This window comes from Camellia sinensis, chromosome 9 (genome assembly GCF_055761805.1).
Source record: "Camellia sinensis isolate YWXY chromosome 9, ASM5576180v1, whole genome shotgun sequence".
In the NCBI taxonomy this organism is placed as follows: domain Eukaryota; kingdom Viridiplantae; phylum Streptophyta; class Magnoliopsida; order Ericales; family Theaceae; genus Camellia; species Camellia sinensis.
In genome coordinates this window covers 12,156,003-12,228,091 of record NC_138969.1, presented here as the reverse complement: position 1 = coordinate 12,228,091, position 72,089 = coordinate 12,156,003, and the positions used below count along the sequence as shown (strand labels likewise).

At 35.5% G+C, this 72,089-nt stretch overlaps 1 pseudogene across 1 annotated transcript; it reads right to left on the bottom strand.

The window, feature by feature from the left end:
• Window positions 1–20,143: 20,143 nt before the first annotated feature.
• Window positions 20,144–45,529, bottom strand: LOC114284709 (vacuolar protein sorting-associated protein 54, chloroplastic-like; annotated as a pseudogene). The gene is made up of 19 exons (XR_014339378.1): window positions 44,509–45,529; window positions 43,489–43,551; window positions 43,188–43,267; window positions 41,957–42,074; window positions 41,449–41,523; window positions 40,604–40,760; window positions 35,205–35,457; window positions 31,759–31,930; window positions 31,502–31,585; window positions 31,283–31,415; window positions 30,031–30,121; window positions 29,493–29,646; window positions 29,131–29,212; window positions 27,986–28,065; window positions 23,972–24,133; window positions 23,448–23,515; window positions 22,021–22,101; window positions 21,625–21,912; window positions 20,144–20,464 (listed from the first exon to the last, which is right to left on the bottom strand). The product of XR_014339378.1 is annotated as a vacuolar protein sorting-associated protein 54, chloroplastic-like (transcript).
• Window positions 45,530–72,089: the final 26,560 nt, after the last annotated feature.

Below are 72,089 nucleotides of genomic sequence, written 5' to 3'. Positions count from 1 at the left end.
CTCATCCGCTCGGCTGTTTTCCTCTCTGCCAATTTGTTCTATCCTTACCACATCAAACTTCTTGATCTCCGTTCTGACTAACTCTTGGTACTTGGCCATTCTGTCGTCCTTTGCTTCGTATTCGCCAGAAATTTGGTTTACCACCAGCAGAGAGTCACTGTATACCATTATTTCGGTTGCTTTCATGAAGTGTGCTGACTTGAGTCCTGCGAGAAGTGTCTCATACTCCGCTTCATTGTTGGATGCTGGGAAGCCAAGGTTGATTGCTTGCTCTATAACCAGGCCGTCTGGAGAGATGAGGATTATGCCAAGCCCTGCACCATGTCGGTTGGATGCTCCATCCACAAAGAGCTTCCACATCTCTCCAACGAATAGTTTCCAGCAAGTGGAAGGATCAGACGATGTTGTGAGGTCAAGAATGGTGTTTTCTTCAAAGTCCATGTTGGCTGTCTGCCCTTCGTCCTCTGTTTGAACTGCTGGTGAGCCTTTGTTTGGCTCTTCCTTGTTGTCCTTAGTATGGTCTGCCTTTGTGCTTGATGGACTACCTTCCACTAGGGGTTGCGCTATTCCGGCGTCAACTTCCGTCCCTAGTTCGGTTGTGTCAGTCAGGTCGACTGGGCAGATATGATGACTTCCAGGAGTAAATTCTGCGACGAAGTCTGCCAAGGATTGGGCTTTTATTGCGGTTTTAGGTTGGAATTTGATGTCGAATTGTCCCAACTCTACTGCCCACTTCAAAATTCGCCCACTAAAGTTCGCCCTTTCAAACAGAGCTTTTAATGGAAAGGCTGTGAGGACGACTATGGTGTGGGCGTGAAAGTAGTGCGCTAATTTTCTGGATGCCATCATTAATGCTAATGCTAGTTTCTCCAATGGCAAGTACCTTGTTTCGGCTCCCAATAATGTCTTGCTGACATAAAAGATGGGCAAGTGTTGTATTCCTTCTGCACGAACCAACACTGCGCTGACTGCGTGCTGAGAGACTGCCAGGTACAAAAAGAGTTCTTCACCAGGTACTGGAGTAACAAGTAGTGGTGGGGAAGACATGTATTCCTTCAAGCTTTCCAGAGCTCGGTCGCATTCTTCGTCCCACTCAAATTTGGCCTTTAAAGCTTGGAAGAACGGTCGTAGTCTGTCCGACGATCTGCTTATGAACCGGTTGAGTGCAGCCGCCATACCAGTGAGATGCTGCACTTCTTTGACTGAGTTTGGTCTCTCCAACTCCTAGATTGCTTTGATCTGAGAGGGGTCGGCTTCTATACCTCGGTTGGTCACCAGGAAGCCCAAGAATTTGCCAGATCCAACTCCGAATGCGCATTTGGACGCATTGAGGCGTAGCTTGTGTTTCTTCAGGATCTGGAACATCTCGCCTAGGTCTTTAAGATGGTCATTCTCATCCTTGCTTTTGACCACCATGTCGTCGATGTAAGCCTCCATTGTTCTGCCTAACAATGGTTCAAACATCTTGGTGACCATCCTTTGGAATGTCGCCCCAGCGTTCTTTAGGCCAAAGGGCATGACCTTGTAGCAATATAACCCCCTTGGTGTTGTGAAGGAGGTGACCTCTTGGTCTGGTTCATGCATGGCGATCTGGTGGTAGCCTCTGTATGCATCCAGGAAGCTAAGACGGTTATGCCCTGCCGTTAGGTCCACCAGTTGATCTATCCTTGGTAGAGGAAAGCTATCTTTTGGGCACGCCTTGTTGACTGTTTTGTAGTCGACGCAGACACGCCATTTACCATTCTTTTTTGGCACTACAACTGTGTTGGAGATCCACCTTGGGTAGTGCACTTCCCTTATTGCTCCTGCCTTCAGCAGGTTGCCTACCTCTTCTGTCACTATTTCGGCGTGGTGGAGTGCCGATCTGCGTGTGCGTTGAATGACTGGTCTGGCGGATGGGTGGACATTGAGTTGGTGACTGATGAAGTTTGGATCAATGCCTGGCATGTCGTAAGGTGTCCAGGCAAACACTTCGATATTAGAGGTCAAGAATTCCAAGACCTCTAATCTCTCAGCGCTGGACAACGATGAGCCAAGCAAGAAGAACTTATCCGGGTTCTTCTCATCTATTTTTACCTCCACCAAGTCTTCCACCGCTTTCTGATCAGCCTCTTTGCCGACGTCCGCGAATAGTTCATTACCTTCTGGCTCTTCCACCGAATGAACGTATCCTTTGGCAGCTCGGCTTCCATTTGCTGTGGCGAAGCACTGTTTTGACATGATCTGATCGCCATAGACTTCTTCTATTATACCGGCGTCATTGGGGAACCGTATTACCTGATGGTATGATGACGCTACCGAACACATGGCATGCAGCCATGTTCTGCCCAGGATGATGTTGTAGGTGGAGGAGACCTTCAATACCCAGAACTCCACTTGTTTTGTTACACTTCCTGCTCTGACTGGAAGGATTATTTTGCCGACAGGCCACTCTGGCATGGAGTTGAATCCAATCAGGGGAGAAACTGCAGGCGCCAAGTCTTTGTCTTGCAGCTTTAGTTGTTTGAATGTGTCGTAATACATGATCTCACATGAACTACCCTGGTCAATCAGAATCCGCTTGACGTCAAAATCCTTGACTCGGAGAGTGACGACCAGGGCATCATTATGGGGGCAGTAAATTCGTTCCAAGTCCTTATCCGAAAAGGACATGACGTTTGTTGCCTCTGTCCTCCCCTTCTTGATGGCAGGTTGGGCACTTAATACTTCCCTAAAGTGCTCAGCCTTCTTGATTGAACCCCTGAGCTCGCATACGCGCTCAGGTTCAAAAACTCCATGAATTACATTGATAATGCCTTGAGGTGGTGCATCGATTGGCATTCTATTGGGATGGTCATTATGATCTTGGGGGGCCGGTTGCGCTCCTCCTTCAATGTATTTGTCCAAGTGGCCTGCTGCCACTAATTCTTCCAAGTGCTGTCTCAGTGGCGTGCAATTCTCAGTTCGGTGCCCCTTTTCTTTGTGGAAGGTGCACTGTGATCTATCGTCGTAATTCTTCTGAGCTTCCCCTAGCTTGGCTGGCCACTTGACAAATGGCTCGTCTTTTATTTCGCTCAGAATCCGATATATTGGTTTTTTTAATACCGTTGTAATGGCAGTGCGGATTCTCAACCATCTTTTGTCTGGGTCTTCTCCGTTATCTCGTCTGCTACGCCCGTTTTTGTTCTGCCTATCTACTGTATTGACCTTTGCTGAGGCCTTCTTTTCTGGTACCGTGGTTGCACTAGTTTTCGCTTTTGCACGTGCGTCATCCTCTTCTACCCTGATGTGCTGATGCACTCTCTCCATCAGGGCCTCCATGGTGAGGGGTGGCGTCATGGTAATTGAATCCCTTAGTCGGTTCCCTACTGGTAGGCCTCTTTTATATTGCGCAATGGCTAGATTGGTGGGGCAGTCTCCAATCTGGTTGAATGTCTCCCAGTAGCGACTGTTGTAAGATCTGAGGGTCTCTTTTTCACCCATGTCGATGGAGAGTAACTGGTCTATCTCCACCGGTGTTTTAGTATTTGTCCGAAACCTTGTTACGAACGCTTCCGCCAGTTGAGCCCAGGAGGCTATGCTGCCTTCTGGGAGTTTCTCGAACCAAGTCAAGCCTAGGTCGCCAAGACTTGACGGGAAGAGTATGCACATTAAGGCCTCGTTTCGCCTGTACACAGCCATGACTTGGCGAAAGTGGCTCAAGTGTGAATACGGGTCCGTCTTCCCTTCATATGTATTGAATTTCGGCTGAAGGAAGCCTGATGGTAGGGGTGCGTTTTCGATCGCTGGGACAAACGGCGAAGTCTGTAGTCTTGCCAATGCCTTGTCCGTTGGTTCGTAGGCCGGTCGCGGTATTGGCATTCCAACCTCGACGCTTCCATGCGTCCGAGGAGCCAACCGTTGTAAGGCCGAAACTCGGTGTGGATCTCTTGCCCTGGCATCCTCCTTGTATCGTGCTTTTTCTTCTAGCACGGTTCGTAAGTCGGATGACCTGGGCAGCTCTGTTTGTCTGGATCTGGTTTGGTGTGAATGTGAAGGCCAATACGTGCTTCCTTCAGTGTATGATCTTTCGGATCTCGTCCTCTCAGACCTGGAGTGACGAGTCCTTGAAGATAAGGAGTGAGTGTCGCCTGTCCTGAGGCTTCTGCTCTCTCCTTGGGAGGGTGTAGTATTCCTACTACGATTCTCTGAGTGGCGAGGGGGTGTCTTGTGCTTGCGCCCCTCTCCCGTCGCCACATCTTTAGTCTTCATCTGGCGTTTCAAAGCCTCCATGTCCGCCGCCATCCTTCGAATTAGTTCATCCTGTTCCTTTACGCGATCTTCCAGGGCTTGAGGATCAATCCTCCTCCTTTGCCTGTCGGGACTTTGAGAGTGACGAGGGCTGCCATTCCGCCTTCCCCTGCCACTCCTCCTGGAATTATGTTGTTGGGGCTCCAAGTCCGTCATGGGAGGGACAGCAGGTAATCCTTCACGCCTTGCGCCCCCTTCTGGAGTTAGTCCGTCGACGGCGGACTGCGGCAAGTCTTCAATGTGTGCCATTGAATGAGAAAAGGAGAAGCTTAGTCAAGAGGTTTTTGTTCTTGTCTGTTGTTCCCACAGACGGCGCCAATTGTACGGGGAGGAAATAATTCTCCTCGTATAATCCTGTTGACCAAGTCCACGCTCCTCCGTACGACGTCGCTTTGTTACCTGAAAACACAAACGTGAGCTAGCCGGCGGGTGTATGCCGGAAACCTCTCCGATGCCTAAGTCAGTAAGCTTGACAAATAGACAAAGTTTTATGTTCTCAAAAAGTATTGTGTTCAATTACCTCCTCCAAGGTGATGCTTGTGAGCTTTTATAAGTTTCCCGTGACACAATCCTAGTAGGACTTGTATTTCTCCATGCAGAGTCCTCCTAGGATTCATTCTCCTAAGGATAATGCTTATCCTTTTACACCCTCCCCCACTGCTTAAACCAAGTGGGATGGTTTTCTTTATGGCCGAACTTCCATTTGACCGAAGTAAAATTGGCTATACCGAGCCACAGAGGGCCGAACTATCCTTAGCTCGGTCTTTTCCTCTAACTCCTTACTTCGGCTGCCCTGTTCAACCTTGATGTGCTTAGATCAAACTTCCAAGTAATAAGTTCTGACCGACCTAACCATTGTAAGTCACGACCGGACTAATTCCGAAACCGGCCTTCACAGAACATACAGCGACCGGACTAACTCTGAGACCGGCCTAACTCCGAGCTGCCTCCGGACCGGAGTAGTTTTACTCTTCCTTGGGCCGACGTAACTATCTCTGCTTGAGCCGGAGTAATCACACCTCCTTGGCCGGAGTAACTTTGCCGGAGTAACCTTGCTCTACTGGGCCGGAGTATCCTTTACGGCCTTTTTTACTCAGTCCTTCGCGTTTTGGGCCTCAAAGCCCAACTCGCAGCTCGGCCCAATTTTTCCCAAAAATTACCCTCTCAGGTATGAAATCCATATTATGTAGGTCTTATAAAAATCTCACATCCATATGAAACATTTGATAAAATATTCAAAATTTCTAACATTACTCTTTGCACATTCATCAATATTTGTCATTCAATTACCATGGATGGGTATATGCTTTTCACAGTTAATTTTTACAAAAAAACAATAAATAAATAAAAGAAAATTACATCTGTATCCCATCACAAATATGAAATTGTACAAATCGCACTTGTACCCATACAAACTTTCACTTGTATCCCATCACAAAATCACTTACACTCCATATATTTTTATAATTTTTTTTTATCTATCTCACTATGGTGAAATTCTTCTATTAATAAATTTCAATTTGTACATCAAATCCTACAATAAGACTAGGGAGCCTCTCTAATTTATCCGAATACACGGTAGCCTACCTCAAAGTGAAGACTAGTTTAAGAAAAAAATAACATTCTAATTAATTAAATTATCAATAATTGATAAATTTTTAAATAAATTGGATAGACTCCTAGATTTATAGCAAATCCTACTTTGGTCAAGATAGTATGTGGTTCTTTCATTTATTTAAGCATCACATAAAGCATTTTTTAATATAAATGTATAGTAATCTTCCATTTTCTTCTCCTTTATTCATTGTATTTTCAAAGACCATCAGTACTACTGGCCGCCCTTCCCTAGTGGTTGTGAATGGTTTTTTGTTTTTCCTTTTCTTTTTGGATCCGTGGGTTGTGAAGGGTTTGAAAATATAAAAAATACACACAAAAAAAGAAATAATGCCACAGAAAGAAGTTGACAATTGTTGACGAAGAAAAAGATCGAGAGAAAGAAAATGACATTTTTGTCTTATATGGCAACTTTTGTTAACTAATTTAGCAGTAGATTAAGGAAACAACCACTTTGCAACTTGATTGAAAATGTAAAGAGTTAACAGTTATAATTAAAAAAAAAGAAAGAAAAGTGATATATAAACAGAATGATGTAACGGTAATAATTTTTAAAAGAGTAAATTATAAATATATTTTTTGAGGTTTGTTTAAAGTATATATTGTCCCATATAGTTTGAAAAATTATAAATACCTCCTTATTAAAAAAATTTATTTAACAGAATTAACTAAAAAAAATGAAATTCATAATTGTTTTCCTATACAATAATAAAATTACCTAAATTATTAATTGAAACATATTTCTAACATCATTAAAAATGGTTAATCAACTTGATGATTTATTAATAAAATGGACAATTTGTTATAAAATTAGAAACCTCAGGAGTGAAATGTAAATTTTAAAACTACAAGAGGTGATTCGTATTTTAATTAAATCACATGGGATATATTTGTAATTTATTCTTTTTAAAATAGAAATCATAGAAATGAACTTTTGTTTTAAAGTGATAGACCTCAAAGCTACTAATGAGTTTTTATTTTCTCATTTGATATTTGACTAAAATAATTAAAAGGTCACGGTAAATTATTATTATATTATTATTATTATTTTGTACATTTTTTTATAAAAAAAAATTAAAAAGCTAATTTCCAAAGGAAACCTTAGGAGTTGGAGGTTTATGGATTGGAGGAAGGGTTTTTGGGGAGTAATTGCGGTGTTGCAAGTTATTTGAGAACTTGTTCGAGTCAACGGAGCAATTAGGGTTGATTCCAAAGGGGTATGGGATTAAAATGTCACTGCAGGTTAATTGACAACCTAGATTTGTTAGAGGTGACAACAATGGTGACGGTGGTGATAATATTGTGTTGGTTAAACACAATATTGTGATGATGATGATAAATATTTTGAGTTTGAAATATCTTTGTTGATTTTTGTTATCTTGTGTTGGTTAAACACAATATTATTGTGATGATGATGATAAACATTTTGAGTTTGAAATATCTATGTTGATGTTTGTTATCATCATCAATTATCTCTGTTCTCCATAAATAAGTGTACCTGTTCCTGTATGCTCGCAACGGTTTTGTTCATATATAATGGAAATTGCAAGAACCAGTCTGTTTATTTGCGCAGCTGTGATGGTATTGTTCATTAAAAACATATTATTTATTGAGATAAGTACGATTTTATAAGTATATTGTCCATCTCTAAAATAAATATAAAATTTTATAGGTGAAATATTTGTTAAGTAATTAAGAGATAATCATCCATTTAATATTAAAGAGTGTTTACAATTTATCCTATAAAATACCAACTCATTTTAATGAATATATTGACTTCAAATAAATAAATAAAAATAATATAGTTTCTGTACGAGTAAGAAATAATCTTCACGTATAATCTTGTTGATCAAGTCTGCGTTCCTCCAAACGTCGTCGCTTTATTTCCTGAAAACACAAACGTAAGCTAGCCGGCAAGTGTGTGCCGAATACCTCTCCGATGCCTAAGTCAGCAAAATAGACAAATAGACAAAAGCTCTGTGTATTCGAGAATCAAAGTTGTGTTACCTCTCCATAGGTGATGTTATGAGCTTTTATAGGTTCCGCGTGGCACAATCCTAGTAGGACTCTTATTCCTCCATGCAGAGTCCTCATAGGAATCACACTCCTGAAAGATAATGCTGATCCTTCAACACCCCCCTCACTGCTTAAACCAAGTGAGATGGTTTTACCTCGGTGGTATGACAAAACGACTGAGCTATCACAGCCATGCTATACTGGCTAAAATGACCGAGCTTTACCTAGCTCGATTCTCCCCTTCACTGCGTGTACATCAACTTCTCCTGCTGAAACCGTGCTAACCATAACGAGATTGGACCGAGCTAAACCGTAGCAAGGTCCTAAGAAAAGCTCAAAATACTTCGGCTCAGAAGGGTATGGCCGAGCTAACTGCCATCACTCTAACAGCGATGACCGAGCTAAATACAAGGCTCTCTTTGATCGAGCTAACTACAAGGCTCTTTCTGGACCGGGCTAACTACAAAGCTCTTTTATTCAGCCATTTTTACTGTGGCCCACAGAATGGCCCATTACCCAGTTCGGCCCAATTTACATATAAATTACCCTCTCAATTGCCCCTTAATTCCATCTGCGCGGGATTATCTTTTTCCAGCCGAGCTAAAAAACTTTAGCCTTTTAACTGAGCTAGTATGTCGCCGTGCTACCGATTGGTACGGTTACAAAACGTCTCTCCAGTCGTACTGAAACTGAATCGCTTCCCATTTCGAGCACACATGGCGAGCTGTCTTTGTACTTCGCAAAATTTGAACAGTCCCGCCATTTTGCTTCCCTTTTCATAAAACAAACCCTTATGCTTCAAACCATTTCACCTGCACTATTCATCTTCTCTCTCTCTTGCTTGAGTCTCCATTTCAGCGACCTTTGCACCTGTGAAGCTTGCATTTTCAACACCCTTTTCGTGGTTTCAGATCTGCATCCTTCCTTCAAACTGTAAGTACCTTAGTCCCATTCCCTTTTTGTTTGTCTAGTTTTTGAAATATATAGCACAATACTTGTATACTTTTCACAACACATAGCATTTTGGTTTCCATTTTTCTGGAAAAAACCCCTATAACATAACCACTATCTATATGAATAACCTGAGAAATGGTAGTTTTGATCCAAAATCACACTCCAACCGAACTAGGATACTGTTTATATTAGGTACGACCCTGGCCGAACTAGACAACCGAACTAAAACTTCATACCTTACTCATAGTTTTAATAGGCCGTACCTTTTAGCCGGGCTAGCGAACTGCATTAAGTTTGCGCAATACCGCGCTAGAAAGTCCTAACCACCGACCGAGCTAAAAACTTGGAGCTAAATCAACTCCCTTAGCTAAAATCGAACTAAGAATGCTGCCCCAAAAGTTCAACCGGGCTAACAGCCCTTGCTCAAACCAAGCTAAGAATGGATAGTCGCCCACGTAGCCGAGCTAGGACTTCATATATCTTGCCTTTATTTCTTTTAGCACGGTCCATCGATCTATGCTTAACACCTTTCTTTTTTCACTTTGCAGACTCTGACTAGGTTGCCCAGGCACTCCTTTGAACGTCCGACCGAGATATCCAACATCTTTTCAGCACCGAGCTAACACTTAGGCTAATTTATACATAATTTAAACCCATATTGGGAAGTATAGGTTCTTAGTAAACTCACCAGGTGCTATGACCGAGTTCCGAAGGGACTACCATATCCCTAATAATGTCCATCTTACCTTAGCCGAACTAGATACCATACCCTGGGAAAACGCTAGCTTCGTTCCCTTTACCCTTCTTTCCATTGTAGAAACCGGACTGTGATTCCCTGTACAGCCCCTTCTCTGTGAATTCCTCAAACAAACAAACCTTTGCCCTACCCAGCTTTCCACCAATTCTTACCGCATAATCAATGGTATCGCCGAGCTAAACCGTCGGGCTGGCCTTAATCTCAGTTTAGCCGAACTTTTCCACCAATATTCCATAGGATCGGCTGAAGATGGCTGGGTTTACTATTTAAAAATAAGACGCCGGCGTGAAAAGATAATAAAGAATACCCCAGATAATGATGTAAACGATGATGATTTTTTCTGGGTTTCTGGGAACTTCGAAGACCAAGAAACCCAGATCCCGGGCGACCGGATAAACTGGAATAAAGGAATCGCCGGTATAATTACCTCGGCTTAGCTTTCTGCCTTCTTTTACCTCGATTTTCTTATCTTGAACCGCACTGACTGTTGTCTTTTTTACTTCATACAGATTTGAACTTTCTCAAGTCCTAATACAGCTACCCCAACTTAAACACCTTTCGTGCCGCACTATGGTACCCTAATAGAAGTTGGGCCGAACTACTGAATTTTGAACCGACGTATAGATACAGCAGCAGACAAAAGACCAGGGTAACTGACTTTTTGTTGGAAGCCTCTCCTGAACCGGATCCAACCTTGCCCCAAATCAACTTGATCCCACTAACTGCTGAGCAAGAAATGGCCAACAAAAAACCCGTAAGAGCCCTTCTGACCGAGACAAACCAGCCCGAGGTACCACCAGCCTGCCAAGCTCAAGAGACCATGGTAGCCCTGCCAACCCATCAGCCTTCAACATCGCGGGCAAGCAAGCGTGCTCGGATTTCCACAACCGAGCCACACCTTGTTGATGAAGAAGACACCATTCTCCCACAATCTACTCCACCAAGCCCACAACCGAAGCGCTCAGACCGAGCTAGCTCCTCCAAGTGGGTGCCAAAGATCACGTTTTAGAACCGTGCTATCAAGGATTCTGACTCCGTGGTCGCAGAAAAAGACCATTTCTTGGCGTTCAACCTTGCTAAAAGCGTTTGCCTTCCAGCCGACATGGAGCACCACGACCATCTAACCGAGCTGAAGGCCATTCGCTCAGCCACAAAATCAATGGTGCTGGTAAGTTACCTCCTTGCTTGTCTTTCTAATTTTGAACGACTTTCTGCTCGGTTTCTTTTAAAAGCTTCGTACCATCATTTTGCAGGCCATGCAGAAAAACCACATCGCTCACAAGCGAGTGCTGGAACTGCGCAAAACCACAAGGCAGGCCATGGCAGAAGCTAATGCCAAAACCACCGAGCTAGAAGAGTCAAAGAAGCAAATAGCCGAGCTACAAACCGAGATAGCACGTCTAACCGATCTTGTCAGGTCGGCTGAGGCAGATAAGAAAAAGGCCGCGACCGTGGTAAAAGATAAGTACCTGCGCGAGCTGGCCAAGCTTGAGGGCAAGAAGAACGCTGAAATTGCCAAGCTGGAGAAGAAAGCAGACGATGCAGAGGACCGGGATTACAAGGAGGGGGAGGCCACTTATATCAAGCAATGCGAAGCTGCGAAAGATCTCTTCTTCAAATGCGGATGGAAGGCGGCTGTGGCGCAGCTCGGTCATGGTCCAGAGACCGAGGTCTTAAACCCTTCCCCGTATTTCATACCAAGCTGTATGGCAGAGTACGCTGCTGCGATTCAGTAAAAATTTCTGCAAGAGAGAGAGGACGAAGATTTTGTTCCAGAAGACAACACCCAGCCCGGCTATCAGTCTATCTCCCCAATTCCAATGGTCTCCATCCCCCCTTTGCCTGCTATGTCTGATGCGGTGCCTCCAACCGAGCTGAACCAAGAGGTGCTTGCAACAACCGAGCTACCTATAAGTGAAGACCGGGTTGTTTTGGACGCCGATTTAGATGACCTCTTTGCTTGATTATGTACTTTCTTTTGTTTTAGGCGCTAACTTTAGAAGTTTTTGTAACTGGGCTACGGCCCCATCTTTTGTACTTTGGCTTTGCATTATCAATGAAATCATCTTTTGTTTTCTTCAACTGTCTGTTCGGTTTACTTCTATGATATAATCTGAATGAAGTAAATTCCCTGGCCGAGATATTTATTCTGGTCTTAACTTTGTAATCTAACTGGCCCTACCTGCTAACCTCTTCAGCCTAGATCCGTATATCGGCTGAAGAACAATAAGTGTTGGTTTTTCCAGCTAACTTCTACAGCCTAGATCCTTATCTCGGCTGAAGAACAATAAATGTTGGTTTTTCCAGCCAACCTCTTCAGCCTAGATCCTTATCTCGGCTGAAGAACAATAAGTGTTAGTTTTTCCAGCCAACCTCTTCAGCCTAGATCCTAATCTTAGCTGAAGAGAGCTCAAAGTTGGTTTTTCCTGCCAACCCTGAGTGAAGTGTTTGGTTATTCCTGCCAAACGTCCTGCAGCCTGGATCCTTATCCTGGGCTTAGGGGGCGTGTTGGTTATTCCAGCCAACTTCTAAGTTGGTTATTCCTGCCAACCTAGAGTAAAGTGTTTGGTTATTCTGACCAAACGTCCTACAGCCTGGATCCTTATCCTGGGCTTAGAAGAAGTGTTGGTTATTCCAGCCAACCTCTAAGTTGGTTGTTCCTGCCAACCTAGAGTAAAGTGTTTGGTTTTTCCGGCCAAATGTCCTGCAGCCTGGATCCTTATCCTGGACTTAGGAGAAGTGTTTGTTAATTTTTCCAACCAACCTCTAAGTTGGTTGTTCCTACCAACCTAGAGTAAAGTGTTTGATTTTTCCAGTCAAACGTCCTGCAGCCTGGATCCTTATCTTGGGCTTAGAAGAAGTGTTTGTTGGTTTTTCCAGCCAACCTCTTCAGCCCAGATCCTAATCCTAGCTGAAGAGAGTGCAAAGTTAGTTATTCCGGCCAACTCTGCTTTTGTTGCCCCTAGCTTACTCAAACAACTTTTACAGAATCAAACAATTATGCTGAAAAGAAAACTACTTGTTTTATTGAGGAAAAGAAAAATGACAAGTATGTCTAAAGAGAAAGCTAAAAATAAAATAGTTTAAGATTGACAGTGTTCCATAGCCTGGGAATGGCTTTGCTGTCCTCGTCTTCCAAGTGGTATGCCCCTTTTCCTGCTAACCCAACCACTTTGTAAGGTCCTTCCCAATTGGGCCCTAACTTGCCGTCTCCGGGTACCAGGGTGTTTCCCATTACTTTGCGTAGTACCCAATCTCCAACCTTGAATTGTCTTGGATGTACTGTCTTGTTATACTTTCTGGACAACTCTTGCTGGTATGAGGCAATGTGAACCAGTGCTCTTTCTCTTCTTTTTTCTGCAAGGTCGAGTTCCAAGGCTATGGCTTCTCCATTTAAGTCTGGATCAAAATTCTCGCTTTTCATTGTGGGGAGGCCGACTTCTAGTGGGATTACTGCCTCCATGCCATAGGCTAAAGAGAATGGCGTTTCTCCGGTTGATCGCCGAGGTGTGGTACGTTAAGCCCATAAAACATGAGGAAGTTGTTCAGCCCACTTGCCTTTTGCTTTCTCTAACATTTTCTTCAATCCATCTAAGACGACCTTGTTTGATGCTTCCGCCCGGCCATTTGCTTGGAGGTATGCCGGTGTAGAGTTGTAGAGTTGTAGAATTCTATCTTGTACTCCTCACAAAAGCCTCTAAAAATTTTGCCGTCGAACTGAGTGTCGTTGTCTGATATTAACGCCTTGGGTATGCCGAACCGAGTGATGATATTCTGTCAGACGAACTTCTTTACATCTTTCTCCTTTATTGATACTAGTGCTTCTACTTCCACCCACTTTGTGAAGTAGTCTGTTGCTGTAAGAAAAAACTTTCTGTTGCCGGGTGCTGTTGGAAGTGGTCCTACTATGTCCAAGCCCCACATTGCAAAAGGCCATGGGCTAGTTAGTGGTAAAAGTTCTCTAGCCGATTGATGTATTTGATGTGCAAACTTCTGACATTTCTCGCACTTCTTCACATACTTCTCTGAATCTGCATGTAGGGCCACCAATATCCTTGTGAAATTGCTCTGTAGGCTAAAGATCTTCCTCCTTGGTGGCTGTCGCATACGCCTTGGTGAATCTCGAACAGGAATGCTTCGACTTTGCTGGAATGGACACACTTCAGGTAAGGTCCTGTGAAGGATTTCTTGTACAAGGCCATTGATGAGGAGAGACAAAATCGTTGTGACTTTGCTCTAATCTTGTTGGCCTCCTTCTTCTCTTCGGGCAAAATGCCGTCTTTTAGGAACAATATAATGGGATCCATCCATGAAGGGCCTAGTTCCGCACAACATACCTCTTCTACTTCGGGTTCTTCAATGCTTGGTCTTGATGAGTAGTCAATCAGTAACGAATGTGGGATGGACGTATCTGCCATTGAAGCAAAGCCTGCTAGCTCGTCTGCTCTGCTGTTTTCTTCTCGGCCAATCTGCTCTATCCGTACTACTTCAAATTTCATGATCTCTTTTCTGATCAACTCTTGGTACTTAGCCATCCTTTCATCATTTTCCTCGTAGTCACCTGAAATCTGATTTACCACCAGCTGTGAGTCACTATAGACCATGAGCTCGGTGGCCTTCATGTAGAATGCTGATTTCAGTCCTACTAAAAGTGCTTCATACTCCGCCTCGTTGTTTGATACTGGGAAGCCAAGGTTAACTGCCTGTTCCACCACTAGGCCATCCGGTGAGATGAGGACTATACCGAGTCCGGCTCCGTGCCTGGTGGATGCTCTATCCACAAAGAGCTTTCACATCTCTCCAACGAATAGCTTCCAGCAGGTAGAGGGATCGGATGATGCCTTGGGGTCCTGAGTGTTGCTGGTGTTTTCTTCAAAGTCCACACTTACTGTTTGCCCCTCGCTATCTGATTGGACCAAGTCTTTATGTGTTGATGGGTCTTTGCTTGGTGCTGCATGGTTTGTTTCTCCCTCCCTTTGTTCACTCTGGTCTGCCCTAGGAAGTAGCTGGGTATTCTGTATTAGGGGTTGCGCTATTCCGGCGCCACTTTCCATCCCTATTTCGATTGTACCCGTTAAGTCAACTAGGCAGACGTGATGACTTCCTGGTGTGAATTCTGCGACAAAGCCTGCTAAAGCTTGGGCTTTTATCGCGGTTCTGGGTTGAAACTTGATGTCAAACTGTCCCAACTCTACTACCCACTTCAAGATTCGCCTAGAAAAGTTCACCCTCTCAAGCAAAACTTTTAATGGAAAAGCTGTGAGAACGATTATGGTGTAGGCATGAAAGTAATGCAACAACTTCCTTGAGGCCATCATCAAGGCTAAGGCCAGTTTTTCCAATGGTAAGTACCTGGTTTCTACGCCTAACAATGTCTTGCTGACATAAAAGATGGGCAGATGTTGGATTCCTTCCGCTCGGACCAACACTGCGCTAATTGCGTGCTGTGAAATTGCCAGGTACAAAAATAGTTATTCTCCAGGTATTGGGGTCACTAGCAGCGGTGGAGAAGACATGTATTCTTTCAAACTTTCTAAGGCGCGGTCGCATTCTTCATCCCACTCAAACTTGGCCTTTAATACTTGAAAAAATGGTCGACATCTGTCTGACGACCGACTTATAAACCGGTTTAGCGCGGCTGCCATACCGGTGAGATAATGTACTTCTTTTACTGAGTTGGGCCTTTCTAGATCTTGAATTGCTTTGATCTGAGAAGGGTCTGCCTCTATACCTCGGTTGGTCACCAGGAAGCCTAGGAACTTGCCTGATCCTACGCCGAACGCACACTTAGATGCATTAAGGCGCAACTTGTGCTTCTTTAGGATCTGAAACATCTCACCTAGGTCCCTGAGATGGTCATTCTCATCCTTGCTTTTGACTACCATATCATCGATGTAAGCCTCCATTGTTCTGCCTAACAATGGTTCGAACATCTTGGTGATCATCCGCTGGAATGTTGCCCTTGCATTTTTTAGGCCAAAGGGCATGACCTTGTAGCAATACAGACCTCTTGACGTTGTAAAAGATGTGACCTCCTGGTCTGGTTCATACATAGCGATCTGATGATAACCTCTATATGCATCAAGAAAGCTAAGTCGATTGTGTCCTGCCGTTAGGTCTACCAGTTGGTCTATCCGTGGTAGGAGAAAGCTGTCTTTTGAGCATGCCTTGTTGACTGTTTTGTAGTCCACGCAGACACGCCATTTTCCATTCTTCTTTGGCACCACTACTGTATTGGATATCCACTTGGGATAGTGCACTTCTCTGATAGCTCGTGCCTCTAGAAGGTTTCCCACTTCTTCCGCCACTATCTTGGCGTGGTGGAGTGCTGATCTGCGAGTGCGCTGTATAATTGGTCTTGCAGTTGGGTGGACATTCAATTGGTGATAGATGAAGTTTGGGTTAATGTCAGGCATGTCATATAGCGTCCAAGCAAACACTTCGATGTTAAAGGTCAAAAATTCCATGACCTCTATTCTCTCAGTGTTGGACATAGATGAGCCAAGCAAAAAAAACTTTTTCAGGTCCTTTTCATCTATTCTTACCTGTACCAAGTCTTCCACTGCCTTCTGTTCTGCAGCTTTGCCAACATCCGCAAACAATTCATTACTCTCATGTTCTTCCACCATCTGAACAAACCCTTTGGCAGCTCGGCTGCCATTTACTGTGACGAAGCACTGCTTGGACTTAATTTGGTCTCCAAAGACGTCTTCAATTACTCTGGCTTCGTTGGGAAATCGCATTACTTGATGGTAGGTTGACGCTACCGATCGCATGGCATGCAGCCATGTCCTTCCCAAGATTATGTTGTAAGTGGAAGGGACTTTTAATACCCAGAATTTCACTTGTTTCGTCATGCTTCCTGTTCTGACTGGGAGGATAATCTTGCCAACTGGCCACTCTGGCATTAAGTTGAATCCGATCAGGGGAGATACGGCAGGTGCCAAGTCTTTGTCCTCTAGTTTCAGTTGTTTGAAGGTTTCGTAGTACATTATCTCACATGAGCTCCCTTGGTCAATCAAAATTCGCTTGACGTCGTAATCCTTGACGCAGAGAGTGACGACCAGTGCATCGTTGTGAGGGCAATATATCCTTGCCAAGTCTCTGTCTGAAGAAGACATGACGTTCGTGGCCTCTGTTCTCCCTTTTTTAATGGTAGGCTGCGCACTTAATACCTCCCTTAAGTGTTGAGCCTTCTTGATTATTCCCCTGAGCTCATATACTCACTCAAGTTCGAATACCCCATGTATTACGTTTATCACGCCTTGTGGTGGGGCGTCGATCGGCGTTCCGTCTAGGTGATCGTGGTTTTGAGGGGTTGGTTGTGTCCCTCCTTCTATGTACTGGTCTAGGTGCCCAGCTGCCACTAATTCTTTCAGATGCTGTCTCAATAACGTGCAATTCTCAGTGCGGTGCCTTTTTCCTTATAGAAGGTGCATCGGGATCTTTCGTCATAGTCCTTCTGTGCCTCTCCCAATTTAGCTGGTCATCTGACGAAAGGTTCATCACGTATCTCATTGAGAATCCGATAGATCGATTTTTTGAACACCGTGGTAATGGCAGTGCGGACTCTCAACCACCTTTTATCGTGGTCATCTCCGTTGTCCCGCCTGTCTCGCCCTTTTTGCTTGGACGTTCTACCACGTTGACTTTTGCCGAAGTCTTTTTATCTGGTATTACGGTTGTACCAGACTTCGTTTTAGCGCGGGCGCCGTCCTCCTCCACCCGAATGTGCTGGTGTACCCTCTCCATTAAGGCTTCCATTGTGAGAGGGGGCGTCATGGTAATTGAGTCCCTCAGCCTGTTTCCGACTGAAAGACCCCTTTTGTATTGTGCGATGGCGAGATTTGTGGGGCAATTTCCTATCTGGTTGAAGGTCTCCCAATAACGACTGTTGTAGGATCTCAACGTCTCCTTGTCGCCCATGTCAATGGAGAGTAGCTGATCGATCTCTACTGGCATCTTGGTGTTCGTTCTGAACCTTGTCACGAACGCCTTCGCTAATTGTGCCCAGGAGGCTATGCTGCCTTCTGGTAGCCTTTCGAACCAGGTTAAACCTAGGTCGCCAAGGCTAGATGGGAATAGAATGCACATCAAAGCCTCGTTCTGCCGGTATACTGCCATGACCTAGCGAAAGTGGCTTAAGTGCATGTAAGGGTCTGTCGTCCCCTCGTAAGTCGTAAATTTATGCTGGATGAAGCCTAAAGGTAAGGGTGCGTTCTCAATCGCCGGAACGAACGGCGAGCTATGTAGCCTTGCCAATGCTTTATCTGTTAGTTCGTAGGCAAAATGCGGTATTGGCATTCTTACCTCGACGCGTCCATGCGTCCGAGGAGCCAACCGCTGAAGGGCTGAAATTCTGTGCGGGTCGCGTGCCTTGGCATCCTCCTTCCGTCGTGCCCTTTCTTCAAGCATAGTTCGTAAGTCGGACGATCTAGGCAACTCCGTTTGCCTGGATAATGTCTGATGCGTATATGAGGGTCGATAGGTGCTTCCCTCAGTGTAAGACCTCAATGATCTCGTTCTCTCAGACCTAGAGTAACGAGTTCTAGAAGTCCTTGATTGAGTGTCGCCTGTTCTGAGGCTCCTACTCTCTGTTTACGATGGCATGGTATGCCTACCACGATCTTCTGACTCGTCCTGCTCCTTTACCCGATCCTCCCATTCACCTTTGCCTATCAGGACTTGATGAGCAACGGGGGCTGTTACCCCGCCTCCCCCTTGCATCCCTCCAGGAGTTTTGTCGTTGGGGCTCTAAATCTGCTATGGGAGGGATGGAAGGCAAACCTTCGCGCCTCCCACCTCCCTCTGGGGTTTGTCCGTCAATGGCGGACTGCGATAAATCTTCATTGTGTGCCATTGCGTCTAATCTAGCGAGGAAAACTTTGATCAAGAGGTTTTGTTCTTTCTGTGATTCCCACAGACTGCGCCAATTGTACGAGCAAGAAATAATCTTCTCGTATAATCCTGTTGATCAAATCTGCGCTCCTTCAAACGTCGTCGCTTTATTCCCTGAAAACACAAACGTGAGCTAGCCAGCAGGTGTGTGCCGGATACCTATTCGATGCCTAAGTCAGCAAAATAGACAAATAGACAAAAGCTATGTGTATTCGAGAATCAAAGTTGTGTTACCTCTCCATAAGTGATGTTATGAGCTTTTATAGGTTCCGCGTGGCACAATCCTAGTAGGACTCTTATTCCTCCATACAGAGTTCTCCAAGGAATCACACTCTTGAAAGATAATTCTTATCCTTCAACACTGCCCTTACTACTTAAACCAAGTGAGATGGTTTTACCTCGGTGGTATGACAAAACGACCGAGCTATCACAGCCATGCTATACTGGCTGAAATGACCGAGCTTTACCTAGCTCGATTCTCCCCTTCACTACGTGTACATCAGCTTCTCCTGCTGAGACCGTGCTAACCATAACGAGATTGGACCGAGCTAAACCGTAGCAAGGTCCTCAGAAAAGCTCAAAATACTTCGGCTCATAAGGGTATGGCCGAGCTAACTGTCATCACTCTAACAGCGGTGACCGAGCTAAATACAAGGCTCTCTTGGACCGAGCTAACTACAAGGCTCTTTCTAGACCGGGCTAACTACAAGGCTCTTTTATTCAGCCCTTTTTACTGTGGCCCACAGAACGGCCCATTACCCAGCTCGGCCCAATTTACATATAAATTACCCTCTCAGTTTCTGTTTGCATGTCATTTCTCTTCTCAAAGAAAAGCCAATCGATAAGTTCGATGAACATTTCTTCTGGTTTGGAGCTTCTCGTGTACAATAAAATTTGAAAATGTCAATTTTGACACATTAAACAATTATTAGTTGAAAAGAAATAGCCTATATCAAGCCTGCCACACTTGACCCAAACCAAATCAGCCCAAATCAAGCCTTAAATTTTATCAAACGGGATCGATTACATGAATCATCCTTTTCCATTCGATTTTATCCAAGGCCATATCGTTAGTCAAATTAAGGAGATTCGTATTTTTATTTACTACACTAACTCACGTCAACCTAGGTCTGTCCCTTCTCCTAACACTTTCATCTACCATCACTGTATCGCATCTCTTCTTCAATATTGCTTCTGTTGGTCTCCATTGTATATGACTAAACCATCTCAATCTATTCTCTCTCTTTCTAATTTCGTCACACATCTACCTAAGCATCCTCATCTCAACAATATTCATCTTATATACATGTTTCTTAATTATCTAACATTCCGTTCCATACGACATCGCTTGTCTAATAGCCATTCTATAAAACTTCCTTTTTAGTCTAGTAGGTACTCGATGATCGAAAAGTACCCCAAATGCACTCCTCCACTTAAGCCACCCCCCTTAATTCTATAGACCACATCTGCTCTAATCTCCTCAGCCGTTGTGATAATCAATCTTAAATAACGAAAACAATTGCACATGCATCAAGTTAACACATCAAAGAAATTTTTTTTGTATTTTTATCAGAGAATTTTTTTGTATTTTTTATTAATGTCTACACTCTCCCTAACTTCGCTACACATTCCATAGACGGTAATCAAAACAATTGCACTCATGAAATAGAATGAAGTTCTTAATAACAGTAGTATACAACACGACCGAGGGAAAAGGAAAAATGCAGAAGACAAAACTTAAACGACACCAGTTTCTCATTGCCTAGAACCGGAAAAATAGGCAGTTACAACTAAGCCAAAAATTACAATCACAGTAACAAAACTACTAAGATCTGCATTCATTACCTAGTGTATATCTGGTTCGGCAGGACTGCTACAAAAATTGTAAGGAACCTTCTTGCTACATCATTTGAATGTTGTATCAGCTGTACTTTATCCCATGAGCAAAGCAAACACCTGGAGAAGATTGAAAATATTATGTTTCTGGCAAAAGCAAACTCTTCTGAATACATTAATCAAGGAGAAATAATAACAGATAATAATAATAAGATCAAAGCCACTAAGCACAAGAGAGTAAAAGAAAAAGAAATTTATGTAATTGAAACTTAAATAAATTGATTAATAAGCACGACTCTAAACAAATGTGATAACTACTGTCAACACTGCCGTTGGTGCCAGAAACTAAGAAATAAATCTCACCAATACAAGTAAAGATTGACTCTGCATATCAAAACAATGCTCTAGCAATTAGTTCCAAGCAAAGTGTGTCAATTTTATTTTCACTTACCTTATCATTCATTAATATTAGACAATCTTTGAAACATTGTTTACATAATAAGATAGCGATATATGGCAACATTTACACCAAGAATGAAGTCACGTTGTGCTAAAAATAGTAACTGCTGTGTGAAGAGTTCCTCTCAACAACACCAGCTGTAGCTAATAAAAGCCAAATCTGAATTTGTGACATTGACAGAAAATGGAGTGTTAAAGGCTACGCAGATGGTGCCTAAAAAACTTGGTAAAATTAGTGGTATAAGGCACTGTTAAAGCCACTATGTAGTTACACAACTCAGTTCAAACTATGCATATCACTTTCTGTTTATCAATTTCAAAATTCAGGACATCTACTGCCATCCCCATGATATTCTTGAGGATCTGAAGAATGGGATGCACAAACTTCTATAGTGCATAGAAGACAGATTTAGCCCCTTAGGAATTAGTGTTAATATATTAGATTCTAAATTGTATATGCCCAAAAAGATATCAGCTTCAAAAGATCTCAAGTATCTTATTTACAGAAATAATTATTTAAATACAAACAAGGTGTTAGAAAATCTAGGTGTACACAAGCAGTAGCATGAACCACTCTTTATTAAAAATACACAAACTTTTTCTTTTTTTTTTTTTGTGTGTGTGCACACGCGCGCATCAGACTAAAAAAACTGCTAAAACAGCTAATAAATTATAAACTATCATTTAAAATCCCTAAGTTCGTCCTTTATTTTTTTCTTCTGCTTCAATTTATTTGTCCTTCTATGATTGATCCTTAATCAATAATCATTCATGCAGCTGAGAAAAGAAAAATAAATGTCGCAGTTCAAGATTATTGATACCTTGAATAGCTCTCTTTACTCTGGTTTCCTTAATTCAATCATATACAGTATAACACTTGTTGAAGATTGCTTCTGGTATCCCCACAATGTCTCCATCAAATCTGGTTGACTGTCATCAGAGATATAACCAATTTGCTACTTCACAATAAAGTTTATTCACCAGCTTCAGGACCAAATCTTTGCACCAATAATTCATCAAGTTGCCCCCAATTTGGGGTACCAGATCTCATATCATCACAAGGCAACAATCGAATGCATGCAAGAATGTGTTGAACATCCCGATGGAGCCTGGCAGACACAATCAGAAAGAAAATAAATAAGAACAAAAGAAAAATGAGTCCACAGAAACAAACAGAAGGTTTCAAAAAAAATTATGGCAAATTAAAAAGGTTATACCTGTTTCTTGCTTCTGGAGTGCTAATATCTAAGCGGGAAAATGCTTCAGAAATTTGTGAGTGGAAGATTATAACAACTTGCCTACAAGTAGCACAGCATGGAGGTCATTATGTAGAAACAAATGGAAACATAAAGCATGGACTCTTTTTAATAATCTAAAAAAGAACGATAACATTAAGAGGGAGACGTGAGGTTCTTGAAGTTAAGCTTAATCTTATAAGAGAACTCTCAAAGAGGTGGGACAGCTTTAGAATAAAACAAGAAATTATCCTTCATAAACTGAATGCAATTAGCAGACCTAATAAGCAAGCAAAGAAACAGTTTGGGTCTGATACTACTTCAAACTGACGAGTTCACAAATTCTTTAACTGCATATTTAAATAACTGTTTGGGGATGTTCTGTAATAAAAGAATTTAAAATAAGTAGGACAAAACTAAATAAATTGGATGTATCTTTATTAAAAGCCGAAATACGAATGAGGGGGGTAGTTAGTATTGAAGCCAAGAAATCCCCAAGAGTACACAATTTCAATACCTAGGCTCAATTAGTCACAAAGAGGGAGACATTGGTGATGATTTTACTCAAGGACAGCTACCAGACCAAACATTTGTGCCTTCCATCAAAATCCCAAGTCAATATTTTCAAATTAAACAGATATAAGGCCAGATTAGTGTTTTTAGATACATTTTTCCATGTCATTGTTCACTTCTCCAATGCCCTTTTTTTTTTTTTCTCCATGTTTCTTTCTCTTTTTCCACTTCCTTGTTTCATTCCCATAACTTTTTTTCTCCCATCAAAATCTGCCTCTCTTCTCTTAAACAAAATATATTTTCTACATAAATACGCATCGCATGTGCACCACCTCTAGTTTCTACAAAAACCAAAGCAGCCCAGCTCAAGCTTGTCTTTGCTAAAGCACTTGCAAGTGGGGATTGAACAGCTATATGAGAAGCTAGGAGACCCCAAACCCGAATGAGATGAGCCCAAAGAGCAAAAGATCTCAGCTCAGTTCAGTTCATTTATGGCATTATTTAAAAATATTAAGTGAAGAAGCACCGTGATGGATGCAATATATGTTTTATATGATCCCCAACATTCCGTCTTATAATATATGTTGCCTGTAAGTCCTCTCAAAAGAAATTAAGGGTACATATTACAGCAAAAAAAAAAGGATACATATTACAGCAAATAAGGGAAGCCTCCCAGCTTCCCTTTTGCTTTCTTCTTTTTATATTAGAGTTACCAGACCATTTGATTGCTATTTACAAGTCAACAAGTGTCAATAGTCTTCTTCTACATTCAATTTGATGCAATGATCTAAAATTGTAAACAAACAGCTTTGCTTTCCAAAACAAATACATAAATAAACAGCTCATTTGAAATCTCCAAGTCTACAGTGTGTTAAAATTAAAATGTTAGGCCACACCTCAAAATTACGTGAACGTCAAATTCATGCAGAGTTTTGGATAAGACACGTTGAAAATAGCCAACTTCCTGCAAATGAATAAAATCATATCCAATTAAAGTCGATGCAAATTTAACTATAGAGTTGCCTACAAAGGAAGTTCTCTCCAACATACCATTCTGACTAAAATATCCCAGATAGACTTAAATTTAATTAAGACACATTGAACAAGTGTAGGACATACTTTTAGGAGTGTCCAGAGAATGTTGATATCTGACACAAGTGTCTGACACAACATGCCTTTTCGACAAAAGTGTCTGTGCTTTTTAGCTAGCATATTATTTATGAGTGGATCATTTAGAAAAAAGTTGACAACTATTAATTTAATCAGTTTTTCAATTTGTAAGTATATTTAGATTAGGCCAATGGAAGGCATTCACATTACACTGCAGTACAATGACAAAAACTCCACAAAACAGTGTAAAAGAGCAACACAAGAATAACTATACTGGTGCACAAATAAAGACAATTTTATAATTTATTACCTTCGTAAGGGACCGAGCAAACTGACTGGGCAGTGAATCAGCATCTTCTGGTCTGTTCCAACCCTCAACAATTTGTGGTAAACCACGAAGATGAACAAATAACCTTTCTCTCATTATTTGAACCAGTTTTGTATGTATCTCATCTCTGTGGATTTTATAATCCTAAAAGTTCGAAAGAAATAAAACCATGAGATACCTTGTATGAAGTGAAGCACTAAAAAATTACAGTATTTGTCATTCACTGTCAAAAACATGACGCTCATATTATAAATGGCTCAAAAAAAAAAAAAAATTAAAGCCCAATGCTAATGCCAGCAGAAGCATAAGACATTCAACTTGTAGTTGCATCGTTTTTCTTGTCGTTACTTTTATTGTGGCTAAAGCAATATATAGTGTATTCCTTCCAAAAAAATGTCCTTTATTGAAATGGAAAATAATCAACCAATTCCATAAGAAGCAGCTAGAGATTGCAAACTAATTCTTCTATTAACCTCCATAGACTTCACACTTCTCCAATCTTCTCCAAAGGACGCACTCCACCACATGCATGAGCTGAGCCAAGCTGGCTCTCCAATAAATACTGGGTATAAAAATGCTGCTCAAGCTTAGATCATTTGAAAGGGAAAGAACCTGAACAAGCTCATAAGCAAGCTACATATGAACTTTTTATCAATTGCTCGGTTCATGTGCAGCTTCAAATAATATAATATTTAAGTTATGCAGGAACAGATGTCATTTGAATATAAAAAGTGTTAAAATATAATGTATTATTGGTAGATTGATTGTGTATATAGTACAAATGTGAGAGGCTCCTTATATAGGAGATATAGGTGTAGTAGGTGAAGTGGAGGTGGTAGTGGTGTAGGTGAAGTGGAGGTGGTAGTGGTGTAGTGGGTTAGGTTTAGTGGAGTAGGTGAGGTGGTAGTGGTGTAGGTGAAGATAAATTCTAACAGCCCCCCGCAAACTCAAGGAGGATAGAAACGAACCAACTTGAGTTTGAAGAGAGGAACAAAACAAGAAAATACATAAAAAAAAAAAAAAAAGGATAGGAGACACTGTATGGTCGTGTCAGACCGTTGGTGAAGACACTGTATGGTGGTGTCATAACGTTGTAGAGGACACTGTATGGGGGTGTCATAACGTGGTAGAGGACACTATATGGTGGTGTCAGACCGATGTAGAAGACAGTTTATGGGGTCATGTCGGACCGTTGTAGCAGACAGTTTACGGGGTCATGTCGGACCGTTGTAGAAGACAGTTTACGGGGTCATGTCGGACCGTTGTAGAAACTAACCGGAATCAATGTCGGGACAGTTTACAGAGTCTTGTCGGACCCTTGTAGAAACTAACCGGAATCAATGTCGGGACAGTTTACAGAGTCTTGTCGGACCCTTGAAGGAGCTAACCGGAATCAATGTCGGGACAGTTTACAGAGTCTTGTCGGACCCTTGTAGAAACTAACCGGAATCAATGTCGGGACAGTTTACAGAGTCTTGTCGGACCCTTGTAGAAACTAACCGGAATCTATGTCGGGACAGTTTACAGAGTCTTGTCGGACCCTTGTAGAAACTAACCGGAATCTATGTCGGGACAGTTTACAGAGTCTTGTCGGACCCTTAAAAAGTCGCACCCTCAAAAGGTGTGCCCAATCTTTCAAAAGGCGTGCCCACTTTATCAAAAGATGTGCCATGAAAAGGCGTGCCAGTTTGTCGGGCGTCAAGAGGCGCGCGATGCGCGTGGCTGTCTCGACTATAAGACAGAGGCGGAGGCTGAGGCAAAAAACCTGCGAGAGATATTCTGAGAGAGATTTCTGAGAGAGATTCTGTATAACACTCTGTTGCCTAGAAAATGGCTTCATCGTCTTCCCGCGGGCTGCTCACCCTCTTTCCCGACCTCAATGAGTCAACGAGAGAGAGAACTGGTGCGGTGGCACTGGAACCTCAACCAAGCGCCCCGGAGTTTGCTCCGTTGAACTTTCCGATGCGGTCGGTGGAGCAAAGAATGGCAGTGCAGTCGGATGTGGAGGCCAATCAGTATACTCTGAAGGCATGTGTGGAAAGCATGACGGCGGTCACAAACTTGTCGAACCGGCTGCAGAGTAGGACAAATGAGGTGCAGCATTTAAACTCCCAGCTGGCTCTGCTCCAACGCATGTATAAGGATGCGCGAGCAGAGATAAGCATGCTAAGGGCAGAAAACAAGGAGCTGAAGCGGAAGGCCACCGTGATGTTCCGATTTGGAGGGCCGCCATATGCGGCAGTGGAGGAGCAGGGAGGAGGCAACTTGCTTGGTGGACAAGGAAACACGGAGACCGGACTGGCACGGGACACCCAAGATAAAAGTAAGAAGAAGAGACCTGCAGTAGAATAGAGAAGGGAAAAGAAAAATCCCACTGTGGGTGTGGTTGTTTTTTTTTTTTTTTTTTTTTGTGTAAAATGGTGATCGGGGTGAGGCCCGATATGAATAAAATGAGTTTGCAGTTTGTCTTTTTCCTCTTTGTTTTTTTTTTTTTTTTTTAATAAAAGAAATAAATAAAATAAAAGAAAAGAAAGAAAGTGGAGCAACATGGGGGAGGTGCAAAAGTGATGATAATGTTTTGTGAGTGGAGAATAAAGAAAAGAAAAGAAAGGGGTTCTGTTGTGGGGGTTGTGTATGTGCTGGGGTTGGGCTCGGAGAATCATCTCCATTTCTTGAATTTTTTCTGTGGGTTTGCTAGTCAAGGCTGAGACCCAATATTCCGCTTCCATCTGAAGCAATGGCCACAGCTGCACCCCTGAATTGGGTAAGCAAGTCCTTGTTCTGTGAAGGATCTCCATAGTTCTCAGTTCATTACGATAAGATAATGGCCATCCCAATGGCGAGAAAGCACGCAGCAGCATCAAAAGGTGCTACAGGCCCAAGATTCAAGCTATCAACTAGCAGGTTTCCGAACAACCCAGCGACAATAGCAACTAGACCATTGCCAAGAAATATTGCCTTTGAGAATGTTAGTGACAACCATTGTTGATCAAACCCAACCCTCTGTTAAAGTGTTCTGCCACAAGCCAAGAACCCACAAAAAGCACTGAGTGTCCAGAAGAGTATTGCAGGGACACCAAACTCTTGAGCAGCTTTGAGAGTGAAGTAGAGCAGGGTGTGGATGAGTATGGATGCACCACTGGTGTGGAAGTTGCCGAATTCAACGGATCTGCTCCGCCCCGGGACTTGAAACAGCAGCCCCGGCGATAGCAGGACGAAGAGTACCACCGCCACGAACACCGGGCCCCAGTCCGACATCTCTCTCTCTCTCTCTCTCTCTCTCTCTCTCTCTCTATAAGTGGGTGTATATACGTTTGTGTGTGGGTATGTTTTTGTGAGGCTCGATCGGGCTAATTGAAGTTGATGATGGGAAGGGTATGAAGTGAAATGGGGTGAAAGGAGAGAGGAGGGATGTCTTGGGTGGAGTCGGCTTCTGAAGGAGGGAGGCCATTGGGGATGGTTTCGAACTGGAAGTCCGGCAACCCGTGGACCGCGTTGGTACCTCTGGACCTGAGTAGTTTGCATCTTTTCCAAGCTGAGTCCAGAAGCATCAGACTGGAAAGACGCTTGCAGAGCAGGAGGGTATTCTGAAGCAAGGTGACTAATCAGCTGGGTCTGTGGAAGAGTAAGTAAAGGTACACTATATTCTTCTTTTGGAGGTCTCAAATTGGTTGAGGTCCGGCGGGCGGTCAAGGCAAAGTTGCCGCCCGCCGGAAGGCGAAGAATATCAAGAGCTTAACCTATAGCTCTGATACCATGTTAAAATATAATGTATTATTGGTAGATTGATTGTGTATATAGTACAAATGTGAGAGGCTCCTTATATAGGAGATATAGGTGTAGTAGGTGAAGTGGAGGTGGTAGTGGTGTAGGTGAAGTGGAGGTGGTAGTGGTGTAGTGGGTTAGGTTTAGTGGAGTAGGTGAGGTGGTAGTGGTGTAGGTGAAGATAAATTCTAACAAAAAGAATAAAATAAAAAAAGTAGCAAGTTATTTTACCAGAGCTACTCGATCAATCTCAGACAGTAGCAATGCCTTTCGTGTCTCAAGTACTTTCATGAAGAGAATCCTCCGGATTTCTTAGTTCCACATGCAAAAACAAAATGTCAGCAAACTATTTTGGAAATTCAGCAATTACAAATCATACATGTAGAACACAGTTTCTATGTGCACTATATTTTGACTTTTTAATCAACATATATATAGCCTACATCAAGTAAAAGGATAGAAGATAGGAGAGTATGCAGAGCGACAACTAAAAAATGATACAAAAGATTCATGATGCCATCCCCAAGCAAACGAGAGAGAGAGAGAGGGGCCGGGGGGGGGGGGGGGGGGGGAGCACCTCAAATGAGGTCATTATTATTATGCTTTCTAGGTACAAAACTATCACTGACTGAATGATTTCAGGATTCATCGTATTCTGAGTCATAGCATTTCCATTATTGCACATGAAGTTTGTTCTAGGGGAAACCAATCCAAGAATGTTGATGTTTATTCAAGAGGCAATCAAAGTGTGGACGGTTGTTCCATGGGCCACCCAGGTGAAAAAGGTAAGTAGTAGTATCCAAGCTAACAAATGATAGGCGATAATACTCGTTACATGACAATTGTTCACATGGAAGGGAATTGCATGGCCTCTTTTTTTTTGCCAAAATTGCATGGCATCTTGAATGATGTTAAATTGTTCTAGTATTGAGATGCATTCTAAAAATTTTCAAAAAAAATAAATATAAAGAAAGAAATGATTGAGGCCAAGCATATGCGAGTACTAGAAAGATGAAAATATCAACCATAAATAGAAATCATTAAGAACTACTCTCAGAAAGAATATCCAATTTCAAATCCATCAATGACAAGCAAAACCAACCATAAACTTGTTCTACCATAATGACTATGTCCAAATTTGATAGGATTATAGCAAGACACTACAAAATAACTAACAATTACAAGACTAGAATTCAGAAAAAGTTGGAAATGAAAAAATAAAATCTGCAACTTGTCACATGGATGAACCGTGTTTAATGTTAAAGCTTAAAAGTAGTTAAGTCAGTATATTGTGATAGCATATTTACAAACATTCACATAAGACTACATGAAACAACTCTATGGCAATAGCAGAATTTTTATGTCTCGTCACCTACCAGGAATAATACCATCCATAAAACTGATAACCTGACTTGCCAATGCCAAGTGCTTAGAAGTAATGGATTTCAAACCAGCCACCTGCAGTTTCATGCAGACAACACATGACTAACAGATACTCATTCATAATTTTCTCTTTAAAATAAAAAACAAAATAAAAAAAATCCAACACAAAACAGAACAAAAATAAATAGAAGTATGGAGTAGAGTAACATTATGTACAAGAGGATGTTTGATTTGAATACTCATAAAACAGTTAACAGGTGTTCTTTCTCTAGGATTAATGAGTATCTCAGTGTTTTAGCATCAACTAACAACTTAAGAAGCATGTATCCATCAATTACAGTCTGAAAACAAATACCTGCAAGGCACCAGTACCAAGAACAAGCTGACAAGTCCTTGTATTGAAAAACTTCAAGATTTCAACAACACGATGCACAACTTCTGAAGACAGTGCTGGCAAATTATTATTAATATCAATGTACTCAGACAACATCTTCAGCAAAATCAAGCCACTGAAAAAAGCAAGAAACAGCCCCAAAATTAGTTTAGTTCAACTAACTCCCTTATTTCCAAGTGAAGCTAGAGTCATGGAGACAAATATTGGGTTAGAATTTCCAAGAGATGAGTCCGTAAACACCGTAACAGATAAGCCAATTATTAGATCATAAAAAAACTCTAATGAAAACCAAAAAACTCTAAACATGGGAACAATCAATCAGGAAGAAAAAAAAAAAAAAGACCCATAAAAATCAAATTTTATGACCTAGAAGTACCAACTGCTCTGGAAATCAAGGTTTCCAGAGGAGAGCAAGGGAAGGTGGAGAGGACAGATAGGAAAAATAATGACTGAAATGAAACCCAAAAGAACAATAAAGTAATAAAAATAGAAAACTAACCAGTTTACCATGTGATAATGAACACCTGCGAACTTGAGTGTTTTAGTGGAAGCATTCCCGCGTTCATTATTGTTAGCATTGTTGCTCTGAGCTGGAGAAGTTATAGCATCAGATTTTTATTATCAATTGGTCATACCAAAGGTGAAGATTTTACATGTGCAGCACTACGCTTCATGGACTCAAGTACAGTTGTAGAGTGAGGGCATTTGTCTAAGTGTCAGATTCATCTAATCTCCTGCCCAAGGGACATTGGAACTCAGCCAAATTTCATATTTTTCAAATACATCTTTTATTAATATTTAAGGTAAACAATTTTTACAAATTAACATAGTGCTTTGTATGGCATATGATAGAAGACTTATGCAGAGTTTTGTAGGGTGTATATCCAACTCAACATGCCGGACACATATCTCATATTAGCTTCCATATCAAAGTAGCATTTGGTAACATTACCAATTTCCTATTTTCTATTTAAAAAATATGTTTTGCTTTTTGCTTTTATTATTTAAAAACAAACAGATACAAATAATATGTTTGGTACAAAACATATATATATTTTTTAAGTGTTTTGATGAGTTGGAGGAGGGGGCCCGAGGGTGGGGGTGGCCAGAGGTTTTGTCCAGAAGGTAGAGGTAGCCGGAGGGGAGGTGGTGGCCAAAATCTGTGGCTGGAGGGTGGGGATGGCCGCAGAGGTGGAGGGAGGGAGGGAGGGAGGGAGGAGGAAATGAAACCTTATTTTCCAAAAATGAGAAAACACCTTTTTCTTATTCCTCAAATTTTGAAAATTGTTGCCATTTTTTGAAAGTAAAAACAGTTGCCATTCGGTAGCATTGCCAATTTCATTATTTTTTATTTTTTACAAAAACATGGTAAGTGAAGGTGGTTGGAGAGGGAGGACGAATTGAAAGCCTATTTTGAAAACACCTTTTTCTTGTTTCCTCAAAATTTTACTGTGAATCTTTTTTTTTTTTTTTGGAAATGAAATAAATCCCCAATTGTTTTTTTATTTTTTAACTAACGTATTTTGTTTCCAATTTTCAATATTTTAAAAAACAAAAACATTAGCAAACAGGCTCAGTGTCCGACACAGGTACTTGACAGCCCACGTAAACTAGGACTGCACCATTATCTGCATATACTTTAACAGTATCAAATCGCTAAATATGCTACTCAGAGTTTGTTAGTACAGCATCTGCCATGAGTGAAGCATCACAGCTCGAGACCACTACACTGTAGCCTGTTGCAACATTACCTTGAGCGTCATCTGTATGCCCAGTAATTAATGGCTCAGAACAAAACAGAGAACTGACGATGGCCTGAAATTCCTCAGCCACGTGTACTTCAACCCAAGTTTCTCGGTCAAGCACTCCCCTGATTTTTGCCATCTACAAGAACCAGTAAAACACTAAGTCGAGTAACCAGATGTGTAGGCTGGTAAAAACAAGTTAAATACAGCAGAAAGGAAACTTACTTGGGATTCATGCTGGAAATCAACAAAGCCCTTGGCCTGTGATTGTAGTGTCCCCCGAATGCTGTATCCCAACCTTCCACCAATCTGTTTATGTTAGCATAGTTTGGCATCATAACCACAAAGGGAAAGTAATGTTTACAGGGAAAAATAAAAAATAAAAAGAAACAAATAATCCTATAATAAAAATAAAGGCAACAGCAACACCTATTGAAAACAAAAACCATAAAGACAACCTCTAACAACATCAGCAATAATACCTTCTCTGTAGCACTTATGAACTCCTGGGTGATGTTATATATCCGTAAAAACTCCTGAAATCTCAACCTAGGATGAAGTAGAGCACGCACCCCAAGAAGCTTTGCCCATCTTCCGTGAGCAGAATCACAAGCTGCGAAGACAGCTTCTGTATTTTCCCGCAATACATCCACTCTGTCAAGGAACACATTGTCAGATAGTTCCAAGTATTTGGCAGCACACAAAGATATTGCAAACAAGATGCTAGAACAATCCTGTGACATGAAAGCCATTAACCAAAAAAGAAACATTCGATGCAATTGGTCAATTTTCAAAAGGCATATTTACTAGCAAAATATAAAAAAGAAGACAAACTCTGTGGATAGTACATTTAGAAGTTCTGTTATCAATATTGTTAGAATTTACCATAATATATCATCACCTACCACCTCCACTCAACTCACCTACCACACACACTCACCTACTCCCCAATCCTCTCCTATATAATTAGTACCTCACCATCTGTAATTTACACCACAATCAATTGTAATATATCTACATCAATCAATAATACATACATAAATTACATAAATTCTTACATGGTATCAAAGCAAGGTTGAGAAGCTAATAATTCTGCTTCACCGGCGGGCGGCAGCCTCTTGGCCGCCCGCCGGACCTCTACCCATACCTTCACTCCGCTGCTCTCTCTCTCTCTCTCAAAATTTCAAAACTTCAATTGATGAGTTCTGCTCCGATGCTCAGATCCGAATTGACGACGTCGTCTCGTTCCGGCGACGGAGATGTTAGATCAGCGCCGTCGGGTTCCCTGCGATTCCGCCACTGTCGTCTTGCTTCCTCATCTCTCTCTCTCGTTTCCGACGCCGCCTCAACTCTTTATACTCATCTGTTGGTGGCTCCGCTAGATCTAAGAAGATCTGACCACCGTAGGCCCACACACATCCGTCGCAATCCTCGATCTAATGTTTGTCCTCCACAATGGACGACAACCCCATGCCATCTCTCGCTCTTCTTCCCTCAACTCTCGCGCCCACATCGAGGAAGAACTCCAGCAAGTCTTCAACAAATTCGCCGTCAATGGTGACGGCAACCATTAATTTTCTTCTATCTTGAGTATTCCTTTTGGTTTCATAACCATGAAAAGGATGGACCTTTTCTGTGCATCTCCAGCCTCGGCTACTCCGCCACCGATGACGAACTCCAGACCATGATCCGTGAGGTCGATTCTGATGGCGATGGAGTCATCGATTTGGACGAGTTCATCGAGCTCAACACCAAGGACATCACTCAGAATGTGCTGAGTAGCATCACTCCAGAAAAGTGGAGACCCAAACACCACTCAAGAAAATCAACTTCTCTGTGGACCTCTCGGCATCAACCTCTCTCTCTATCCCTCTTTTTCTTATGACCCAAACATTTTTATGTTTTTATAAATATTTGCAAAGCTTTACCGGAAACCCTTTTTTTTTTATTTATTTAACCCCACACACACCCCACTTCTTCTCTCTCTCCTCTGTTTCAAACCCACAAATTCTTTTTGACAAAAGTGAGGCAGTGGCCAGACAAAAAAAAAAAAAAACAAAAAAAAACAAAAAAAAAAAAAAAAGTGGGCTCTTAGATGCTTTGCTTCACGAGGCGCACACACATTTCATCATTACATTTCAAATTTTGCACACCAACCTGTTCCCCCATTGATTTTATAATTTCATTTATTTTATCACATATCTATTTAAACATTCATAAAAAAAAAAAAAAAAAAAAACAACCAAATCATAAACCAAAACACACCACACATCGTTTTATTCATGACCGGGTATTAACCCCCATCACATTTCTACAAAAAAAAAAAAAAAAAAAAAAAAAAAAACCACATCCACAGGTGGGATTTTTCTTCTCTACTCTGCCGCCGGTCTCTTCTTTTTGCCTCCGTCCTGGGCGGCCCTTGACGGTACTGCCTCCGTGCTTCCTCGACCACCAAGCCAGTTGCCTCCTCTCTGCTCCTCCACTCCCGCATCTGGTGGCCCTCCAAATCGGAACATCACGGTGGCCTTCCGCTTCAGCTCCTTGTTTTCTGCCCTTAGCACGCTTATCTCTGCTCGCGCATCCTTATACATGCGTTGGAGCAGAGCCAGCTGGGAGTTTAAATGCTGCACCTCATTTGTCCTACTCTGCAGCCGGTTCGACAAATTTGTGACCGCCGTCATGCTTTCCACACATGCCTTCAAAGTATACTGATTGGCCTCCATATCCGACTGCACCGCCATTTTTTGCTCCACCGACCGCATCGGAAAGTTCAACGGAGCAAACACCGAGGTGTTTGGTTGAGGTTCACTGGTCTCCGCCCCAGTTCTCTCTCTTGTTGACTCGTTCAGTTCGGGAAAGAGAGTAAGCAGACCACGGGAAGCAGAGGAAGAAGAGGCCATTGTCTGGGCAACTGAGTGTTACAGACTCTCTCTCTCAGCACAACGAAGAGTTTTTCAGAATCTCTCTCTCAGCCAAACGAAGAATTTTTCAGAGGTTTCTCTCAGTTTTTCTGTCTCAGCTTCTGCCTCAGCCTCAGCCTTCGTCTTATAGCCGAGGTAGCCACGCGCATCGCGCGCCTCTTGCCACCAGCCGACAAACGGGCACGCAAGCCAAGGCGCCCACGTGCCTCGCCATCATGTCCGGCACACCTTTTGATGAATTGGGCACGCCTTTTGATGGCACGCCTTTTGATAAAATTGGGCACGCCTTTTGAGGGTGCAACTTTTCCATCGGTCCGACATGACCCCATAAACTGTCCCGACATTTGATTCCGGTTAGCATCTCCAACGGTCCGACATGACCCCATAAACTGTCCCGACATTTGATTCCGGTTAGCATCTCCAACGGTCCGACATGACCCTATAAACTGTCCCGACATTGATTCCGGTTAGCATCCAGTGTCCTCTACACCGTTATGACACCCCCATACAGTGTCCTCTACACCGTTATGACACCCCCTTCAGTGTCCTCTACACCGTTATGGCACACCCATCCAGTGTCCTCTACTACGTTATGGCACCACCTTTCAGTGTCTTCACCAACGGTCTGACACGACCATACAGTGTCTCCTATCTTTGTTTTTATTTTATTTTTATTTTTATGTATTTTCTTGTTTTGTTCCTCTCTCCAAACTCAAGTTGGTTAGTTCCTATCCTCCTTGAGTTTGCGGGAGGCTGTTAGAATTTACCATAATATATCATCACCTACCACCTCCACTCAACTCACCTACCACACACACTCACCTACTCCCCAATCCTCTCCTATATAATTAGTACCTCACCATCTGTAATTTACACCACAATCAATTGTAATATATCTACATCAATCAATAATACATACATAAATTACATAAATTCTTACAAATATTGAATGTTTCTCAAATTGTGTCGTGTCTGTGCTTCTTAGCCAAGAAGGAACGAGAGATCACCTAAAATTTCTTGAAATATTTGATGAACTAGTCACATCATTTTCCTTTGCCTGCAACGAAGGCACCTTGAGAGTATTCCTATGAGAAGAATATGACAGAGGGGAAGCAGTTTGGTCATTAGCCTCTTCCTATGAGAAGAATAAAAGGAATATTGACATACGCATTACCCGTACAATACAGAAAATAGCCTCCAAAAGTCGAACAAAACTTTCAGATGACAAGCTTCTTAATTTGCTAGCAAGCGATGAGCCTCCTGTAGAAAAACAAAAAATAAATAATAAAAAGGACAAAAGCATAGCATTCATGCCGTATAAAATGTAATAAAGAGATTCACACTAGAAAACAAAAATAGTTGATTTGATATAATATTCGCGTCAAATACATGACTGCTGGAAATTTGTGTTAATGTATATAATAAGATAGTGGCATATGATAGTGGTGTTGGTGGCATGTATAGAATATGATAGTGGTAGATAGTGGTAATATATAATATGTAAGTGGCATATAATGGATTATAATGATGTTTGTAATATCTCCTATATAAGGAGTGTCATTTGATCTTGTAAGATAAGAAATTTTGAATATAACAGAAATATATTCCTTCTTCTTCATATTTTCGGAGTTCTTCTTCCTCATATTTTCTAAGTTGGTATCAGAGCAACAAAAAACACAGCAGCCCTAAAACCGTCATAGCCATGTCGGAAGTCACGTCCGAAACCACTTCAACCCCTGCCGCTGTCATTCCGGTGAAAACGTCCAACTCTCACTCTGTCCAAATCACCACCATCCGCCTAAATGGTGATAATTTTCTCCGCTGGTCACAATCTGTCCGGATGTATATCCGTGGGCAAGGAAAGATCGGTTACATCACTGGTGACAAGAAGGCTCCTGCTGTTAATGATCCGCTGTTCGACAGTTGGGACGCTGAAAACTCCATGGTTATAACATGGTTGGTCAATTCCATGGAGGAGGATATAAGCTCTAATTACATGTGCTATACTACTGCACAAGAATTGTGGGATAATGTTAGTCAGATGTATTCTGACCTAGGAAATCAATCTCAAGTTTTCGAATTAACTTTGAAGTTGGGAGAGATTCGTCAAGGAGATGATTCCGTCACCAAATATTTCAATTCGTTGAAAAGGTTGTGGCAGGATCTTGACATCTTCAACACATACGAATGGAAATCGGTTGACGACTGCAACCACCACAAGAAAACTGTGGAAGACAGCCGTATTTACAAGTTTCTTGCCGGCCTCAACATTGAGTTCGATGAAGTGCGAGGAAGAATTATTGGCAGACCTCCTCTCCCATCCATTGGCGAAGTATTTGCCGAAGTCAGAAGGGAAGAGAGCCGAAGGAGTGTCATTCTTAAGAAAAAAGGTACTGGTGAATCAATTGAAATTTCTGCTTTAATTAGCGATGCTGCGGCCAACAAGGCTGCAAATTACCAGCGCAGGTTTGATGATAAGCCACGGGTCTGGTGTGATTTTTTGCAACAAGCCTCGCCATACACGCGAAACGTGTTGGAAGATCCATGGCAAACCTGTCAACTGGAAAAGTAGCAAACAAGGAGAAAAGAATCGTGGCTTTCCTACCGCTAATGAAACCGATTCAGGTCCCTTCAACAAAGAGCAGATTGATCAACTCTTAAAGCTGATAAAATCCAACTCCTCATCCGGTACTCCTAGTGTTTTGTTGGCACAAACAGGTAGAAATCCTAAAGCCTTCTCTTGCCTAAACTTTTCTCCGTGGATCATAGATTCCGGTGCCTCCGATCACATGACTAGTTTTTCCCATTTATTTAGTACCTATTTCCCTTGTTCTGGTCATGACAAAATCAGAATATCCGATGGTAGTTTTTCACCTATTGCAGGAAAATGATTTATTAAACTAACTGAGAAAATTAATCTCAATGTTGTTCTTCACGTCCCCAACTTAGCCTGTAACCTTTTGTCTGTCAGTAAACTATCTAAGGATTCTAATTGTCGTGTTACATTTTTTGAATCCCATTGTGAATTTCAGGACCAGAACTCGGGGATGATGATTGGGCGTGCTAGGATGCTTGAAGGTCTTTACTACTTTGATGAAGTACCTGTTAGTAATAAAAAAGCTCAGAGCTTTAATAGTACTAGTTCAATCTCTGTTCGAGAAAAAATAATGCTATGGCACTATAGGCTAGGACATCCTAGTTTTCTTTATCTGAAACATTTATTTCCAGAATTATTTCAAGGGATTGATTGTTCTTCTTTTCATTGTGAAAGTTGCATTTTTGCAAAATTTCATCGCTCTAGTTATTTGCCAAAACCTTACCAGGCTTCCAAACCTTTTTATTTGATTCATAGTGATGTTTGGGGCCCTTCTAAAATCACTACTCTTTCTGGTAAAAGATGGTTTGTTACATTTATTGATGACCATACCCGCTTATGTTGGATTTATTTGATGAATAAAAAATCTGACGTGAAAAATTTATTCACAAATTTTTACAATATGATTGAAAACCAATTTCAAACCAAAATTGGTATTTTACATTTTGATAATGGAACAGAATATTTCAATGAGCAGTTGGGTGAGTTTTTGGAAAAAAAGGGGATTTTTCATCAATCTACATGTCGGGATACCCCTCAACAAAATGGCATTGCAGAACGAAAAAATAAACATCTATTTGAAGTAGCACGTGCTATAATGTTTTACATGCATGTTCCTAAATATTTATGGGGTGAAGCAATTTTAACAGCCTCTTATTTGATAAACAGGATGCCTACAAAGGTGTTAACATACAAAACACCTTTTGATTGTCTCAAAAAAAAATTTCCTGACACGAGGTTGTTTTCTGATTTACCCGCCAAAGTTTTTGGATGTACTGCCTATGTTCATGTTCCCAGTCAATTTCGTTCAAAACTTGACCCCCGTGCTATAAAATGTGTTTTTTTGGGTTATTTCTCAAACAAAAAGGGGTATAAGTGTTTCGATCCTCAAACCAAGAAATTTCATGTGAGTATGGATGTGTCATTTGTGGAAACAAAATCCTATTTCCCCAACACTTCTCTTCAGGGGGAGACAAGTGGAGTAGAAAATCGTTTTTGGGATATTTCTATCCCGCTCCCCAATGTCATTTATCCTACACAAACACCACATCTGTCTGATAATGATCACTTAGAAGAACCAAGTTCTATGGTGCCTAGTCAAGAAGATTCTTGTTTAGGGGGAGAAGTACTACAAAATGATCTAAATCCTGAGCTTCAGGTTTATACTAGGAAGCGATTTCATCTGAGGAATAATGACCCGAATGTCCATCCTAATGACCCGAATGTCCACCCGAGTTCTGGCATCGAAATTTTAGGTAATCCTATTCCTTCTATTTCCGACCTTAATGTTCCTATAGCAATTAGGAAAGGTGTCCGAAATTGCATTAAACATCCTATTGCAAATTACCTCTCCTATCAAAGACTGTCTAAAACCCATAGAGCTTTCACATCTAGGATTTCGCACTTGTTTGTTCCAAAGAATATACAGGAAGCATTGGATGATCCGAATTGAAAATTAGCAGTCATGGAGGAGATGAATGCTTTAAGGAGAAGTGGTACTTTGGAGATAGTTGATCTACCCAAAGACAAGAAAACAGTTGGGTGTAAATGGGTGTTTACGATAAAATGTAACGCAGATGGAAGCGTTGAGAGATACAAGGCGAGACTGGTGGCTAAAGGCTTCACTCAAACTTATGGGATCGACTATCAGGAGACGTTTGCTCCTGTTGCTAAAATAAATTCCATCCGAGTACTGTTATCTCTTGCAGTAAATTCAGATTGGCCTCTACATCAACTTGACATTAAAAATGCATTTCTCAATGGTGATCTTGAAGAGGAGGTGTTCATGAGCCTACCGCCGGGATTTGAGCAGAGACTTGGAAGCGACAGAGTATGCCGATTGAACAAGTCATTATACGGACTCAAACAATTACCAAGAGCGTGGTTTGAACGCTTTGGGAAGGCAGTTATCAGTTGTGGCTTCTCGCAGAGTCAAGCAGATCACACAATATTTTATAAACATTCAAAAAACAGTAAAATTGCAATTTTGATTGTTTATGTTGATGACATCATTTTAACTGGTAATGATGAAGTAGTGTTAGCAGCCCTCAAAGAGAAACTCGCAAAAGAATTTCACATTAAGGATTTGGGAGCCCTCAAGTATTTCCTCGAAATGGAATTTGCAAGATCCAAGGAAGGTATATTCGTTAATCAGAGAAAATATGTTCTTGATCTCCTTGGAGAAACAGGTATGCTTGGTTGTAAGATGATGGAGACTCCGATCGAGCCTAACTTGAAGTTACAAGCTGCTAAGGCTGAAGAAGTCAAAGAGAGGGAACAATATCAGCGCCTTGTAGGGCAATTGATTTACTTGTCTCATACGCGGCCTAATATTGCCTTTGCAGTCAGCATGGTAAGTCAGTTCATGCACTCACCAGGGGCAGAGCACTTTGAGACCGTTTATAAGATCTTAAGATATTTGAAAGGAACTCCAGGGAGAGGCTTACTGTTCAAGAAACATGGACATCTTCAAGTTGAAGTATACACAGATGCAGTCTGGGCAGGAAGTGTTACAGACAGGAGATCAACATCCGGATACTGCTCCTTTGTAGGTGGGAACCTAGTTACATGGCGGAGTAAAAAACAGAATGTGGTAGCTAGAAGTAGTGCAGAAGCAGAGTTCAGAGCTGTTGCCCATAGAATCTGTGAAGTAATGTGGATTAAAAGAATTCTTGAAGAATTAAAGCTTTCTCACCCGACACCTATGAAGGTCTATTGTGACAACAAAGCAGCTATATCTATAGCTCATAATCCAGTTCTACATGATCGCACAAAACATATAGAAGTGGATAAACATTTCATCAAGGAGAAAATCAATGCTGGCATAATCTGTATGACCTACCTTCCAACAGGTGAACAATTAGCTGATGTGCTAACGAAGAGACTACACAAGAAGCAATTTGATAAGCTGACTAGCAAGCTGGCTATGGAAGATATCTTCAAACCAGCTTGAGGGAGAGTGCTGGAAATTTGTGTTAATGTATATAATAAGATAGTGGCATATGATAGTGGTGTTGGTGGCATGTATATAATATGATAGTGGTGTTGGTGGCATGCATATAATATGATAGTGGTGTTGGTGGCATGTATAGAATATGATAGTGGTAGATAGTGGTAATATATAATATGTAAGTGGCATATAATGGGTTATAATGATGTTTGTAATATCTCCTATATAAGGAGTGTCATTTGATCTTGTAAGACAAGAAGTTTTGAATATAACAGAAATATATTCCTTCTTCCTCATATTTTCGGAGTTCTTCTTCCTCATATTTTCTAAGTATGACAAACAGATTACAACATTTAACCTACCATCTGCATCCACAATTCGTTCTCCTGGTGCATAATCTGACTCCAAAGGTTGGGTTAGAAGAACAGGAAGAATATCAGCAACTGCAGTCTTAATAGCAGTTTTCATATGAGCAGTAAGTGTATCGCGGTATATTCTCAACACAGAGGGGAGTTTTTCCTGAAAATAACCAGTATGCCAAGAAAAATTTCATAGCAACCTCAGATAGATCATCTGAAGCAGATCGAATAATGAAATAATTTAGAAAATAGAATTGAATTCAATAAGACAGCAAGCTGTGAGCAGCCATAACCAAACTTCAAACTAGAATGTTTCTTTTTTTCCCTTTTCATTTTTTTATCAGAAGTTTGTTATAGACTCTCTGTTCCTCCCAGTGTACCCATGTCAACTCCAAACAAGAAGGTTAAGGGTATGGGATGCGTCTGACCCCTGTACCAAATTAGACCCTTGAATTCTCATAATTTTTTACAATGTTTGAGAAATAAGAAACTCACATTCAATTGTAAAGAAAAATGCCCCGTCTCTCACATGGATGGAAGATAGAAATCCCCCTTCCCCCTTAAATCTCATTTAATTTCAAGTGCATTTCTAAATAAAAACAACATTTTTTGCAGAATATAGTACAAAAATATATTTAAATGCTCAGGATGAGTCCACTCACTCATATCCAACTTTTGGATACAATACCTATAACCTAAGATTAAGGGGTTGGGGAGGTCCGATGCCTGGACACATAGTCATGCCCAATAATCATATCCAACTCTATGAATGAAACATAGATCATTCATAAAGTTCAGATACATCGACAATTGGAAGTGTCAAATATGTAGACTTGACGTTTACTCACTGTTCTCAGCAATCCAATTGTAAGAGGTAGAATTTGATCTCGAAAAATGGATGTTTCTTCTTCATCCAATTTAACCTACAAACATGCCAACTCCGGTCATTAGTTTTACAGTTCAGCAAAGGACCTGCTTTGAAATCATACACCAACTTGCACAGATTGAAGCAAAATAAAAAATTGCACACAAAAGAAGTTAAGAATATCATTCTAAACATATCACAGTAGAGGCTAAAGCAATATGGATGAACTTTTGAAACATAGAAATATAAGAGACTTAACCACCTCAATATCTTTAATCAGGCATATCAAGGAACCAAACAATTTAAGCCCCAAAATATGAAGCCAACGGATATCAAAGAGAAAACAGGCCACACAAGCTGAAACAGAAATTGATGGCCATAACTTATACATTGCTAAGTCGTAGGGCATAAGGGAAAAGAAATAGTTTGAGGATATCACAGCAGTACCATGTAGATGTTCAACAAGAAAAGAGAACACATATCATGCTTACTTCATTCTCTTCACCATTTTTGGGTAGGCTTGCCCTTGCTTTTATTTTTGACAATATTACCGCATCCATATTGCGAACACCATGTATAGATGTACGCATAAATTCTGCTGAAAGAATGCTACAAGAATGAATTTAATAAGTCACAACATATATCTATACAATAGCATTTGAAAGAAATTTCTGTAACCAAAATAAGCACATATATTAATCAGAAATAAGTTCTATAGAAAAAATTATCCAAAAAAAAAATTCTCCAACGGTTTATAACAAAAATAGACACCAAATGAAACACAACAAAGTTATAAACTTGCAACTACTAGGTTCAAGGCCTTATGATATGAGAATAGTGGTGTTGTTCCCTCGTCATTATTACTAAGTAAAAAGTTTATTGCTGAAGGGCAAATGCAACAAGTGCATGTGCATGAACACACACACCCAAAAGGGGGGAAAATCCTTGTAACTTCTAGACAGGACAAGACCCCTTGGCCAAAGCAGTGAATAATTTGTTAAATTGAAGGCCAATTGGTAGGAAAGGGTTTAGAGTTGATTTGGGCATGATTGGATAGGGTTTGGGATTGCAAAGTACATTTTTTAGGGTTATGAATAATAATCCAAAAATAGTAACTTGGATATGTGTGCACAGAAGAAGAAAGAGAAATGAAAAAGACTGAGAGAATGAAAGAGGTGCTTCAGCCTCACAAGGGATAGGTCAATTCACACAAACACAATCTCAGTTTCTCATAACTCAACTCCATCTTGAGAAGAAAGATCACATGGTTATATAAGTTGCTAGTCTTTCCTTAGTCCTACAAGAACTAGACTCAAATTTAAGAGCTAAGAATACTTGGTAACTAAAAATATTCTAGACAAACTAATAAAATTCAAATGACATTACTTGGCCCATAAGAAACACACGAGAAACCCCCTACAGCCTACGTCTTAAAAATTACAATTCAATAAGCTTCAGCCAATGTTGAAAAATCTACCATCTGTCAGTGCCAACAGGATATTTTTGTGTGTGCATATTGGTTTTTTCAAAGTTTCAAGTTTTCTTTAGTGCTGGCAACAGCTAAACAAATCTCTTTCTCTATTGCAAATTCCACATCTATACTCTTCTACCCTCATCTCAATGTATCCCTTAAGAAAATTTTCAACTGAAATTTCACATACTGTAGTACGACAATCAATCATTCCAAAGTCCCACATCACACCGCTATTGGATAAGACTAACCTGTTTATAGTATCTACTGAAGCAGCTAGATGATTTCGAAGGTGACGAAAGCAGTGTAAACCAGTCAGCTCATCACCATCCTGTCAAACATCAATGAAAAAAGAAAGAAAGATGGTAAATACAATGAAAATGTAGTCAACAGACCTTTTTCTTTCTGCTGTTGTGCTTTGACTTTTTGTGTAGCATTATACTTTGCAATCTATCAAAAACTAAGTTTGTATGAAAACTGAAACTCTCAAGAACAATTTTGAAATACAAAAGTCAATAAATAGAACATTTTTATCCATAGTTGTGAATATACCAGCAAATGCTGCAAATCATCAGTGACATCTAAGGCTCCAGCACAATCTGCAGATGCAACAAGCTGTGCATAGCAAGAAAAAAGAAGATGATCAGTTTATATCCCAGGCATCAACAAGTAGCTACTTTAATAACTGTAGCCTCTATAAATTAATAGTACAATTCTCAAAGAGAAGTTTTTAAGCATTTATTTTTTTTGCTGACAAGTAAAGCTTTCGAGCATGTCTCAAGAATTTCTTTTGATTCACGCTACAATGAGTAATTCCACATGGAAGAATATTGAGATTACCAATGAAACAAAAACAAGTACTCCACTCAAGTCATTACCGTGGTTAAGGTAACAGGAAATCAAATGGTAAATGACAAAATAAAGAAAGAGCAACAAAAAAGGGACAAGCAATCTTGGAAGGCTGACAGAGAGGAATAACCACTCTTACCAAGGTTGAGATGTTTTTTTGATCAGCACCAAGGTTGAGATGTTGTCCATCAACTAAACTACAAAGCATACCATCTATATATATATCCATAGACTATATCTACCTTTTATACTATTATTATATTATATTATATTATATATTATATTATATTATATACTGTTATAAAGAGAAGGCTGAAGTTGGTGTTTATGTCTCATTTTTTGGGTTTTCCCAAAATACCTTACAGAAGGTACATGAGCAGTGATGCCCTAAATTCAGGGTTTTTTTTTTTTTTTCAACTTCTAATCTTTCCAAATTCACTTCAATTTTCATATTTTGAATTCAATCATATAGTTTACAATCTTATTTTTTGTAAAACAAAATGATCATATGTGTTACAACATTAAAAGCTCCTTTGTCTTGGAAATTACTAGATTATCTATAGTTAGAGTTTTACATGTGATTTGAGTTTCGTACTGGAGCTCATGGAACTCTACATATCAGCTCAGCATAAGATAAATAATCGAAAACGGCACACTATACAGCTAATAGGATCATTTTTTTTTTTTTTTTTTTTTTTAAAGCAATGGGATTAAGAAGAATACCAATTTAAGAGCCGAAAGAGCTTGGTTGACATACAATATAAGCCTCAATTTCTGTTGCAAACCCAATAAATCATTTCTTGTCCCATTCAACTCTTGAATTTGTCGCCCCGAATCCACCAAATTTGAATCCACGAGCCTTATAATCTCCTTAAATTCCCGAATCCTACCACAACCTTCCACAATCTTCAAATTCAAATCTTCCAGTTGTCTCTGTGCCTCGAAAAACGAATTCGACCTCAGCGAAATCTCCTTCACCAAATGTAATTCAACCACATCCAAATTCTGAGAAAGCTTCTCTTGCAAAACCAAATTCTCATGAAACGTGGCTCTATCTTCCAAAGCAAAGTCCTCTTTGAAATACATTGCTGGTACTTCACGAAGACACGAGACCAATGCTTCACCTTGACCTCCATTGCTCTCCAAATCCTCCAAACTCTCTTTCTTGCTATGACTCCGAATGTCCTCGAATCTTCCATAGGGTTCCGAGATCGAAACCAAGTAGGGTTTAAAATCGGATCGTTTGAGTTCTGAACCGGCTTTGTTCCCCGCCAGTGGAGCGAATTCAGGGGGAGCCACGGCGGTGGACGAGGACCACCACCCGATCCACGAGGCGTCGCCGCCGTGAGGGTTGTTGAGGATGGAAGCTAAGCTTTGGCTACTAGAATTGGAGATTGATTTGGACAACCTTCCCAATTGGGAAGGCTGCGAATCCATTTTTTACGATCTAGGTAGCTTGAATTGTCATGAAAATGATCAAACTTTGATGTAATTGCTTAAACCCTGGAATTAGAGAAGTGGGTTTCGATGAGAAATCATAGAATTGTGATCTGCGATCCGTGGGAAAAAAAGCAGGGCAGAGAGAGATCGATCTACATGACGACGAAGAAAAAACGGTTGTGAATCGATCTAGACCAGCCAAAATCGTAACCGTTCAATCTGATTTGCTTTATAGTGACGGTTTGGTTTTCTTGAGGAACGGTGGAAGTGGGATGCTGCTGCGCGGCAAAATGGATCCATCTCCGAGTCCATTTTAATAATTCCAACAGTTTATATTTTAAAATATATTAAGTAGCATACATTTATAAAAAATTAAGTTAATCAATATTATTTACTTATTTATCTACTTACATTTATATTTTTAATACTTTAAATTATAATTATTATTTATTTTTGTAGATATAAATGTGTATCGATAAATAAGTAAGCAATATCCGATTAATTTAAATTTTTACAGACATATTCTATATAATATATTCTAAAATGTTAACGGTTGAGATTATTAAAATCAATCCCATTTCGTAGCTCGAAATGGCGTGGGTCGAAAGGCCCGAATTGCTTTGTACACCCACCCATTTTCTTTGTACACCCACCCTCCCTCTGTTCATCCCCTCCCTCTGGAAAACTCTCTCACACACACACAGAGCTCCGTTCATCCCCTCCCTTTGGTGTCATTTTTTTTTTTTTTCAGAAGAAGTAGAAAATCAGAGGAGGAGGAGGAGGAAGAAAGGAGGAGGAGGAGAAGGACTGGAGGGGGCCCAATTATTAGGGCTGGAGGCGGAGGCACGATCGGGGCTGAGGCAACGAGCTGCAACGGCAGGCGGAGGCGACGAACGAGCTGCGAGCTGCGACGAGGACGACGGGCGGAGGCGACGAGCTCCTCGCGGCGAAGGCACTGGCCATTCCTCTCCTCTCTCTTTCTCCCTCTCTCCTCCTCTTCCCCTCTATTCTTCTGTGTTCAACGAAGTTCAACGAAGAAAAAAAAGAAAATCGCAAAACGACGTGGTTTTCAAATTTTGGGCCATTCGACCCTCACCCATTTCAAGCTACCACCTATTTTTCTATTAAAATGAGCTCTGAAATGGACCTATATTTTTGCACAGCAACTTTTTTTTCTTGGTATGTTTTATTGAAGGAATGGTTATCCCAATAAAATGTAGGAATGTTTTTTCCTTAAACCAACCTAAAGAATGATTATTTTATTTTATTATTAAATTATTATAAATTTTACAATAATGCTTGAGGCCTCAAATTCGAGGCCTCAAATACCTTCTTCTTTTTTTTTCTTTTTTCTTTTTTTTGGCTGTGTTAGTTTGGTCTTCTTTTTTTAAAATAAATAAATAAAAAATTTCCACTCCTTTCTTTTTTTTTTGCAAAAGTGGTTATGTGTAAAAGTATACTAAAAATTAGACATCACGCACTAACTCAACTTGTATGGTTTGATAAGGTGAGTGAGTTGGGTCACTTACCTTATCAAACCACGTAGGTTGAGTTGTTTTGTTTTTCTTCTATTTGTTGGGCTGTGTTGGTTTGTTGTTTTTTTTTAATGTAATTTAATTTTATTTGTTGGGTTGTGTTGATTTGGTTTTTTTTTTTTAAAAAAATTTGGTTATGTGTAGGGATAAGCCAAAAAATTAGACATCCCGCACCAACTCATTGAATAAAATTATATAGAATTAACAAATTTTAATTAGCAACCTAACTGATCACTCAATTAGTTTGGACTGGTTGAGTGATAAAATTGACTGATCAGTTAGCTTGTTAGTTAAAGTTTGTTAATTTCATATAATTTTGTACGATGAATTGGTGCGAAATGTCTAATTTTTTGGCACAACACATAACCACCCTTAAAAAAAATAATAATAATAATAATTAACACAGACAAAAAAAATAAATAAATAAAGCCAAATTCGAGGCCTCAAGCATTGCAGTAAATTTTATAGTTATTTTTTTATTGACACCTAAAAAAAGTAGTATTTATTTTTTTTAATAAATAAGAAAATATATTAAAAATTTTATTATTCAGTTATTACTACCATTTCGTTCTCCTACCCTCATTCCACCGCCTTACTACCACTGTCACAGCCACCTTCACCTCATTGCCACCACTACCATCATTACCATGGTCACCGCCACAGCCACCACACCATCGTATTACTGATGTCACCACCACTACTACCATTATCACCATTACCATTGCAATCACAACGTCACTTTGCCTCTACCATTACAATCACAACAATCTACTACCACCATACTCCTATCATTGATATCACTACCACTGATGTTGCCACCACCACTACCATCACCACTATTACGACTTACATCATCACTTTCACAACTATCAATATTATCATGATAACACTTTAATGCATTAAAAACAAGCATAAAAAAATTCTTTGAAATCCAACACATGAATTTCTTGAAAAGTCCCAACACATATGATTATTATCCCTCATAATAACACTTTAATGCATTAAGAACATGCATAAAAAAAATTCTTAAAAATCCAACACATATGATTATTATCAAAATATTAAACTTTAATATAATATAAAAAAACGAAAAAAAAAAAGACATTTAGATATGCGTCAGGATCCTCTGAAGTGAAAATCCTGAAGTCATCTCCTAGAGTGATCCATCCAACGACTGAAATTAAATCTCACCAAAACGACGTCGTTTTGGTGAGTAATTTGAAAAGAAAAAAAAATTCAGCTTTTGTTCAAAAGATCAAGGTTCTGCAAATATGAAGCATTAGAGATAGAGATAGAGAGAGAGAGGCTGAGAGGAAGGAGGAACCCTACCCACCCCCGACGCGCCACCGCCGCCGCCGCTTAATTTTTGAAGCAGCTCCTTTTCTCCTCAATAGCATCATCTTCCAAGAATTTTCCCAATTTCTCAACAATCTCACCTACTTCAGTCAGCCATCTCTCAACATCTGATTCAATGAGTTCCCCATTTCTTTTGGCTACATACCCTTCTTCAACCCTAGATTTCTTATCTTGCAATTTCTCAAGTAATTTTCTGATGTTTTTCACATTTTTATTATAGTGAAGTAGATAACCAAATTGATTGGTGATGGGAGGGAATATGAAATCCAATAGTTTCGAAGCAACTGGAGCAATCATGGAAGTATAACTCATTTTTCTCTCTTATTTTCACTTTTCTTCAGATCATCAAAATGACAATATAAAGAGCAAAATCAAAGAGTATGTGATAGGAGCTTTTAAAGCTTACCTATCTCTCTTGCTTTGCTTTTGCTTTCCTTCCCAAATGAAAAAGTTTCAATCCGTTGGAGTATGGCGTGACAGCGGCGGCAGCAGTGGCGCGTCAGAAGTGGGAGGGGCTCCTCCTCTCAGCCCTTCTCTCTCTCTCTAATGCTTCATAGTTGCAGAACCCTTGACGTTTTGAACCAAAATTGATTTTTTTTTTTTTTTTTTCAAATTACTTATCAAAACGACATTGTTTTGGTGAGGTTAATTTCAACCGTTAGATGGATCACTCTAGGAGATGACTTCAGGATTTTCACTTCAGAGGATCCTGACGTTTTAGATATATGATAGAATTATATGTTATGATATGTATGATTTGTTGATTTGTTATACAACCAATAATGTCGACTCCAATTTTGTTATCATATCATTTTGGGTGAATTTGTGAGTTTTAAATATTTCTTCCGAATTCATAAAAAAAAAAAAAAAAAATTACAATGTGTAGTTGTTTTCAACAGATAAATATAAAACAAATACTAAGATAATTCTCTCATCTAAAAAAAATATTAAGATAAGTCACTGAACTAATGAAGAAGCAGAAGAAAATACATATATATACAAATGACTAATTTTATTAATACATAAATCATACTCTCACAACAACTGATCAATTTTATTAATAAGTAAATCATTAAGTAAATTAATAATTTTTAATGATATGAAAAAAGATTTCAGTTAACCATTTTGTTAATAAATAAATTATTAAGTCAATTAATAATTTTTTAATGATATGAGAAATATTTTTCAATAAACAATTTTGATAATTTATTATTGCAAAAGAGAAATTTTTTCTTTCTTTCTTTATTTTCCTTGAGTATTGTTTTAAATTAAAATTTATCACAAATGATAGTTGTAATTTCTACTATTATATGACCAATTCATATTTTAAATAAATTTTATGGTATATTTGTAATTTGTTAAAAAATAAAAGATTTATATTTCATAATTAACCAAGAATATCTCAATCTAAATTTTCTGATTTTTTGATTTAAAAAAAAAAAACTTAGCATTTATTGACTTCTCCCAAACCCCAAGTCTTACCCTCATAATAACACTTTAATGCATTAAGAACAAGCATAATTTTTTTTTTTTTAAATCCAACACATATGAATTCCTTGAAAAGTCCCAACACATACGATTATTATCCCTCATAATAACACTTTAATGCATTAAGAACAAGCATAAAAAAAATTTCTTAAAAAGTCCAACACATATGATTATTATCAAAATATTAAACTTTAATATAATATAATAATAATAAAAATGCATTTAATTCCTTGAAAAGTCTAACACATATGATTATTATCAAAATATTAAACTTTAATATAATATAAAAAAGGAAAAAAAAGAAGACATTTAAAATAAAATAAAAAAAGACTTTTAAAAATACCAATTCACATACATAGATAATTGTAAACACAATCCGTGCATAGCACGGGTGATATACTAGTATCTATACTATATATTAAGCAAAAGGAGGTTTTTAACCCCAAGGCCTGTGAGAGCTTCAATATTCCAATCTGAATTTTCTAAATTTTTTTTATTAAAATAAAAAAAATTAACATTTATTGATTTGGTCGAAATCCCCCGATCAGCATTTATTAACTTTTTTCAATCCACATGTCTTTTCACATGCCTGCATTTATTGATTTGGTCAAAATTCCCTTGATCAGTATTTAAAATCCCCTCATACAAATAATTATAGATACAATCTGTGTACAGTTACTACAGCACCCTTTTCAACTTCTCTCATACACTATGATTAGTAATAAGATTGTTAAATTATTTTTATAAAAAATCTTAAAAAACATAATTTATATATTAAAAAAAATATAAAACAAATGTAAATATCTATAATTATCCCGTGCATGGCACGGATGATAAGCTAGTCTATACTATATATTAAGCAAAATGGGGTTTTTAACCCCAAGGTTTGTGGAAGCTCCAATCTCCTAATCCTAATTTTCTAAATTTTTGATTTAAAAAAAAAAATATCAGCATTTATTGACTTCTCCCAACCCACAATCCCTTTTAACTTCTCTCATAATTATTGCAACACCCTTTTCAATTTCTCCCCTACACTATGGTTACACACAAAAATAAAAAAAAATAAAAAGATAAGAATTTAGCTATAGATCTCAAAAAGATATAACATCTAAATTTGAATTATGATTTAATAATATAATTATGTATTTTTTATTATGTATATCTATCAAAATTTTAAATCACTTAATGGGACAAATTAATCAATTTTTCAAAATTATTGATTTTTAATTTACAAAATAAATTAAAAAAACTATTGACTGATTTATTTATTTAATAACAAAAATATTTCATAATCTCTCCCTCCTAATCTCTCTCACAAATTTTCAAAAAAAAATATTAAAACTTGCATTCCTTTTCTCTTCCCCAAAAAATCAGATAATATTTTTTGTTAAAGTTGTAGATATCTACCTATATTTTATATATTATATTATAACATAACAAAAAAAACTAAAAAACTAAAAAAAATCTTTAAAGTTTATCTAAATAAACTTTAAATAAATAAAACTCACATATCTATCACATATCTAACTCACATCATAATTTACCTAAAGAATAATAATTAAAAACAAATGGAAACCACTGATAAATTAAATTTAAAAAAAAAAAAGATACCCACAACTCCATCTTAAATAAATTGAAAAAAAAATATCCGAATAGAAACCACACAAAAATAAAAATAAAAAGATCTATTTATCTATCTATCTATATCTATACTATATATTAAGCAAAAGGGGATTTTTAACCCCAAGCATTGTGGGAGTTCCAATCTCTCAATCTAAATTTTTTGATTTTTTGATTTAAAAAAAAAATTTAGAATTTGTTAACTTCTCCCAACTTCCAAGTCTTACCCTCATAATAACACTTTAATGCATTAAGAACAAGTATAAAAAAAATTCTTTGAAATCCAATACATACGAATTCCTTGAAAAGTCCAAACAGATATGATTATTATTCCTCATAATAACACTTTAATACATTAAAAACAAATATAAAAAAAAATTCTTGAAAAGTCCAACACATATGATTATTATCAAAATATTAAACTTTAATATAATATAAAAAAGGGAAAAAAAAGACATTTAAAATAAAATAAAAAAGAAAGCATTTAAAAATCACAATTCACATATATAGATAATTGTAAACACAATCCGTGCATAGCACAGGTGATATGCTAGTCTATACTATATATTAAGCAAAAGGGGGTTTTTAACCTCCAAGACTTGTGGGAGCTCCAATATCCCAATTCTAATTTTCTAATTTTTTGATTAAAAAAAAAACTTCAGCATTTATTAATTTCTCCCAATCCCCATGTCTTTTGGGAGATTTGGTCAAAACCCCCTCATAATTAAACTTTAATGCATTAAAGACTAGCATAAACAAAATTCCTTAAAAATATCAACACATCTGTTTATCTATATTATCTATATCTATATCTATATCTATATCTATACTATATGTTAAGCAAGAGGGGGTTTTTAACCCCCAAGGCCTGTGGGAATTTCAATATTCCAATCTGAATTTTTTAAATTTTTTATTAAAAAAAAAAACTCAGTATTTATTGATTTGGTCAAAATCCCCTGATCAGCTTTTATTAACTTTTTTCAATCCACATGTCTTTCCACATGCCTACATTTATTGATACAATCTCCTAATCAGCATTTAAAATCTCCTCATACAAATAATTATAGATATAATTCGTGTATAGTTACTGCAGTACCCTTTTTAACTTCTCTTATACACTATGGTTAGTGATAAGATTGTTAAATTATTTTTATAAAAAATCTTAAAAAACATAATTTATATATTAATTTTTTTTTAAATAACTATAAATATCCATAATTATCCCGTGCATAGTACGGGTGACAGGCTAGTCTATACTATATAAGGAGATTTTTAACCCCAAGCCTTGTGGGAGCTCCAATCTCCCAATCTAAATTTTTTGATTTTTTAATTTTTTTTTTTTAAAAAAAACCTCATAATTTATTAACTTTTCCCAACCCCCAAGTCTTACCTTCATAATAACACTTTAATGTATCAAGAACAAGTATAAAAAAAATTCTTTGAAATCCAACACATATGAATTCCTTGAAAAGTCCCAACACATATGATTATTATCCCTCATAATAACACTTTAATGCATTAAGAACAAGCATAAAAAAAATTCTTGAAAAGTCCAACACATATAATTATTATCAAAATATTAAACTTTAATATAATATAATAAAAAAAAGAAGACATTTAATTCCATGAAAAGTCCAACACATATGATTATTATCAAAATATTAAACTTTAATATAATATAAAAAAGGGAAAAAAAAGAAGATATTTAAAAAAAAAAAGACATTTAAAAATCGCAATTCACATATATAGATAATCTATACTATATATTAAGCAAAATGGGGTTTTTAACCCCAAGCCTTGTGGGAGCTTTAATCTCTTAATCTTAATTTTTAAAATTTTTGATTTAAAAAAAAAAACTCAGCATTTATTGATTTGGTCAAAATCCCCCAATCATTATTTATTAACTTTTTCCAATCCATATGCCTGCATTTATTGATTTGGTCAAAATCCCTGATTAGCATTTAAAATCCCCTCATACAAATAATTATAGATACGGCCCGTGCATAGTTACTGCAGTAGCCTTTTAATTTCTCCTGTACACTATGGTTAGTGATAAGATTGTTAAATTATTTTTATAAAAAATCTTAAAAAACATAATTATATATTAAAAAAATTAAAACAAATATAAATATTTATAATTATCTCATACATAACACGGATGATAAGTTAGTATATATTAAAGAAAATTAGGTTTTCAACCCATAAAGTTTCAAGAGTTCCAATATCCTAATTTTAATTTTCTAATTTTTTGATTAGAAAAAACTCCCACTCACCCTTCAATTTCAGTCTTTTTGAATTTAAAAAAATCCTAAACCCTATCCATCGATTTTTTCCTCTTGACCTGTACAGTAGCATTTTCTTTTTTTATTCTCACCTCTACTATCACAATCTTCAATTGAAACCTCCAGTGGCAATCTTCAATTGAACAACCTGTATGTAATTTTTTCATTTATTTTTTTAATGCTTGCTTTTCTTCTTTTTATTTATTTTTTTATTATGAGCAAAAATATGGTTGTGTTTTTTAATTTATTGTGTTTTTTTACACTCCATTTTAAATACACGATAATTGTATTTTTTAACTGATTGTATTTTTTTACACTCTATTTTGATCACATTGTGAGAAAAAAAATTTGTGATTGAGTTTTTTAACTCATTGCGTTTTTTAAAGAAAAAAATGATTGTATTTTTTAACTATAGACATTTAAAAAATAAAGACTATCTTTTTTTTAACTATAGACATTTAAAATGATTGTATTTTTTTAACTGTCATTTTTATAAAAAAAAAGACATTTAAAAATTACAATTCACATATATAGATAATCTATACTATATATTAAGCAAAATAAGATTTTTAACTCCAAGCCTTGTGGGAGTTTCAATCTCTCAATCTTAATTTTCTAAATTTTTTATTTAAAAAAAAAACTCAGCATTTATTGATTTGGTCAAAATCCCTGATCAGTATTTATTAATTTTTTTCAATCCACATGCCTGCATTTATTGATTTGGTCAAAATCTCCGATTAGCATTTAAAATCCCCTCATACAAATAATTATAGATACAACTCGTGCGTAGTTACTGCAGTAGCCTTTTTAATTTCTTCTGTATATTATGGTTAGTGATAAGATTGTTAAATTATTTTTATAAAAAATCTAAAAAAACCATAATTTATATATTAAAAAAAATTAAAACAAATATAAATATTTATAATTATCCCGTGCATAACACAGGTAATAGGCTAATCTATACTATATATATTAAGTAAAAGGGGGTTTTTAACCCCAAGACATGTAGGAGCTTCAATATGTTAATCCTAATGTTCTAATTTTTTATTTTTTATTTTTAAAAAAAATTAACCTCAGCATTTATTAACTTCTCTCAATCTACAAGACTTTTTGACTTCTCTCATAATTACTGCAGTACCTTTTCCAAAACAAATCATTTGTATATTAAAAAAAATTAAAACAAATATAAATATTTATATCTATATCTATATCTATCTATTTATTTATATATATCTCTAATCCACAAGTTTTGTGGGAGTTCCAATATTTGAACCTTAATTTATTGATTTTTTTGAAAACGTAGCACTTATTAAATTCTTTCAAGTCTTTTTTACTTCTCCAATACGCACACTCTTTTTAACTTTTCACATACCTATTGCAAACAGTGAGTCTCCTTTTTGTTTTTTCCTTATTGACTTCTTACTTCTACACTTTCAATTTCAGTGACCACGTATACAAACAGTAAGTCTTCTTTTTGTTTTCTCCTTCTTGACTTTTCCTTTTGTTTACTGTTTTAATATTGTAGTTAGATAGCGCATAAAAATATTTGTGATTTGTCTAGCAAATAAAAAATTGTAATTTGATTTTTTAATATTATTGAAATTAGATAAGTATAAACCCTTACAAAGAGAAAAATATTATTATAATTAGTTGAATGATTTTTTTTTTTTTAATGTGATTGTAGTTAGTTTAATAGTTCTTTTTTTTTTTATTTATTTTATTATGTGAAGAATGTGATGTGATTGTAATTTGTTCAATGACTCTTTTTTTAATATGATTGTTGTAGTTAGTTCAATGGTTTTATTTTTTAATGTTATATAATCTTCTTATTTACTATTTTAATTTAATTTTTGATTTTTTAATATGATTGAACTTAGATAAATATAAACCATCACAAAAAGAAAAATGTGATTATAATTAGTTGAATGATTCTTTTTTTTTTTTAATGTGATTGTAGTTAGTTTAATAGTTTTTTTTTTCATTTATTTATTTTATTATGGAAAAAATGTGATGTGATTGTAGTTTGTTCAAGGGCTTTTTTTTAATATGATTGTTGTAGTTAGTCCAATGATTTTTTTTATAATGTTATTTAATCTTTTTATTTACTATTTTAATTTTATTTTTAATATTATTGAAGGTAGACAAACATAAACACTCACAAAGAAAAAAATATGATTGTAGTTAGTTCAATGGGTTTTTTTTTTAATGTGATTGTAGTTAGTCAATGGTTCTTTTTTTCATTTATTTGTTTTTTTTATTATGAGAAAAATGTGATGTGATTGTAGTTTGTTCAATGGTTTTTTTTTAATGTGATTTAATCTTTTATTTACTATTTTAATGGTTTTTTTTTTACAATCTATCTATCTTTATCTATATCTATACTTCTATACTATATATTAAGTAAAAGGGGGTTTTTAACCCCAAGGTCTGTGGGAGTTTCAATATCCCAATCTGAATATTCTAAATTTTTTATTTTTTATTTTAAAAAAAACTCAGTATTTGTTAATTTGGTCAAAATTTCCTGATCAGCATTTATTAAATTTTTTAAATCCACATGTCTTTCCACATGCCTACATTTATTGATTTGGTCAAAATCCACTAATTAGCATTTAAAATCCCCTCATACAAATAATTATAGATACAATCTGTGTATAGTTACTACAGTACCCTTTTCAACTTTTCCCATATAGTTAGTGATAAGATTGTTAAATTATTTTTATAAACAATCTTAAAAAACATAATTTATATATTAAAAAAAATCTAAAACAAATATAAATATCTATAATTATCCCGTGCTATGCACGGGTGATAGGCTAGTTATTATATACGCAAAAAGGAGTTTCTAACCCACAAGCTTTGTGGGAACTCTAATATCCCAATTTTAATTTTTGAAATTTTTGATTTTTTTTAAAAAAAAAAAACCTCAACATTTATTAACTTTTTCCAATCCACATGTCTTTTAAGAGATTTGGTCAAAATCCCCTCATTAGTATCAAAATATATATACAAATAATTATAAATACGTGAAACACTAGTATATATCTATATCTATACCTATACTATATATTAAGCAAAATGGGGTTTTTAACCTGAAGCCTTGTAAGAGCTCCAATCTCCCAATCTAGATTTCCTGATTTTTTTATTTAAAAAAAAATAAAAATCTTAGTATTTATTAACTTCTCCCAACTCTCTAGTCTTACCATCATGATAACATTTTAATGCATTAAGAACAAGCATAAAAAAAATTCTTTAAAATCCAACACATATGAATTCCTTGAAAAGTCCCAACACATATGATTATTATCCCTTATAATAACATTTTAATGCATTAAGAACAAGTATAAAAAAAAAATTCTTGAAAAGTTCAACACATATGATTATTATCAAAATATTAAACTTTAATATGATATAATAACTAACCTATCACCCGTGCTATGCACGGAATAATTATAGATATTTATATTTATTTTTATTTTTTTAATATATAAATTATGTTTTTTAAGATTTTTTATAAAAATAATTTAACAATCTTATCACTAACCATAGTGTAGAGGAGAAATTAAAAAAACTACTGTAGTAACAATGCATGGGCTGTATCTATAATTATTTGTATGAGTAATCAGGGATTTTGACCAAATCAATAAATGCAGGCATGTGGATTCGAAAAAGTTAATAAATGCTGATCAAGAGATTTTGATCAAATCAATAAATACTGAGTTTTTTTTTTTAAATCAAAAATTTAGAAAATTAAGATTGAGATATTGGAGCTCCCACAAGGCTTGGGGTTTAGAAACCCCCTTTTTCTTAATATATTTACAATTATCTATATATGTGAATTGCGATTTTTAAATGTCTTTTTTTATTTTATTTTTAAATGTCTTATTTTTTTCCTTTTTTATATTATATTATAATTTAATATTTTGATAATAATTATATGTGTTGGACTTTTCAAGAAATATTTTTTATGCTTGTTCTTAATGAATTAAAATGTTATTATGAGGGATAATAATCATATGTGTTGGAACTTTTCAAGGAATTCATATGTGTTAAATTTCAAAGAATATTTTTTATGCTTGTTCTTAATGCATTAAAGTGTTATTATGAGGGTAAGACTTGGGGGTTGGGAGAAGTTAATAAATGTTAAGGTTTTTTTTTTTAAATTAAAAAATTAGAAAATTTAGATTGGGAGATTGGAGCTCTCACAAGACTTGGGGTTAAAAACCCTTTTTTGCTTAATATATAGTACTAGCCTATCACCCGTGCTATGCACGGGATAACTATAGATATTTATATTTGTTTTAATTTTTTTTAATATATAAATTATGTTTTTTAAGATTTTTTATAAAAATAATTTAACAATTTTATCACTAACCATAGTGTACAGGAGAAATTAAGAAAGCTACTGCAGTAACTATGCACGGGCTGTATATATAATTATTTGTATAAGGAGATTTTAAATGCTAATCAGGGATTTTAAACAAATCAATAAATGCAGACATGTGGATTGGAAAAAATTAATAAATACTAATAAGGAGATTTTGACCAAATCAATAAATGCTGAAGTTTTTTTTTTTTTGAATAAAAAATTTAGAAAATTAAGATTGGAATATTGGAGCTCCCACAAGGCTTGGGGTTTAGAAATCCCCTTTTTCCTTAATATATTTACAATCTATACTATATATTAAGCAAAAGGGGGTTTTTAACCCCAAGCCTTGTGGGAGCTCCAACCTCCCAATCTAAATTTCCTGATTTTTTGATTTTAAAAAAAAAAATCTTAGCATTTATTAACTTCTGCATTTATTAACTTCTCTCAACTCTAAAGTCTTACCCTCGTAATAACACTAAAAAAAATTCTTTGAAATCCAACACATACGAATTCTTTAAAAAGTCCCAACACATATGATTATTATCTTTCATAATAATACTTTAATGTATTAAAAACAAGTATAAAAAAAATTATTGAAAAGCCCAACACATATGATTATTATCAAAATATTAAATTTTAATATAATATAATAAAAAAAAAGATATTTAATTCCTTGAAAAGTCTAACACATATGATTATTATCAAAATATTAAACTTTAATATAATATAAAAAAAGAAAAAAAGAAGACATTTAAAAAAAAACATTTAAAAATCACAATTCACATATATAGATAATTGTAAACACAATCCGTGCATAGCACGGGTGATATTCTAGTTATCTATATATGTGAATTGTGATTTTTAAATATCTTTTTTTTTAAATGTATTCTTTTTTTCCTATTTTATATTATATTAAAGTTTAATATTTGATAATAATCATGTGTTGGACTTTTCAATGAATTAAATGTCTTCTTTTTTGTATTATATTATATTAAAATTTAATATTTTGATAATAATCATACGTGTTTTTCAAGAAATTTTTTTTATACTTGTTCTTAATGCATTAAAGTATTATTATGGGGGATAATAATCATATGTGTTGAGACTTTTCAATAAATTCATATATGTTGGATTTTAAAGAATTTTTTTTATGATTGTTCTTAGTACATTAAAGTGTTATTATGAGGGTAAGACTTGGGGTTGGGAGAAGTTAATAAATGTTAAGGTTTTTTTTTTTAAAAAAATCAAAAAATTAAGAAATTTAGATTGGGAGATTGGAGCTCCCACAAGGCTTGGGGTTAAAACTCCATTTTGCTTAATATATAGTATAGATGCACGAAATAATTATAGATATTTATTTTTATTTTTATTTTTTTAATATATAAATTATGTTTTTTAAGATTTTTTATAAAAATAATTTAACAATCTTATCACTAACCATAGTGTAGAGGAGAAATTAAAAAAACTACTGTAATAACTATGCATGGGCTGTATCTATAATTATTTGTATGAGTGCATTTTAAATGCTAATCAGGGATTTTGACCAAATCAATAAATGCAGGCATGTGGATTCGAAAAAGTTAATATATGCTGATCAAGAGATTTTGATCAAATCAATAAATACTGAGTTTTTTTTTTAAATCAAAAATTTAGAAAATTAAGGTTGAGATATTGGAGCTCCCACAAGGCTTGGGGTTTAGAAACCCCCTTTTTCTTAATATATTTACAATTATCTATATATGTGAATTGCTATTTTTAAATGTCTTTTTTTTATTTTATTTTTAAATGTCTTCTTTTTTCCTTTTTTATATTATATTATAGTTTAATATTTTGATAATAATTATATGTGTTGGACTTTTCAAGAAATATTTTTTATGTTTGTTCTTAATGAATTAAAGTGTTATTATGAGGGATAATAATCATATGTGTTGGGACTTTTCAAGGAATTCATATGTGTTGGATTTCAAAGAATTTTTTTTATGCTTGTTCTTAATGCATTAAAGTGTTATTATGAGGGTAAGACTTGGGGGTTGGGAGAAGTTAATAAATGTTAAGTTTTTTTTTTTTAAAAATCAAAAAATTAGAAAATTTAGATTGGGAAATTGGAGCTCTCACAAGACTTGGGGTTAAAAATCCTTTTTTGCTTAATATATAGTACTAGCCTATCACCCGTGCTATGCACGGGATAATTATAGATATTTATATTTGTTTTAATTTTTTTAATATATAAATTATGTTTTTTAAGATTTTTTATAAAAATAATTTAACAATTTTATCACTAACCATAGTGTACAGGAGAAATTAAGAAAGCTACTGCAGTAACTATGCACGGGCTGTATCTATAATTATTTGTATAAGGGGATTTTAAATACTAATCAGGGATTTTGTCCAAATCAATAAATGCAGACATATGGATTGGCAAAAATTAATAAATACTGATAAAGAGATTTTGACCAAATCAATAAATGCTGAAATTTTTTTTTTTAAATCAAAAATTTAGAAAATTAAGATTGGAAGATTGGAGCTCCCACAAGGCTTGGGGTTTAGAAACCCCCCTTTTCCTTAATATATTTCCAATTATCTATATATGTGAATTGTGATTTTTAAATATCTTTTTTTTTTTTAAATGTATTCTTTTTTTCCTATTTTATATTATATTAAAGTTTAATATTTTGATAATAATTATGTGTTGAAATTTTCAAGGAATTAAATGTCTTCTTTTTTTTATTATATTATATTAAAATTTAATATTTTAATAATAATCATATGTGTTTGTCAAGAAATTTTTTTCATACTTGTTCTTAATGCATTAAAGTATTATTATGAGGGATAATAATCATATGTGTTGAGACTTTTCAATAAATTCATATATGTTGGATTTTAAAGAATTTTTTTTATGATTGTTCTTAATACATTAAAGTGTTATTATGAGAGTAAAACTTGGGGTTGGGAGAAGTTAATAAATGCTAAGGTTTTTTTTTTTTTTAAATCAAAAAATTAAGAAATTTATATTAGGAGATTGGAGCTCCCACAAGGCTTGGGGTTAAAACCCCCTTTTGCTTAATATATAGTACTAGCATATCACCCGTGCTAAGCACGGGATTAAATTTTAAAAAAAAACTATTTATATTATGTCAAACATATTTATAAATTGTTAGCATAAAATATATGTAATTTTAAAAGAAAATGTTGACATTGCATAATTAAAGTAATAAAAATAAGAATTTATTACATTTGTTCGAAATTCACTGAATAAGTAAAACAAAAAAATAACTAAAATCTAAATTGTTGTGAGCATTCCATCAGCATTCCTGCATTTTCAACATGATAGTTAGGTGGTTTTTGGTTATCATATTTGGCTAAATAATCACAAAAAGACAAAAAAAAAAAATTTCAAAAAATCACAGAAAACCAAAAATCACAAAAAGAGAAAAAAAATCCACTATTCCAAAGCTAAAAAGCCAAAAATCCAATCAAGAATACCAAACGAACAAAAAAATCTCAGGCTAAAAAAGTCAAAAAGGCTAAAAAGCCAACTAAAAAAGTCATTGCCAAACAAAGGCTTAGTATTATAATTAATGAACAATACATATATTATGTATTTATAAAATGTTATAAAGTAAAAATGTTATACTTACATATTTTTTTTTTAACCTTCTGAAATGTATAGACATTCTTCTGACCAATCTAATTTTAAAAAAATAACCGTTGAACTAACTACAATCAAATTTTTCTCTTTGTGAGTGTTTATATTTATCTAACTTCAATCATATTAAAAAATCAAATTATAATTTTTTTTTTGGCTAGACCAAGTACAAATAAAAAAAAAGTGAGACAACTTCAATCATACAAATCACAAATATTTTTATGCTATCTAACTACAATCATATTTTTTTCATAATAAAAAAATAATTATAAAGAAGAACCATTAAAGCAGTAAATAAAATGATTAAATCATGTTTAAAAAAAATCATTGAACAAACTACAATCAGATCACATTTTCTCTCATAATAAAAAAAAAAAAGAACCACTGAACTAACTACAATACAATCACATTAAAAAAAAGACCCATTGAAAAAACTACAATCATATCACATTTTTCTCATAATAAAAAAATAAATGAAAAAAAAGAACCATTAAACTAATTACAATACAATCACATTAAAAAAAAAAAAACCATTGAACTAACTATAATCACATTAAAAAAAAAAACCATTGAACTAACTACAATCACATTTTTCTCTTTGTGAGTGTTTATATTTATCTAACTTCAATCATATTAAAAAATCAAATTATAATTTTTTTTTAGCTAGACCAAATACAAATAAAAAAAGGAGATAACTTCAATCATACAAATCACAAATATTTTTATGCTATCTAACTACAGTCATATTTTTTTCATAATAAAAAAAAAATAATTGCAAAGAAGAACCATTAAAACAGTAAATAAAACAATTAAATCTCATTAAAAAAAACCATTGAATAAACTACAATCACATCACATTTTTCTCATAATAAAAAAAAGTAAATGAAAAAAAAAGAACCATTGAACTAACTACAATACAATCACATTAAAAAATAGAACTATTGAACAAATTACAATCACATCACATTTGTCTCATAATAAAAAAAAAAGAAAAAAAAAGAACCATTAAACTAATTACAATACAATCTCATTAAAAAAAAAAATCATTGAACTAACTACAACCACATTAAAAAAAAAAAAAAAACTGTTGAACTAATTACAATCACATTTTTCTCTTTGTGAGTATTTATATTTATCTAACTTCAATCATATAAAAAAATTAAATTATAAATTTTTTTTTTACAAATCACAAAAGGAGATAACTTCAATCAAAAGAACCATTAAAAAAACTATTAAAATAGTACACAAAAGAAAAAATTGCTAAACCAAATACAAATTATAATTTTTTTTTTGGCTAGACCAAATACATCAAAAAAGGAGATAACTTCAATCATACAAATCGCAAATATTTTTATGCTATCTAATTACAATCATATTTTTTTCATAATTAAAAAAATAATTGTAAAGAAGAACAATTAAAATAGTAAATAAAACGATTAAATAATTATGAGGGGGTTTTAACCAAATCTCCCAAGAGGCATGGGGATTGAGAGAAATTAATAAATGCTGAGTGTTTTTTTTTAAATCAAAAAATTAGAAAATTAGGATTGAGATATTGAAACTCCCACAAGACTTGTGAGTTAAAAATCCCATTTTACTTAATATATAGTATAGATAGATAGATAGATATATAGATATAGATAGATAGATAGATAGATATATAGATATAGATATAGATATAGATAATATAATATAGATAGATAGATGTGTTGAAATTTTCAAGAAATTTTATTTATGCTGGTCTTTAATGCATTAAAGTTTAATTATGAGGGAGTTTTGACAAAATCTCTCAAAAGACATAGGGATTGGAAGAAATTAATAAATACTGAGTTTTTTTTTTTAAAACCAAAAAATTAAAAAATTAGGATTGGGATATTGGAGCTCCTACAAAGCTTGTGGGTTAAATATATAGATATATAGATATAGATATAGATATAGATATAGATAATATAATATAAATAGATAGATGTGTTGAAAATTTCAAGAAATTTTGTTTATGCTGGTCATTAATGCATTAAAGTTTAATTATGAGGGAGTTTTGACCAAATCTCCCAAAATACATAGGGATTGGAAGAAATTAATAAATACTGAGGTTTTTTTTTTAAATAAAAAAATTAGAAAATTAGGATTGGAATATTGAAGCTCCCACAAAGCTTGTGGGTTAAAAATCCCTTTTTGTTTAATATATAGTATAGATAGATAGATAGATAGACATAGATATTTCTATTTGTTTTAGATATTTTTTTAATATGCATATTATTTTTTTAGATTTTTTATAAAAATAATTTAGTAATCTCATTACTAATCATAGTGTATGGGAAAAGTAGAAAATAGTGCTGCAATAAATATGAAAGAAGTCAAAAATGCTTATAGGTTGAGAGAAGTCAATAAATGTTAAAGTTTTTTTATAAAAAAAATCAAAAAATTAAAAAATTAAGATTGGGATATTGGAGCTCCCACAAGACTTATGAGTTAGAAACTCCATTTTTTTTATATAATACTAGCATATCACCCGTGCTATGCACGGATTATGTTTACAATTATCTATATATGTGAATTGTAATTTTTAAATATATATATATTTTTTAAATGTCTTCTTTTTTTTCTTTTTTATATTATATTAAAGTTTAATATTTTGATAATAATCATATGTGTTGGACTTTTCAATAAATTTTTTTTTTTATGTTTGTTCTTAATGCATTAAAGTGTTATTATGAGAGATAATAATCATATGTGTTGGGACTTTTCAAGGAATTCATATGTGTTGGATTTCAAATAAATTTTTTTATACTTATTCTTAATGCATTAAAGTGTTATTACGAGGATAAGACTTGAAAGTTGAGAAAAGTTAATAAATGTTAAGATTTTTTTTTTTTTTAAATCAAGAAATTTAGATTGGGAGATTGGAGCTCCCACAAAGTTTGGGGTTAAAAACCCCCTTTTACTTAATATATAGTATAGACTAGTATATCACCCGTGCTATGCACGGATTGTGTTTACAATTATCTATATATGTGAATTGTGATTTTTAAATGTTTTTTTTTATTTTTTAAAATGTCTTTTTTTTTTCCTTTTTTATATTATATTAAAGTTTAATATTTTGATAATAATCATATGTGTTGGACTTTTCAAATAATTAAATGTGTTGAACTTTTGATTATTATGAAAAGTTCAACACATATGATTATTATCAAAATATTAAACTTTAATATAATATAAAAAAAGAAAAAAAGAAGACATTTAAAAAAAAAAACATTTAAAATCACAATTCACATATATAGATAACTAGTATATCGCCCGTGCTATGCACAGATTGTGTTTATAATTATCTATATATGTAAATTGTAATTTTTAAATGTCTTCTTTTCTTTTCTTTTTTTTAAATGTCTTATATTTTTCCTTTTTTATATTATATTAAAATTTAATATTTTGATAATAATCATATGTGTTATGTAACGCCCTCAAAATAACAACATTAAACCCATCAAATAAGACATGCATTTACATATAAACTAACCACATTCTTTTATTCATTAGAGTTCCATTACATAAGTATTACATGTTAACATCAAAACAAAATGCCCTACGGGCTTATAGCTTTCCAAGTTAACACTTGGTTACAACAAAGAGTACTAACTCGTTTACACATTAAGCCCTTGGCTTGAAGTTACATGTAATACATCAAAAGTTAAGCGACAAAAGTATGTCCGCTTCTAGCCTCCCAGCTATGTCCTTGGAGGTGGCATGTTACCTGTACCTGAAAATGATATTCCCATATAGGGTGAGCCACAGCCCAGTAGAAATATACTAAACCAACCATGAACAATGACTAAAATATTAGCAATTGATAGATGGCCAACACTGATACAATCACATAAATCACATATTTATGTCGTACGACTTATGAGTCCAAGTTTCCTTTCATTTTCCCTTTTTTGACGGATAGGCATATAAGCACTTCTCACATCCTCAACAGATATGTATAACAACAATATCCACAGATAAGCATAAAAGCTATATCCACATTCTACAACAGATATGTATAACAACATTATCCACAGATAAGCATATAAGCTATATCCACATTCTACAAAGATAAGCATATGAGCTCTATCTTCACTTCTCTAGACAAGCATATGAGCTGTATCTACGGAGTTCATCCCCTATCTTCTCCCAACACTATCCGGTTTAGAGGTACATCCCCTATCTTCTCCTAAACCGCGGAGTACATCCCCTATCTCCTCCTCTACACATAACGTATACAAACACAATGGTTCTATATACAATCACCCAACACATACAGTTAATGTATTCTATCAACCGTCAAGTTCCATGACACATTTCATTGATTAGTTTCAGTTTGCCTAATCATCATGGATTGTCTACAACAATCACGACTATCCTCCACCGATAGCCCAAAACAGTTATTTCTAAACAGAAAGTAAATGCACAAATGGATATTCAATCAACATTTCATTTCCTCATTTCTCCCAATTAATTATCCCAATTAATTAAACAATGTAATTAGGCCATTTTCCATAATTACCATTTCAACCCTTAGGTCCCATTTTCATCAATGATTCAACATTAATTCTATTTCTCTATGCCAAACATGCATCTAGGTTTATTATGAATAAAACCCCAACTTTTGTAAAATTACACAAAAGCCCCAAACTTTCACAAAATTACCAAACCAAGCCCAACATCTCAAAATACCAAAATTTAAAGACAAAATCCATAGAGAGGAGTAGGATATCCCTACCTCGAAGTTTAAGCCACAAAGGAGATGAAGACTCGAAGATCAACTTGCTCAAAATCCAAACTTTTTCAGATTAAATCGAAGCTCTCAACATCCTCTATCTTTTCAACAAAGGCCCTAGGCTAGATTCACACTCTAGGGAGATCAAATCTTAGAGAGAATATAAGTGTAGAGAGTGAGAGTCTCGGATTTAGGTTTTGGATCAAAAAGAAAGTGAAAAAGTGATGTTTAAAATCGCTACTGTTCGCTGATATAAAACACGCTCGCTCGAGCGAAGCCTTCGTCGCTCGAGCGACCAGACACAGAAACTCTCGCTCGAGCCAAGAAGTTCTCGATCGAGCGAATAAAAACCCAGACCGCTCGAGCGAAGGAAGCTCGCTCGAGCCAAGAAAGGCAACTCTCAGGTCCAGAACCAGGTGCAACCGCTCGCTCGAGCGAGCCACTCTGGCTTGACCCACCAGACACGAACCCCGCTCTCGCTCGAGCGACAAACTCCTCGCTCGAGCGAAGGTCCAAAATTCTAGGCAGCAACACTAGGCTCCCGAACACAACCAACCTGTAACAAACCTGCCTAACACATCCTATAACTCAAATATGAAGAAAAAGGAATGTAAACACGATAATAACCAACTACCAACATCCACGGACACATGTCCGGATCACTGTACAACAAGGGTAAACCCGGGATCGCTATATGTTAGACTTTCCAAGGAATTAAATGTCTTTTTTTTATTATTATTATATTATATTAAAGTTTAATATTTTGATAATAATCATATGTGTTGGACTTTTCAAGAAATTTTTTTATACTTTTTCTTAATGCATTAAAGTGTTATTATGAGGGATAATAATCTTATGTGTTGGGACTTTTCAAGAAATTTATACGTGTTGGATTTCAAAGCATTTTTTTTATACTTGTTCTTAATGCATTAAAGTGTTATTATGAGGGTAAGACTTGGGGGTTGGGAGACGTTAATAAATGCTAAGTTTTTTTTTTTTTTTTAAATCAAAAAATCTAGAAATATAGATTGGGAGATTGGAGCTCCCACAAGGCTTGGGGTTAAAAATCTCTTTTTGCTTAATATATAGTACTAGCCTATCACCCGTGCTACGCACGGGATAATTATAATATTTATATTTGTTTTAGATTTTTTTTAATATATGAGTTATGTTTTTAAAGATTTTTTATAAAAATAATTTAGCAATCTTATCACTAATCATAGTGTATGGGAGAAGTTAAAAAGGGTACTGCAATAACTATACACAGATTGTATCTATAATTATTTGTATGAGGGAATTTTAAATGCTGATTAGTGGATTTTGACCAAATCAATAAATGTAGGCATGTGGAAAGACATGTGGATTGAAAAAATTTAATAAATGCTGATCAGGGGATTTTCACCAAATCAATAAATGCTGAGTTTTTTTTTTAAATGAAAAAGAAAAAATTTAAAAAATTCAGATTGGGATATTGAAGTACCCACAGGCCTTGGGGGTTAAAAACCTCATTTTGCTTAATATATAGTATCACATCACATTTTTCAAATAATAAAATAAATAAATGAAAAAAAAGAACTATTAAACTAACTACAATCACATTAAAAAAAAAAAAGAATCATTCAACTAATTATAATCACATTTTTCTCTTTGTGAGGGTTTATACTTATCTAGTTTCAATCATATTAAAAAATCAAATTATAATGTTTTATTCGCTAGACAAATCACAAATATTTTTATTCGCTATCTAACTACAATATTAAAACAGTAAACAAAAGGAAAAGTCAAGAAGGAGAAAACAAAAAGAAGACTTACTGTTTGCATACGTGGTCACTGAACTTGAAAGTGTAGAAGTGAGAAGTCAAGAAGGAGAAAACAAAAAGGGAGACTCACTGTTTGCAATAGGTATGTGAAAAGTTAAAAAAAGTGTGTGTATTGGAGAAGTTAAAAAGACTTGGAAGAATTTAATAAGTGCTAAGTTTTTTTTAAAAAAAAATCAAAAAAATTAAGAAATTAAGGTTCAGATATTGGAATTTTCACAAAACTTGTGGGTTAGAGATAGATATAAATAAATAGATAGATATAGATATACAAATGATTTGCTTTGGAAAAGGTACTGCAGTAATTATGAGAGAAGTCAAAAAGTCTTGTGGGTAGAAAGAAGTTAATAAATGCTGAGGTTATTTTTTTTAAAAAAATAAAAAATAAAAAATTAGAAAATTAGGATTGACATATTGAAGCTCCCACAGGCTTTGGGATTAAAAACCCCCTTTTGCTTAATATATAGTACTAGCATATCACCCGTGCTATGCACGGGTTGTGTTTCACCACTTTGACTTTTTTTTTATTTTTTTATATTTTTTTATACTAAATTAAAATTTAGGGCAAATTACACAAATAGTACCTATAGTTTGAGACTTGTGTCACTTTAGTCCTGACTTTTCAATTGTGACACATTTGACTATGAATTTTGAATCTTGTTTCAAATAAGGACAATTGAATATATAATTAGATTTTTCAAGGGTAAAATTGTTAATTTGATAAAATATAAACTAATTTGACAAAAATAAATGTCAAACAAATATTTTTTAATTTTAAAAAATTATTTCTACCAACTAAAAATAAAATTATGTAAAATTGATAAATCTTTTAGACATTTATTTTTTTTTACCAAATTAATTTTTATTATGTATTTGGATGATGATCATGTAAAATTAATTTTAAAAAAATAATCATGTAATTTTTATTAATTTTACATAATTTTATCATTGGTGGATAAAAATAATTTCAAAAAAATTAAAAATATTTTTTTGACATTTACTTTTGTCAAATTAGTTTATATTTTATCAAATTAACGATTTTACCCTTGAAAAATCTAATGATGTTTTCAATTGTCCTTATTTGGAACAAAATTCAAAATTCAGGGTCAAATGTGTCACAATTGAAAAGTCAGGGACTAAAGTGACACAAGTCCCAAACTATAGGGACTATTAGTGTAATTAACCCTAAAATTTAATATTTTGATACTAATCATATGTGTTGGACTTTTCAAGGAATTTTTTTCATGCTTGTTCTTAATGCATTAAAATGTTATTATGAGGGATAATAATCATGTGTTAGATTTTTCAAGGAATTCATATGTACTTCACAATTATTTCTATATATGTGAATTGTGATTTTTAAATGTCTTTTTTTTTTAAATGTCTTTTTTTTTCATATTATATTAAAGTGTAATATTTTGATAATAATCATATGTGTTAGACTTTCAAGAAATTCATATGTGTTGGACTTTTCAAGGAATTTTTTTTTATGATTGTTCTTAATGTATTAAAGTGTTATTATGAGGGATAATAATCGTATGTGTTGGGACTTTTCAAGGAATTCATATGTGTTGGACTTTTCAAAGAATTTTTGTTATACTTGGGTGTTGAGAGAAGTTAACAAATGCTAAAGTTTTTTTTTAAATAAAAAATCAAGAAATTTAGATTGGGATATTGGAGCTCCCACAAGACATGAGGGGTTAGAAATCCCATTTTTCTTAATAGATAGATAGATAGATAGATAGATAGATATATTTTTTATTTTTATTTTTATTTTTGTGTGGTTTCTATTCGAGTATTTTTTTTTCAATTTATTTAAGATGGAGTTGTGGGTATCTTTTTTTTTTTAAATTTAATTTATCTGTGGTTTCCATTTGTTTTTAATTATTATTATTTATGTAAGTTATGATGTGAGTTAGATATATGATAGACATGTGAGTTTTATTGATTTAAAGTTTATTTAGATAAACTTTAAAGATTTTTTTTTTTTTAGTTTTATAGTATTTTTTTGTTATGTTATAATATAATATATAAAATAAAGGTAGATATCTACAACTTAATAAAAAAATATTATCTGATTTTTTTGGGGAAGAGAAAATGAATGCAAGTTTTAATATTTTTTTTTGAAAATTTGTGAGAGAGATTAGGAGGAGATTATGAAATATTTTTGTTATTAAATAAATAAATCAGTCAATAGTTTTTTTTTAATCTATTTTGTAAATTAAAAATCAATAATTTTGAAAAATTGATTAATTTGTCTCATTAAGTGATTTAAAATTTTTATAGATATACATAAAAAAAAAACATAATTATATTATTAAATCATAATTCAAATTTAGATGTTATATCTTTTTGAGATCTATAGCTAAATTCTTTTTTTTATTTTTTATTTTTGTGTGTAACCATAGTGTATGAGAGAAATTGAAAAGGGTGTTGCAATAATTATGAGAGAAGTCAAAAGAGATTGTGGGTTGGGAGAAGCCAATAAATGCTGAGGTTGGGTTGGGAGAAGTCAATAAATGCTGAGGTTTTTTTTTTTTAAATCAAAAAATTAGAAAATTAGGAATAGGAGATTGGAGCTCCTACAAGCTTTGGGGTTAAAAACCCCATTTTGCTTAATATATAGTATAGATAGTTTGTAAATACAATCCGTGCATAGCACAGGTGATATGCTAGTATTATATAAGGAAAAGAGGGTTTATAATCTACAAGCTTTGTAGGAGTTCAAATATCTTAATCTTAATTTTCTAATTTTTTGATTTAAAAAAAAAAAATCAGCATTTATTGAATTCTCCCAGCCACAAACCTTTTTGATTTCTCTCATAATTACTGCACCCTTTTGCATTTCTCCCATATACTATAGTTACACATAAAAATATAGAAAATAAGAATTTAGTTATGGATTTCAAAAAGATATAACAACATCTAAATTTGAATTATGATTTAGTAATTAATTATCTTTTTTTTATGTATATCTATCAAAAATTATTTTTTTTTTAAATTTATAAAATAGATTAAAAAACTATTGACTAATTTATTTATTTAATAACAAAAATATTTCATAATCTCTCTATCCTAATCTCTCTCACCAATTTCTAAAAAAAAAAATAATATTAAAACGTGCTTCCTTCTCTTTTTCCAAAAGAATCAGATAATATTTTTCATGAAAGTTGTAGATATATATATCTATATCTATATATTATATTATAACATAACAAAAAAAAAAAACTAAAAATCAGATATACAAACAGATAAAATTAATAAATTTGATTTTATTTATTCAGTTAAAATCTTTCTTTTACATCTCAATATCCAATTTTAAATTTCAAATTTTTTTAAAGTTTATCTAAACAAATCTAATTTGAAATATCTCCTACCATTATACTTTAGATCAATAAAACTCGCATGTCTAACTCACATCATAACTTACCTAAATAATAATAATTAAAAACAAATAGAAACCAAAGATAATGGGACAAATTAATTAATTTTCTAAAATTATTGATTTTTTAATTTATAAAATAGATTAAAAAAACTATTGACTGATTTATTTATTTAATAGCCAAAATATTTCATAATCTCTCCATCCTAATCTCTCTTACCGATTTCTAAAAAAATATATTAAAACTTGCCTTCCTTCTCTCTTCCCCCAAAAATCAGATAATATTTTTTATTACAGATATCTATCTATATCTTATATACTATATTATAACATAACCAAAAAATAAAAATAAAAATAAAAATCAGATATACAAACAGATAAAATTAATAAATTTTATTTTATTTATTCAGTTAAAATCTTTCTTTTGTGTCTCAATATCCAATTTTAAATTTTAAAAATCTTTAAAGTTTATCTAAACAAATCTAATTTCAAAATATCTCACACCATTATACTTTAAATCAATAAAACTCACATGTCTATCGCATATCTAACTCACATCATAATTTACCTAAATAATAATAATTAAAAATAAATAGAAATCACAGATAAATTA